Raw genomic sequence first — 72,089 nt, forward strand, 5'->3', positions numbered from 1 at the left:
CAAGGAATACCCATAGAACCAGGCAAAGAACTGGCAGGAGTGTGCAGGAGAGGCTGGGTGCTGCTAACAAGTTATCGCCTTATGTGTAAAAGTAGGGATAAGCTGCTGGAAGAAAGAGCTTGGATGGCTAGGGAGTCAGCTGGTTTGCCTGAGGATTCTTCTGTGTCACAGCACTCAGAAGAGCAAACTGGAGGGACTCATGTGGTCCAGGAGCAAGCTACTGTTCATGTAGCTAAAAGGAAGCAAAAAACTAGCAGAAGGAATGTGCATGCAGCTTTTGTACAGGCTGGGCAGAGTTGCCCTGACAGCTTCCAGGAGAATGTGTGTGAAGAGAATGGAGCAAGGTTAGATGAGGAGTCTTTTAATGTAGAAGCTCTCCCCAGACGAAGAAGAAGACAGGAGAACCACCGGGGCAAAACAGAGTCCAGGGAGATAATTGAGGATTTCACTCAACAGGAGATCACTGATATATTGAGTAGATTTACCCAAAGAATGGGGGAGTCTTTAGTGTCTTAGATAGTAAGAGTCACTGATGAAGGCACCGGAGGAATAACACTGGACAATGAGGACTGTTTAAAATTCATAAGTATCAGTCAGAATCCTTTTGGACACCAAGCTTTTAGGGATCACCATATGCAAGGAGGTAACAACAAAACTAATCTGCTAGCTTTAGCTGCAGAAGGATGCAAAAAGCAATATCCTACTGAATCTATGTGGCCTAGGGGAGACAGACCCTGGTACTCACTTAGAGACTGTATGAGAAAGCTAAAGGAGGAGGTAATGAAAACTGCTATCATGATTGGAGATACAAATGCATATTATGATACCCCCCTAGGAGTTCCTCATAGAAATATCATAGTGAAGACGGCTCCTCCTGCATATAAGCACCTAATTCTGACTCTATTAATTGGAGAAATAGGGCACCCTCTTTCAGAGGTGCTGGATAAGATTTCACAATTAAGTGATTTAGGGGAAGGGGGACAAGACAAATTGCCTTGAGAGAGAAGAGTAAACAGCCAGAGGATTCAGAGACAAAATAGACCAACAAGAAGGGAACTGTTTACTGCTCTATTAAGAGCTGGGGTGGACTTTAGAAGAATAGATGGTATTCCAACTGAAGAGCTGCATAAATTGTACCAAGAAAAGGTACTTAGCATTAGAATGAACAGGGAAGCAGGAACCACCCCCGCAGGTATTTCTGAATCTGAATCTTTGTATCCAAGTTTGCCCCACCTTCAGGGGGAATAGGAGATAGGCCAAGCCCCAGCCCAGATAAAAGAAATATGCAGAAGAGATTGCAGACCCCATATTGGTTTAACAATATATTGGAAGAATGGATCAACTACTGTGACTAGGGCACTGCTTGATACTGGGGCTGAGGCCACACTTATCTATGGAAACCCTGATAAGTTTAAACACGGAACTCCTATTACCATCACAGGTCTAGGAGGCGCTGAAATATCAGCCAGACAAGTTAAAAATAACAATGAAAATTGGGCAGTTACCTAAGAAAGAATATACTGTGGTTGTTGTACCCATTCCTGAATACATCATTGGAATAGATGTATTGAGAGGCATGACTCTGAATTTACCTGAAGGGAGATACCAATTTGCTGTGAGGAAGATAGGAATTAATACAGTTTTAGTAGGAAAACTAAAAATGGACCCAATCACTTTACCTGAACCTTCTGAAGTAATTACTTTAAAACATTATCGTGTGCCAGGTGGGCAAGATGAAATTGCCACTACTATAAAGGAATATGTTGAAGCAGGAGTGTTAGTCCCTACAACCACAAGATGGAATAATCCTGTCTGGCCAGTAAGAAAATCAGATGGGACATGGAGAATGACTGTGGATTATATTCAGTTGAATAAGGTGACTCCTTCTTTGTATGCTGCTGTTCCAGATACCATCACCTTAATAGAAAGGATCCAGAAATATGATGGGACTTGGTATGCAGTTATTGACTTGGCAAATGCCTTCTTCACCATCCCAATAGACCCTAAACAATGAGACCAATTCGCTTTCACTTGGCAGGGTAGACAATATACTTTCACCCGCTTGCCACAAGGGTACATACATAGCCCCACTATTTGTCACAGGATTGTGGCTGAACAGTTGGATGAATTAAAGCTACCTGGTGTACAGTTTACCCACTACATTGATGATATCATGATACAGGGAAAAAATGCGAAAGAAGTGGAAAGGAGTTTGACCCTTCTAATTGAGCATATGAAAAGTAAAGGGTGGGAAATTAACCCTGCAAAGGTTCAAGGACCAGCTCAAAATGTGAAATTTTGGGGTATACAATGGAACAAGGGGCTATGGGAGATTCTTCCTCAAGCCCGTCAAAAGATTCAGGATTTTCCTACCCCTACCAATAAGAAGGATTGAACAATAAGAAGGAGGCCCAAAAGTTCATAGGATTGTTTGGCACCACATTCCACATTTGGGACAGATTTTAAAACCTTTATATAGAGTCACACGGAAGAAATATGAATTCGATTGGGGACTTGAGCAGAGTAAAGCTTTTGAAGAAGCCAAGGCTGCCATACAATTGGCCCTAGATTCATGGCCCATGCAAAATGGTTCAGTGGAATTGCAAGTGACTGTACAAGATGATTATGCAAACTGGAGCTTATGGCAAAAACAACAAGGCCGAAATGTACCTTTGGGATTTTGGTGTAGGAAACTCCCTTCATCTGGAGTCCAGTATACACCTTTTGAAAAGCAGTTGTTAGCTGCATATTGGGCTTTGGTGGAGACTGAACAACTGACTCTGGGCCATGAAGTGATATTAAGACCTGGAATCCCAATTATGACCTGGGTAATGAGTACCCCAGCTTCTCACAGAATTGGACATGCCCAAGAGGCTAGTATAATCAAATGGAAGTGGTATATTCAAAATAGAGCGAAAACAGGCAAAAGCGGAGTCTTTGCTCTACATGAATCTGTAGCAAATATAGAAATTGAGAGGAATGACACACCTCCTGAGCCAAAGCAACAGTTGATACAGTCTACTGTAAAATGGAATGAGGGATATGATGTATTAACTGAGGAACAAAATGGTTTACTGATGGGACAGCAAAATATTTGGGGCAAAAAAGACATTGGAAAGCAGTGGCCTGTAACCCATGCACTAGAAGGACTTTGGAAAGTACTGGGATAGGTGCAAGTAGCCAATATGCTGAACTTATGGCAGTATATCAAGCCATCAAAATAGAACAAGGAGGACAGTGTCATATATTCACTGATTCGTGGGCGGTAGCTAATGGGTTAGCTACATGGATGCCCATGTGGAAAAATGAAAATTGGGAAATTCATGGCAAACAAGTCTGGGGCAAAGAATTATGGGAAGATATCTGGAACATGTCTTTGGTCACTGACTTGTCAGTTTTTCATGTAGATGCTCACGTGGCCCCCACCACACCAGAACGTGAGTACAATGCTCATGCTGATCGACTGGCAAAGATTGCTACTGAACATATTGTCCCTACTTTGACAACAACTGATGATCCGGTATTAGCAAAATGGGTCCACCAAACAGCAGGCCATTTGGGGGTCCAGGCCACACACCAGTGGGCACAAGATCGAGGTATTAGTATCTCTCATTCACTGTTAAAACAGATAGCAGAAGAATGTCATATATGTCAATTGGAAAAGGAGTGAACTGTTCCTCGGGTAATAACTGGAGAGATAGAGATAGCAAGAGGAAAAGTCCCAGCCCAAATCTGGCAAATAGATTATATTGGTCCACTACCACTGGATAAAGGATGCAGATTTATATGTACTTGTGTTGACACCTATTCAGGTGTACTAGTAGCTTGTCCTTATAAGAATGCAACCCAGAAAAACACTTGTAAAACTTTAGATCTCATAAGTCTATATTATGGAACCCCAATGCAGATTCAAAGTGACATTGGGTCACATTTCAAAGGCAATGAAATGAAGAAATATTGTATACTAAACAATATAGAATGGATATATCATATTCCATATTATCCAGAAGCATCTGTGTTAATTGAAAGAATGAATGGATTACTGAAAGAACAGCTGAGGAAGTTAAGTTCCAATAATTCATATCAACATTGGAAGGATAATTTGTTCATGGCTTTGCGTAATTTGAATAATAGACCATTGGGAGGAAGTACACCTCTAGCCAGAATGATGACCCCCAATCTGCAAATTAGAAAACAACAAACACAGAAGATCCCAAATATTGAGTATTGGACCCTGAGGCCAGATGTCCCAGCACCGTACCCAGGACCACCTGGTTCGGTGGAGTATGATTTACATTGTTTAGAGGACTTTTGGTTGGACAGAAAAGAAATAAGAAAAATCTCCACTGGGATATGCATAAGAATCCCTAAAAATTGCTTTGGACAGATTTTACCCAAATCAGGATTAGCAGCTCAAGGAATACATGTATTGGCTGGAGTAATAGATTCTAATTATCAAGGAGAAATTGTTGTAATATTCCATAATTTAGGTGAAGGGCCCATACAGATTCACAAAAATGATAGGATAGTTCAAGTGATTATCGTTCCTTGTAAAACAATACCACTTGTAAAAACTGACCCTCCTTCCAAAATAACTGTCAGAGGAACTGAAGGATTTGGTTCTACTGATAGAATAAAATCAGGAGCTAAAGTATGGGTAAAATGGAAGCCAGATGATGTTCCAAAGGCTGCAGAGATTATAGCACATGGGAGGGATAACACTGTAACTATTGTTTATTCTGGAGAAGATGATTACAAAATTGTACCCTTAACTCATTTATTCTACCGTGAGTGAGGCTACAATAATCTGGTTATTGTCTCTTTGCTTCTACTTGACTTTTTGTCTGTTCACCTTGTTTGCTAGGTTTGTTTCTGCAGGCTTGGTACCCTCCACCTGTAGATCCCTGATAGCTTAAGCTGGATGTCACCCCCTGTCTGCAACTGTGATGTGTCACCCTTGGACCTGGCATCAAGCATATTAAGAACTGACCTCTCAAATGGGACCCCTTAGGACAGGGACAGCTCTACATCCGATTTCAGCAGCAAGTAGCCATGGAAGAAGAGACCTTCACCCCTTACCACAAGATTTTGGGGCCCCATTTGTTCAGGGTGGGGGAAATGATGGGGAGCTTGTGCTCAAGCCCCACCCTAAAATATGGTTTTCCGTGTTTATTGTGTGCTATTCTTGTTATATTGTCGTGAAATTTTGTTGATACCAGTTATTCCTACTGTATTTTTGCCAAGTAAGGGACATGAAAGATCTTGGGGCCGAATGTAAGGGTTATGGGATTTAAAGATCTTCCATGCCCCATTGGACTTGCTGACATAGCAGGAAGGGGCGGAGCAAGAGGAAGCGGAAGCCAAACTAGAGTTCCTGCGGTGGCTAGCAGTGGTGGTGACGGCGGCAGCAGCAGCAGAGGCAGCGGCAGCGTGAAGCCCTTTTTGAGTCAGCCAGAATTTCTGCTAAGGACTCCTGCTGAAGACTGCCAGGGGCTGGAGCTGCTGGGAGCACACTTCCTGGACGCTGGGTGGTTGCTGTGAGTGGGGAGAGGAGGACCTTTGCCTGAGGTAGCCTGTTCTGTTTTAAAGTCTTGAGAATGTGGATGCTTTCTACTTTATCTGCCTGTGCCAATTTCATAACTACTCTGATGGCTTTCACTTTCTGGTTTTGGGACTCAGTCTTTTGGTATTTTAATAAATTTTCTAGCTTATTCCCCCATATGGCAAGCCTGATATATTTTGTGATGGATAATTATATCAGCATATCTGTAATTTCCATAGGCATTGTGAATATGGCATTGCTGACACAAGTGGGAATCAGTCCCTTGAGTCAATCAGAAAGAAACTGTTTATAAGATGAAGAGTGATAGGCCACATTTCCAAATGATCTTTAAAAGTTAATTTCCTGAATCCAGAAAACAAACTTAAAAAGAAATCCAGTTCCTAATAGGATGACTGGGTGACACATGGAGCTGGAGAATGGGAAACTATAAAAATCTATAAGAAGTTGGGAAAGAGAACGTACAAGCAGAGGCAGATACTTCAAAGAAAGAGGTCTTAATTCTAGGAGTAAGGCTACTTAGGCATTAGGTAGGTTGGGACAGAAGCCTTTTTTGCTGGTTCCTCCCCTCCTCTAACTACAAACCTAAAGTAATAATCCTGTATCTCCAGTCTTCCCTTGAGCTCCTTTATGGGAAGCCTTAAACCTTTTCTTCTGGATATAGAAAAGTCTGCTATTTGCCTTTCTTTGTTTTAAATGTTTACTTTCTCTTTATCTAGGTATAATTAATAACTAGTATTTGCTAGTCAGGGTACATTTATGGAGACTATAGTTAGGAGGAGTCAAATAAGGGGGAAATATTTAGAGAAGAGATAGAGATAGAGCTAACATTGAAGTGTTTTGCCAGAAGCTGTCTCTCTGACTGGGGGCTCAGAGGCAATGAAAAGATAGAGACTTATAGATACTTTGATACTTCCCAGAGTGGAAAAGGGGGATCATACTATGAAATCCCCAACAAGTCAGTAGTAGAGTGTGGGGCAAATAGATGTGGATGAATAATCCAGTCAAAGTATATTTTGGGTTCAAATATAGTGTCTTCCGGAGGCCCATGTTCAAAGGCAAATGTATTACTTGGGAAAGTCTGAGTTATTAACCGTTATGTTCCACTGTGACATTGATATGGATTATTCATTAGTTCAAATATAGGCCAGACTTTCTCATTTAAACTTAGCTTGTATAAAACTGAAATATAGCCACCTATAAGTGGTTTTATTTTTCAATGTATATCCATTTCCATATATATTTATCTCTTCTAAAAAGATCTCATTTTTAGGATACTTATATTATGACCAAAATGGTAACTCATTAGTTTTTAACAGTCTTTCCTTGAAAGAATGGGATTCATGAAAGGAAAGTGTCATGAGAGAAAGTGATTGGATATAGAAGGTCTGGAATGCAGAGGGAAAAGTTTCTAAGATGCTAAAAAATGGGACAGGTAGGGAATGGGAAAGAGTTTAGGTGAGGGAAAGACAACACAAAGGGAGAGGCCTAGCTTAGATAGCAAAACACCACAAGAGCACTGGATACCTTTTGGAAGATTGTTTAATTCCACTAAAGCAGAGAAGGAAAGTAGGTACTTTACAATTATTACCTTTCTGCACAATTTATACAGACCCCAAATTGTGCTCTCTCTCTCTCTCTCTGTCTCTCTCCCTTCCCTCCTTCTCTCTTCTCTGTCTGTCTCTCTGTTTGTCTGTCCCCCTCTCCCTCTTTCTCTTCCCACCCACCAGCTCAACTGCATCTCCTTATAAATAATTCTCCCCACCCCATTTCTTTCACCACAACTGTCCCCTACCTCATCTGTGAAGCAGGCCACCAGGAAGTGGAAACTCTTAGGGTAGATGAGTGACAAAGGAAGGATCAGGGTTAGTTGCCAAAACAAGGCAGCATGGTACAGCCTTAAGAACATTGGATTTGGAGTCCAGAGGAGCTGGGCTCCAATCTGGTTTTGTTACTAATTAGCTATGTGATATTAGGCAGGTCATTCCCCCTTTCTGAGATTCAGTTTCTTCATTTATAAAATAATGGCGGATTGTAACTAGGTGACCCCTGAAGTCCCTTTCAGCTCTGAAAGTATTATTGATCTCTAAGGAGTTCTTTCCAGCTTTAAAATCTGGGAGCCTATCTGCATTCCTGCCAATCAGTCAACATGTAGCAGAGCTGAAGGGGGGGAACGTATTCAGGCTGCGTTAATGAGCACTAATCAACCAGTGTGGCTGAAGACCTTCCTATTGTGGATTTCTTGACCATGTCAATCAAACACTTTGTTGGTGAAGAAAGACCCCCATTGAGCCTAGGGAGAGATTATGTCTGAAAAGACAAACCAAACTGAAGAACTAGGGCCCTGCAGGGCTTTTCACAGTGTCCCCCAAGCTTCAAGTGGAGAGACCCTTTACAAACTCCTGGGTGGCTCTGAGCTAAAATGAACGGAAACCCCAGACTGCCCCCGAGGGCTGTTTTCCCTCTCCTAGATGTTGGGGGATTGCCCGAGTTTTGCTCTGACAGCTTTTGCTTTGCCGGCTTTTCCTAACCGTGTCTCTGCCCCGTCCCTGGTAAGTCCCTGGCGTTAGGGAGCCCAGCCTGTAGCAAGTCACCTCTTTCTCCCATCGCTCTGACATCCCTCCTGTACGAGCTCCTGCTCCCTAACTGGAAAGATTAATGACCACTTTCGGATTTCATCTTCTGCTCCTAACCGCCTCCTGTCATGCTCTGCTTCTTCCCCTCTGGAGAAGGCCGGGAGACTAGAGACACCTCCTGGAGACTGTGGGCATAGCCCGGTGCTTTCCCCTCCAGCCAGCCCAGGGACATCTTTCCCCTGCAGGAGCCTGGTTCATCTAGCTGCTTAACCCCTGAGCCTCCCAGAAGCGTGGAAGCGCCTTCAGCTCTGGGGGCTGCAGGCGTGCAAGGCAGGCTTCCCATTACCGAGTGCACGTTTCCTCATTGGCGATGTCCGTACCTGTCTGAGCCAGGGCTGCTGAAGGATGCAGCAGATGCTTTTCCTGTAAGGACGCATTTGACAACGTTCTTGCCTGTGGTGAAGAGCTTGGGAAGCCCTGTGGAGCTGGAGAAATAATAGGAGAAAAGCGCTCTCCTTGGGCTCTGTTTGAATCACCCCTTGGCGGGTCTGTGGAGCCCGAGATTTAAGTGAATAGGACACTCCAGTGCCCACTTAGTCCCAGGGGCATTCCCACCTCAGGTAAATACCAATTCTGCAGATGGCCCTGCAGGGGCTCTCATGAGAGGAGGGGAAAGGCAAAGAGAGATTACAGGGAAGTGGGAAGAAATTGGTCATGGAGGAAAGCTATTTTTATTCTTCTCTATAGCTGCCTGAATTTCTCTGAACCAACTAGGCAGTGTAAGTTAAAACATCTCCAGCTGAGAGCAAGCCCTGGTGTAGTTCTAAACTTAACTCGAGGAAGGTGCAGTGAGAAGGGGAGGAAAGGGAAAGAGGGGTGGGAGAGAAATCCCTCAGGAACCATATACCCCCAGCATTAAGACTCTGGAAAGATGAGCCCTTCCTTTGGCAAGTTAGCAATTCACACGTTCAAGTGCCCTTCATGTTCTAGAAATAGGCTTCTCTCCTGGCCCGCAACCAGGTCCAGCTTTTGAGTTGAGTCAGGAGTATTGGAGTTTTAAAAACGGCATTTACCAATATGTTCATCCCAGTGCTTGAAAGCCTTCCACCATGACAAATTCATTTCTTTGGATTAGGACTTAGTATCACAAAAGTTAGAGCTGGAAGAGGCCTTAGAATTCCTAGGATCATAAATTGGGAGCTGAGGGAGATCTCAGAGGCCAGCTAGTCCAGCCCCCTCATTTTCCAGATAAGGAAACTTAGGCCCAGAGAAGTTAAGTAGTTTGTGTGTGTGTGTGTGTGTGTGTGTGTGTGTGTGTCCCAAATCCTATATGTGATAAGTAGCAGAGCTAATGGTCAACTGGAGCTTCACTGACTCCAGATTCAGTGTTGTTCCACTTGGGGTGACCAATCAACTTTACAGAGGAGGAAACAGGGAAAGAGAGATTAAGTAATTTGCCCAAGGTCATTGTTGTTGTTATGTCCAACTCTTTGTGACCCCATTTGGGGTTTTCTTGGCAAAGATGCTGGAGTGGTTTGTTATTTCTTTCTCCAGCTCATTTTACAGTTGAGGAAACTGAGGCCTACAAGGTGATGGGACTTGCCCAGGGTCACACAGCTAGTAAGTGTCTGAGGCCAGATTTAAACAGGAAGATGAGTCTTCCTGACTCCTGGCCTCGAACTCTAACTACTGTGCTTCCTAGCTGCCCCTTCCCAAGGTCATATAGAAGTTTCAGTGCTAGGAACTGAACCCAAATATTTTTCCAAGTCCAGTATTCTCTCTGTTATAGCCATTAGTACCCCACCATGGGGTTAATTTATTGAAGTTAGGTTTGGAAGGCATAGCACAGGACCCTTATAAAATCAGCACAGGTATGTTTTAATAGGGGGGAGGAAAAGAGGGCAATGTCTGGGCTCTAAGATGTGAGAGTAGACCCAGGAGTGATGGGCCCTGTATAGTCATGGATCCATATGAGGGCATTGGGCAAATGGAGTTATAGAGAACTCCATGGGTGAGTAGGGGGCATCGCAAAAGAGGCAGAAACATAGAATTGTAGAACTTTAGAGCTGCAAATGACCTTATATAGGCCATCTTATCCAGCATCCCCTCATTTGATTTGATTTTGAAAAGTTGCATCAATTTTTTTTCCCATCATGGTCATTTCCCAATGTTCTCTCCCTTCCTTCTTCCTCCTAATAAAGAAAAAACAGTTAAGCAAAGTCAAGAGGGCACAGTGACTCCATCTGAACATGTGTGCAACATTCTGTATCTGTAGGCTCTTGTTTCTCTTTCAAGAAAAGTGAAATGTTTTATCATCTGTTTTCCAGGTTCAAGGTTTCTCACTGCATTTAATCTGAGCTCAGCTGCCTTTAAGTATTATTTTCATTTATATGAGAAAATGGAAGCCTTTGGGGTAGGCTGGGGTTAAGTAACTTGCTTAGGGTCCCACAGTAAGTAAATGGGGGAGCCAAAGAAGTTGTGGCATACTTTGTTCTACTTTGAAAGGTGGGGAAGCAGAGCATTGGGCCTGGAATAAATTCAAATCTGACCTCAGATACTTACTAACTGTATGACCCATGGCAAGTCAATGAACTCTGTTGGCCTCAGTTTCCTCATCTGTAAAATGAACTACAGAAGAAAACGGCAAACCACTCCAGTATCATTGCCAAGAAAACCCCACATGGGAGGCAGCTCTAAGCTGATAGGGTGGAAAGGGAACCAGAGGATTTGGGTTCAAATCCTGCCTGGTCCTACCTGTATAACCTTGAGCAGGTTAGTTAACCTTTCTGGGGCTCAGTTTCCACATCTAGAAAATGAGAGGGTTGGATTAGATGGTGCTTGAGGTCTATTTGAGCTCGATATCTCTGATCCTCTGATGCTTCAATTCCCTAAAGCATTTTATGGAAGAAATGTACTTCCCTGACATTTCTTGGTAGGAACCATTCCTTCTTTTGGGGCCTGCCAGTCTTAAAGATACACTTGGGTTTAACACTGCTAGAACAGCAGAATTAGGTATGGCAAAACAAGAATTTTATTTGAATTATGTCAGTGAGGGTTGTTTTAATTGAATTTAGGCTAATAATAATATCCAATACCTTGCTACTATCTCTTGTTGAGATCTCATCCATTGGATAAAGTCTTCCTTCCTCAGTACAACACTCCAATGACAAATTCTCAGGAGAGCTCTCCATTTTGTTCCAAAGACTTCCCATTCATCAAAGGAAAAGGCTACATAGTATTAGTAAAACTTAGTATCTGAGAAGATATGGTCTCCAGTTCACCCTCCTCTTTTGTCATGGATATTTTTTCCAAGGACATGTGGCTTCAGAATTGACTGGAGACAAAATTGGGGAAGTTCTGGGAAATTTATTTTCAGAGGTTCTCTCTTCCCTTCCCTTTTTTCACTCTTCCTCTACAGTCCCTTTACACCTTCTTCTTCTTCTCATCTTCCCTCCCCTCTCATCCCATCCTGTCCCACTTGCTTCCTAGGCCCAGATCTTTTCTACTGTCTCCCCTTCTTGATAAGCTTGTTCACAGGGAGGTGAGAGCGACTTTATGGTTATTTGTTTTATTAAAGACCAAGTTAGGCTAAAGAAGATCAATTAAAATAAAAATCCTAGAACTTCTGCTTTGGAAGAGACTCCTGTGGCCATCTCTGTCCATCCTTATCTCAAGAAGAATCCTTGTTGGGGTGGCTAGGTAGCGCAGTGAATAGAACACCAGCTCTGGAGTCAGGAGGACCTGAGTTCATACCTGGCCTCAGACACTTGACACACTAGTTGTGTGACCTTGGGCAAGTCACTTAACCCCAATTGCCCTCCAAAAAGCAAAAAAAAAAAAAAAAGAATCCCCGTTATAGTATCTAAGACAAGTGGTCATAGAGCCATTACTTGAAGATTTCCAATTCAGGGTACATACTACCTACCATGGAAACTCATTTCATTTTTTGGATAGCTCTGTTTAGGCCGCTTTTTGCTAACAAAACCTAAATATTTGCCTCTTCAAAATTTCCATCCATTGCTGCTAGTTCTGTCTTCTTAGGAAGAGACTTCTGTGTGTATGATGGGGTGGGCATGGAGGAGGGCTGAAAGGGAGGAAGCCGGAAGGGGAGGGGCTGACTTCTTCTAATCTCACCACACATAGCAGTTGCGTAGTTGGCCTTCCGTTGAAGTCAGTCTTTTCTAGACTGAAAAGGAAGTGACTTCTGGGAGTAGATTGCAACCTACAGAGGTAGCAATAATGAATAGTTTCTGATTCTATGGAGGGCCTGATTCTTATATGTTTGGAAAGGAGCCTATTACTGGGGAGTGGGGTGGAGGGAAGGGGAGAATTCTGGACTCCTAAAACTTGACTGAATGGTATGTGAAAACTTTATTTTATGATTTTGCTTTTGGCTTTTTTGTTGGAATAAAATTGACCACAAATGCTGATAAAGAGGAAGCTTGTGATATTAGAAACATGCCACCTGTGTGGAAAGTCCCAGATCTCTCAAAACTGTTCATTATTTCCATCCGCCCACCCTTAATTTTTTCTTCAGCCTTCCCGTTCTCCCTATTTCCCTTCAGAACCCGGAGCCTGAATCCACCCACCCATCCACCCACTTAGAGAGAACAAAGTGGCACCTGGACCAAAAGATAGGTAACAGTTATTTCCCAGACAAAGTCGATCAAATCCTGTTAGAGCAGGGGTCTTGCTATCAGAGCCACAAGAAAAGGCTCAGATGTTTTCCTGGGCTGCATTTCCTTTGATTTTTTGAAAATGGAAAAATAAAAAACAACCCACCCTAAAATGATTTAAAAAAAAAAAAAAGGCAGTCACAGTCTCTATCCTGCTTCCTGCACCTGGACGGGGACAAAGAATGTCATAGCTTTTCAGGAAACAGCCCACTTGTCAGCATCTCAGCTCTGAGGGAACAAAGGGCTGGATTCATTAACACAGTATCGACCCTGAACGTTCCACCCAGGCCACCTCCCCCGGAGTTACTCAATTCACACCAAAAATGAATTGTAATTGGACTTTTGTAACCTTTGAAATCCCCAAGCAGATTGCTAGTATTTTGAAATTTCCTACAGCCTCGGATTTGAGTGGGGGGCACTAGAGGACCCAAGGAACTATGATGGGTTAGAAGTGACTTTTCTCTTCTCCATCATATAATTGTTAGGACCAGATGATTAAAAGAATGATGTAGTAAGCAGAGACAAAATTTCTTGAAGTGAGGACGATCACAACAAAAGGGTCAGGAGATTTCGTGGCTTCTTTCCTATTTGGACTGTGGGAGCTACCCCACCTTACTTCCATTTCCCACTCTATCTAAGGGCCCCTGCAGTAGGGAGAGAAGGCACTTCCAGGCCAGCTGCAGAATCTCTGCAAGCTTGTTCATCCCTTGGTGTGGGAGCAGCACTTGATTTAAAATCTTCTTCCTTCAAAGAACAGCCAGGCATGCTCTGCCAAAATCATATTTAGTCACATCAATAAAAGTGTGCGTGCTCTGTGCACGCTGTATATTTTAAAGCCTGATTATTCCCTTGCAGGCAAGAGAAGGGACCTGCCTGGAGGAATTTTGCCTGCTGGTGTGTGGTTGCTTGTCAAAAATGTGAGATGCCAGCAAGGCAACCTCTTTCTTCCTCCTGAAAGCAGCCCATACGACCATTTTACACCTGAACTCTCTTCACCTCCACCCCCTACCTAACCCTCACCAATTCATTCCAGTTCTCCAGGGGGGCAGTCAGCCTTGCTCAATCTACCCCTTCCCCAATGAGCTGCCCTACTGTGACAACAGGCAGGCATGCATAAGACTGCGCTGTACAATGTCATTTTGCAATAATATCGTCAATACTTTATTTCCAAACTCTCTGTAAAATCAAGAAACCTGGTCAGTCAGTCAAGCATTTCTAAAATGTTTACTAGGGACCCGACTCCAAGCTAAATTCTGGGAATTAAAAAAAAGATTAAAATTAAAAGATTAAAAAAAAAACAGCCATCCCTGCCCTCAAGAAGCTTATATTCTAACAGAGGAAGATAATGAATAAAAGGAAGATAAATGGCTTGGGGGACAGTGAGAACAATGAAGATACCAGGCTGAGGAATGTGGTAGAGAAAGGGCAACCCTGGAGAGGAATCAGATGTGACTGGCCTGGGCACTGTCCTTAAATGGAGGATCTGGAAAGAGTCATCCAGTCAGAGGGAGAGGCAATAGCAGAGCGGTTCTTCCAATGTGTAAATTCCAGGTCTGAAGTAAGCTTCGAGAATGAAGAGGTTTCTAGGGCATGGAAGAAGTCTGGAGTGTGGCCTGAAGAGGAATGATGGATAACCCTGCTATCATCTAATTGGTATATTATATTTATTATAATGGATTATATTATATAATATGTAATAATATAATATTATTATAATGGATAATCCTGCTATAATCTAACCATCATCTAATTGGTTGCCCATTGATGACTGTATTTTCCGCAGAACCGATTAACAATGTTTGGTTGGCTAAGCTTGTCCCTCTTGATGGACAAAGGGTACCCAAAACCCTAACCATTTCAAGTTGGGTACCTGGATAGGTACACCAGGTTTGTGGGTCATCCACTCAAAGCCATATTCATGCAAATTTACTGATGTGTCTACTTTTGCTATATCCACCAAAAAGAACACATTTCTTTAAAAGCAAATCATTAATTTAAATCAAACAGCATAGCAAATTAAGTGACAAAAAAAGGGTCCCTTGATACCTGCAGGGGTGCACTCTCCCACAGGTGACCTCGTCACCAGTGTCAGAGTACACATATACTGAGAAAGCAAATGTCTAGGGAGCACAAGTAGAGGGGCATACATGTTAAGGAACATGGCTAAGCATAGACAGTCTACATGGGGGGAAACGTGAGGCTAAGCCAACTCATGCTTCTGATACTAAAGATGTCCTGGTGTCCTGCAGTCACGCCATTAGAACCATTCTCTGCTGGGCCTGGTGTCTCTGCTCTCTATGCTGGGCAGCTCCATAGGTTTTCAGTTGTATTGTTTGCTGAACTGTTCTCCGCTATCATCCACTGGTCTTTAGTCTTTCTGTGCCATCTGGTCTTCTCTTCTACCACCTGCTGGGGTATAGTTGCTGGTAAGTCTTTCCTGTTAAACTTTTTTTTTTTAACTTTGTATTAACCCAGGGTGTGGTACAGGGGCCATGCCAGCTAAACCCAGCCTGGTAGTCAACAAAAGACAGTCAAAACCCTCAGGCTAGATTTAAATCTATTCTTTTGATTCACTTTTCTTCTATTGCTCCCCTAAAATCCTGGCCTCAATCAACTATCTGACTTGGAGTTAGAAGATTGCTTTAGATTCCTATCAGATCCCTAATTGTCAGTCAGCCTGCATCCCCTCAAACAATTCTGGAGACCCCATCCAGCAAAATCCCAGAGGTATTATGTGGTGCTGGACCATGGAAGTTCCTTTCAGCCCCCATAATACCCTTGGTTGACTTGCATCTATACCTGGGGGTAAAAACAGAAAAATTAGGTTAAGTTGGATGGCTATATGCCTGGGGTTAATTCCTTTGTTGTAAATTCCTGTCTTTAGTATATATATATCTGCCAGAAATCAGTGGGCTTTGTTTAGTATTACTGGTAGGCACACACCTGCTAGTCTGCTTAATATGGATATTAGGGAAGAAAAGGCATGGGAAGGCAAGCAAAACAATCCTCCAGATTCCTTGGGGAATCTATCAGTAGACAAAGACATCCAGCCATCCTCACCTTGGCATACTGGTTTACTTAGGTGGTATCTCCAAATGAGCATCATTGTTGCAGCAGGACCAGGGCTGGATTTGGAGGTAGAAGGCTTGGATTTGAAAACTAGCTCTGTACCTTACCTTTGGTGTCGCCTCTTTAAATTTCAGTTTTTTTTTCCCTTGTGAAATGAGGAAGTTGACCTCGATGAACTCTGAGGTCCCTTGCAGCTCTGACTTGATGGCTCTATAGGCTGAAGATGTTTGGGGTCGGTGCTAGGAGCTATATGGACCATGTTCATGAACATTCTTCCTTCTTTCTCACTTGTTCTCTTATAGGCTTGAACGTCTTGGCTGATCTGCATAACAGATGCAAGAAAGGAAGAATGAATCCAGAACAATAGAATCCCTCACCTGGATAACCAGTTTAGCTCACCCTGGAAAATTAGTAACTAGAATTGTCCCGTAGGTACAGAGCTCTTCTAGTGACTGGCCACTGGGTAGTGATTCAGGGAAGCAGTCTAGAAGAAAGCCTGTCTGTCTATCTCTGTCTATCTGTTTGTCTTTATCCATCATCTATCCATCTGTCTATTCATCTCTCTAACATTTATCTGTTTGTCTCTAAACATTTATCTGTTTGTCTGTCATTTATCTATATTTGTGAGAGATAGCATGGTATAGCTGACATGGAGTCAAGAAGACCCAGTTTCAAGATCTGAATGCCACATATTAGCTGTATGACTCTGGGCAAGTCACGTAACTTCTCAGCAACCCCAGGCAATTCTCTATGACAATAAAGTTCAGAGGGAGTTTCCCCAGTCAGTACCATCTTGGGGACAACCTAATACCTACATTTATTTGTGTATAATCCACTCAAAATTTCCTTTTATTTTTTCCTCTTTCCCCCAGCTCCCTATCACTAAGGCAAAGTAGGTGGGAGTGACAATTCCCCACTCCTCAGGCTAGAGAATGTGAATTCTTTTCCCTTTTAGGGCTACACATCATGTTCATTTTAATTTAGTTTCATCTGTAATAAGAATATACATGGTGCTTTAAGGTTTACTTGAGGTTTCCTGGACTAGGAGGGTGCTGGGGCTTACTTGAACCATTGTTAAACTTTCAATCAGAGCATTTACACTCTGGACATTGGCAAGTGCTATAGTTTGGGACTTTTATTGTCTAAACTTAAGAGAGGGATAGAGGAAATGTTAGTAATGCATATTAAATTTAAATTGTCATTCCCCTTCCTCTATCCCACCCCCACCCAGAACCAGTTGTTAAACATTACAATCCTAATATGACAAAAAAAGGAAAATGTTGGATGTTGGAGGGGATATGGGAAAACTGGGACACTAATGCATTGTTGTTGGAGTTGTGAACTGATCCAACCATTTTGGAGAGTAATTTGGAACTATGCCCAAAGGGCTGTGCATATCCTTTGATCCATCAGTACCACTACTAGGTCTATATCCTAAAGACACCCAAAAAAGGGAAAAAGACCTATTTGTACAAAAATATTTATCAGCTCTTTCTGTGGTGGCTGAGAATTGGAAATCAAAGAGATGCCCATCAATTGGGGAATGACTAAATAAGTTGTGGTATGTGATTGTAATGGAATATGATTGTGCTATAAAAAATGACAAGCAGGATGATTTCAGAAAAACCTGGAAAGAATTCCATGAACTGATGCTTAGTGAAGTGAACAGAACCAGGAGAACATTGTACATAGTAACAGGAACATTGTTTGATGAAGAATTGTGCCTGATTTAACTATTCTCAGCAATGGAATGATTCAAGACAATCCCAAAGGAGGAATGATGAAACATACTATCTGCCTTCAGAGAAAGAACTGATATTGATTGAATATAGACTGAAGAATGATATTTTTCATTTTCTTTCTTTTTTAAAATTCTAGTCTTCTTGTACAAAATGACTAGTATAGAAATATTTTACATAATTGTGCATATGTAACTGATATCTGGTTGCTTACCATCTCAGGGAGAGGGCAACAAAAGGAGGGAGAGAAGGATAGAACTTGGAACTCAAAAATTTAAATAAAAGTCTTAAAAAAAAGTTAAAATAAACATTTACCATCACACATCTGGGTTCTCCAGACTTCATATAGCAGCTTCTATCTCTGTGCCTTCATCTAGGCTCACCCCCATGCCTGTAATTCTCTCTCTCCTCATTTCTTCTTGGAATCCTTAGCTTCCTTCAAGGCTCAGCTCAGGCACCATGTCCTGCAGAAAGCCTTTCCTCAGTCTAGTAGTTGTTAATCTTAAAAACTGTTAAGTCTTAAAAGTACTTTGTTTTTACTCATCTATGTGCCTGTTGTATCCTTTCAGTAGAAAGTATGGGGGATGTCTTTTAATTTGTGTATAAATTGGATTTAAGTGAGGAAGAGCTGCACAAAGTCATCGGCCTCACTCTCTCCTCCAGAGTTATCATGGTCCAGTGGCAGGACAGAATCAAGATGGCTGGTTCAAGATGCAGTGGATGACCTTGGTGTCATCTAACCAAGCTCTAAGCATTCCACAGTGCCTGCTTCAGCTGTCTTCATGGAGGTTGGAACGAATTGTTCTCATCCACCCATTCCACCAGGGAAAGTCTTCATATGTCAGAGAGAGAGAGAGAGAGAGAGAGAGAGAGAGAGAGAGAGAGAGATGTAGCTAAATGGGAATTTGGGGGGAGTTTTACAGAAGTTGCAGATGACATGTGGAAGGCCAGCAGATGGCACAGGAAAGTTTAGAAACTCAGAAATGCATAAAATATGCATACAGTATGTACGTAATTTCATATATGTAATACTATATATGTATAGTATTATATAATATCAATAACTGTACAATATCAAGATATTTTCTCTTTGGATACCATAATACGTCAGACCTCTTCTCAGGTACAAAGGGAAGGACCAAAAAATTTTACTCAGATTTTCCAGATTGTGGGACTGGGACAGAGGGAGTGGTGCCACACCTCTGACCGCTGAGACGTGGAAGGGACAACTGTATTGAATGAAAACCTGACTCATCTCCCCTACCCCCTAACAAGACACTGCAATCTTGTCTAGTCCCTCCAGAAATAGATTACTGGACCAGGAGAAAGAATGGGTGTCCTCCTTGCTTTCCTACTACTGCTTACAGATACTTGTTCTGCTGAGATCACTCTTGAACATTTTCTCTCACTTTATCCATATCCTCAAGGCAGGCCCTTAGGACTATTCTCCCTCTTTTCTCAAGGAGTTCAGTACCTGGACCACACTCTTCCTCTATAACCTAAATATATACTAGGGAGCTTCAATATACATTCCTGAAAACACTCTGACCTCCCAGCTCATCACGTCCTTGACTCTCATTACCTTCACCTTCACCCACTTCAAATACACAAATAATAATACTCTTGATTTCATCATCATTCACTTCTTGATCTAGAGCTCTGAAATTCTGTTGTCTGACCATAGCCCCTTAATTCCATCTTACCATTCCTCCTAAGTTTACATGTCATTCTCCCTGGCCACCACTCTTACTCTGGCTTCTTTCCTCCCTTCCTAAATTTGATCCTATAGTTTAGTGGTCTTCCAAGTGTGGTACCCAGTTGAGTGCCCCTGATTTCCCTTCCCTTGAATTCACTATTAAAAACAGCACATATTTTCTAAGTCCCCTAACTGAGGTATATATATATATATATATATATATATATATATATATATATATATATATATATATACACACACACATAGGAGAAAATAAAATTTTTATTTATATCATCCTTTTAAATTGTCTATTTTGTATACATGTTCATTTCTATGTTTTCATATATGTTGATATGGTGTTTGCTGCCCAACAACTCCAGGAGAAATACCAGGAGCAGAACAGAGGTCTATACACAATATTTGTAGATCTGAACAAGGAGAAACAATAAAAAAGTATGGGGACCAATATAGGTATAGCTAACCAGTTCAATGTTAGACTTGCTTTTTCCTCGGAAATTTTTTGCCCCCTTTTGTCCTACTGTTAGTTTTCATTCAGAATTCAGAGGATGAAGAGATCATTGCTGGTTTCCTGCAGAAGAGAGCATTTGAGCTGGATCTTTAACAGGGGGTAGGATTTCAGTGCTTAGAACTTTGAAAAGTAGAGATAGACTGAAGGGGATGTTGTCTTCTTCTTCAGGTATTTTCCCATGATAGTAAAGATGGGGGAACCTCAGAGCTGCATTGTCAGCCTAGTTAGGGATCATTACTTTTTTTGTCATTAAAATATTTTTCTGTATATTTTATTGATCATTTCTCATAAGCAGTCATCATTATTAGCAATCCGAGCAGTTCAATGCTTCCTTCTCACTTTCAACAAACAGACACAGACCAGAACCCTGAGGGTTTTCCACCAACTCAAGAACACAGAGGATTAATTTCCCTCGTGCCAATCCATAAGGATATGACCTAGAAAGGGACACACAAATTCACATAGAAGGTCATTGGATGATGAAGGAGTTTCAAACACTGCAGGGGCAGAATAACAAGGTTTTATAAGAGCATTGTAGCTGTAGAGTCATGTAGCATTACTGCCCTACCCTGTGCTATAGCAAGCTTAGCAAGGATTGTCAGATGGCTAGCAACTCAGGAATAACATTTTCAGTCACATCTGATTCTTCATGATCCCATTTGGGTCAAAGGTGCTGGAGTGGATTGCCATTTCCTTCTCCAGCTCATTTTACAGATGAGGAATCTGAGGCAAATGGGGTGAAGTGACTTATCCAGGGTCATACAGCTAGTGAGTGTCTGAGCCCGGATTTGAATTGAAGAAGATGAGTCTTCCTGACTCCAGGTCTGCAGCTCTGTCCACTGTGCCACCTAGGTGCCCCAACTGGCAAGTATAGACATAGGCTAAGTGTTTCTGGGAGGGCAGTAGCTGATGTAAATTCAGGCTGTGGCCCTCCATAATAAATTTTTTCACCTGCTGCATACTTATGCCCTCATTCTCTCTCGTTCTTTCTGCTGTGACAGCCATGATCCATTGACAGCAATTATGTGCTGGACTTTGTATGGAAAAGGTTTTACCTGGACCAGTACCAAAAGATGGATGGAGCTCATATATAGAAGTATAATGAAGCAAAGGAACAGCGGTATTTCATCACCCAGGCCCCTGTGCACCGGCAGAGAGCCTGAATCTTAGCAGTCTGGCATTCCAGGGGGGATCCACGCTGAATGAGCCTTACGGGACAGCAGTGACCTGGTTCCCTGAGCTGACCCCTGATGGAGCTAGAGCCCATGCCCTTACCTTCTGAAAAGCCCATTTTCACATTTTTCCAGATGTACTGTTATCAGCTCTCCTTGGCCTTGGCCCTGGGTTTGTTTGTAGCTTCTTTTGATGTAATTAAGCACTCTCTGTGGATTTGCTCGTCTCCTCCTTCCTGCAATGAAGAGCGATAGGGATAAGGGGATGTCATAAAGCTGCCAGATAATTAATGTGGAGTTGGAGCCCGTATCTATGCAGGCATCTCTGGGCAGCAGTGGTTGGTTTTCTCCTGCTCAGAGCTTGTTCCAAAGCCACAGGTTGCTTTCCTGCGGCCATCTGTGAAGAATCTGGTATGCTGGCATGGGCAGGGAGAATGATATGGACAGAGGGAATAGTGGAGGCAAAGATACAGAAGTGGGAAAAACAATATCAGCTGTTCTAGTTTGACTGTAGCCTGGGTAATGTGAGGAGAGGTCAGAGCACCACTTGCTGCACTGGCCTCATCTCCAGCCTTGGGCAAGAAGAGGAGGGAGACCTTCCTCTGACTAAGGCCTTGTGGATCTTCTCCTGCACGTGTCCCCTGATGGAAAGCCTTCCATCTGTACCAGCACAAAGCAACTGCTAACTCCTGATGCCAGCTTGATCTACTTCCTATGATGATGTGGAGAGCCTCTGCTGAGAAGAGCTTCTCTTTGACCTCAGGCCTTCCATTTCCTGCTCCATCTGTCCCTTAAGAGGAGAGGGAAAGGGGGCGGCTAGGTGGCGCAGTGAATAGAGCACAGGCCCTGGAGTCAGGAGGGCCTGAGTTAAAATCTGGCCTCAGAAACTTAACACAAAACTAGCTGTGTGACCTTGGACAAGTCACTTAACCCCAATTGCCCTACCTTCTCCCCTCCAAAAAGCAAGAGAGAGAGAGAGAGAGAGAGAGAGAGAGAGAGAGAGAGAGAGAGAAAGAAGTCAGTGAGGAGTAAAGCTTCAATCTCCCACTGTACCATCTCTTGCCCAGTCTCCAGCCTCTTCTGAGAACAGTTATACCTTCCAATCAATGATGGCCACTCTCACCCCTGGGCATGCCATAGACATCCCAGTGATTCTGAAACCCTGTAGGTCATCATCCAAATCCCAGCCCCCTCCCAATCTGATTCCTTATTCTTATCCTCCTCAATCTTCCCACCCCACAGTCTCAGTCAAATGCCTTCTATCCTACCCACTGTGCCCTCTGGGAATGTCTGTTCCACAGGTAACCAACTTCTCTTCGTCCCAAATCTTTTCCTCTCCCACTCCTTTCATCTTCTAACAATTATTGAAGCATGTCTCTCCCCCTCCTCCCAATGACACGTTTCCCCAGGCCTTCCTTACTTTCCTTCACCTGGCTGAACCTTCACTTATTCCTCTTGGCCAACTGGTTGAGAAGAGGAAGCTGGAATATTCTTTGCTCCCTATTGCCACTTCCAGGTTTTCCCCCTACCTCCATCACTCAGTTAACCTCTTCTCCTTGGAGGTTTGTGTTATTCATATCCATCATCCAATCAAAAATCCTGGTAGCTATTGTCTGCAGAAATCCAGGTCCCTCCCTTTCCTTCCTAAATGAGTTTGGTACCTGACTCACAATTTTTTTTCTCCTCCCCAACTCTTGCCTTCACACTAGGAAACTTTAATATACTTATTGGTTTTCCCTCCAAAAACTAAGCACTCAGTTCCTCAACCTACTCATTTCCCATGACCTGCTCCTCCACCCCACCTCAGCCACACTCAGAGCTGGTCATACTCTTAATCTTGCCATCACCCACAAGTATCACCTCCATATTCAAGAATTCCAAAATCCTCTTATCAAATCATAATCCATTGGCTTTCTAGCTAGTCCTCTCCCTTCTCTTACCAAACTCTACTTTCCATCCACATTATGACCTCTAAACCCTTAACCCTTCATTTCTCTCCCAGACTATGGCCCATGCACTAGACACTCTCTCCTCTTTTCTTCATCTCGAAGAACTCTATGTTGTTTTCTCTTGAGTCCCTGGCTTTGCCAAGTCTCAGCCTTGGATCACTCTCACTATCCACTGCTTTCACTCCTACATTCATGCAGATGAATGTAGATGGAGAAAATCATGTATCTATTCTGACTGGGTCCAATACAAAGTTATATAGCCTCATCTGGGACTTCACTGATGCTCATAAATCCCATTCTATCTCCTTGAACAACTCACTAGCCTGCTCTCCACAGGGTTCTTTCAAATCTTTTCATCTTTTCTTCAAACCTTCCAAAGCTTCCCCTCCTCCTACTTTCTCTGCTGAGGATTTTACTTCATATTTTTTTTAAACTGAAGCCATTTGCTGTGAGTTCCCTCTTCTCCCATCTTCCTTATCTCATATCACCCAGATGACTTCTGTCACTTTCTCCTTCTCCCTTGTCTCACACAAAGAGATGGCCTTACTCTTTCCCGAAGACCTATACAAGTGATCCCACTTCCTCTCATCTACTTCAACAGATTGCCTTCTTGGTTATCTCTACATCTACTGACTCCTTCCCTACCCCTATAAACATGTGCATATCTCCCCCAACACGAAAAATCCCTCACTTGATCCTTCCATACCTATTGTCTATTTCTCCTCTGCCCTTTGTAGCTAAACTGCTTGAAAAGATCATCCACAATAGGTGCCTGTACTCTCTCCTCTCAGTCTCTTCTCTTCTGACCATTATCCTTCCACCAAAATTTCTCTTTCCATTTACTAATGGTCTCTTAGTTGACAGATCCAATGACCTTTTCTCAATTCTCATTCTCCTTGAGCTCTCTGCACTTTAACACTGTTGATCCCTCTCTCCTGGCTCTCCTCCTTCTCAGTCTCCCGTGCTAGATGTTCATACAAGTCACGCCCTCCAGCCATAGGTGTCCCTCAGATTTCTATCCTGGGCCCTCTTTTCTTTTCTCTCCACACTATTTCACTTGGTGATCTCATTAGCTCACATCATGTCTATGCTAGTGATTCTCAAATAACCTTTCCTAACCTCTCTATTGACCTTCAATTACTCATTTTCAATGACCCTTCAGACAGTCCAGTAGACATTTTAAACCAATATGTCCAAAACTCAACTCTCTATCTCTCTTCCCTTAAACCAGGGGTGGGGAACATGGGGTCTCAAGGTCTCATGTGGCCCTCTAGGTCCTCAAGTACAGCCCTTTGACTGAATCCAAACTTCATAGAACAAATTCCCTTAACAAAAGAATTTGTTCTATAAAACTTAGACTCAGTCAAAAGGCCTCAGCAAAGGACCTAGAAGGCCACATGTGACCTCGAGGTCCCAGGTTCCCACCCCTGCAAACCCTCTCCCTCTCCTAACTTCCCTATTTCTTTTTTTAAAATCTCTTATTTTACTTATTTTTTTGAAGAATTTATTTATTTTCAGTTTTCAACATTCATTTCCACAAGATTTTGAGCTCCCAATTTTCTCCCCATCTCTCCCCTACCCCCCATCCCCAAATGGCAAGCATACTGATTACCTCTTCCCCTAGTCTGCCCTCTCTTCTATCCCCTCTTCCCCCTTACTTTCTTGTATCTTCTCTACTTTTTTCAAGGGTAACACTATCCTCCTAGTCCCTCGGGCTCACAACCTAGATACCATCTTGAATTCTTCATTACCTCTCACCTCCCATATCCAGTCTCTCACCATGGCCTCACCAAGGTTTTATTGTTGCAATATCTCTTAAATATGCCCTTTTTTCTACTCTAATGCTGCCACCATTCCAGTGCAGGTCCTCATCAGCTCATGCTTGGACCATCACAATAGTCTGCTGGCAGATCAGCCTGCCTTAAGCCAATCCATTCTCTATTCAGCCACTCAAGTGATTTTCCCCAAGCACAGATCCTGCCATGTCACCCCCTACTAAATAAATTTCAATGTCTCCCTATCACATGCAGAATCAAATACAAAATCCTCTGCTTGAACACCTTTTTCTAAAGAATACTCATCAATCCAATGACCCTGGCCCCTTTGCTGTTCCTCTAACAAGACGCTCTGTCTCTTGGTTCCAGACTTTTTTTTGGCAGCCCCCCATTCCTGGAATGCTCTCCCTCCTTATTTCTACCTTTTCTCTAAGTCCCAACTAAAATCCCCCCTTCCCTAGGAAGCCTTCTCTAACCCTTCTTAATTCCAGTACTTTGCCTACCTGTTAATCATCCCTTGTATTTATTCTGTATATAGTTCCTTTGTGGGGTGTATGGGTGTTCAGGGAGGACTAGCACTCTGGCGGGAGGGCTTGCCAAGCCCCTTTCAGGGCTGCTCATCTGCCTTTGGTGTCCACCTCTCACCCAGCTCTCACCTGGGGCTCCAAGAAGCTGTAGCATGCGCAGTGGCCACACCCCAGTGGTAAAACGGTCTTAGCAGATTGAAGGTAACTGACAGGCCTCAGATGAGTTGGGGAGTTAGGGGGATGTCTACCCCAAGCATGTGAAGACTTACTCAGGTGGGATGGGAAGATGAGAACAATTTGTTTCAAAGGTCATGAAGGAGGCTTAGAGCTTGGTCAGACACAGAAGACGCCAAGGTCGTCCACTGAATCCCTGACCAATGCCAGTCATCCTGACTGGACTTCAATGACTCTGGAAGAGAGAGTGAGGCTAGTGACTTTGTACACGTTTGCCTCACTTACACCCAATTCATGTGCAAGTCATCCCAGCATGTCATCGGTCCTCTTCGAAAATGAAGGACAAACAATAGTTTGTACATATGCTTTTGTTTGTTGTCTCCCTCATTAGATCTTTTTTTTTTTTTTTTTTAAAGCAATCGGGGTTAAGTAACTTGCTCAAGGTTACACGGCCAGGTGTTTCTGGGTGGGTGCTAAGTGTCTGAGCCCGGGATTCGATCTCCAGGTCTTCTCAACACTGGAGCCGGCGCTCTTACTTGCTGTGTTACCTGGCCGCCCCCGCTCCCTCATTAGATCTTGAGCTTTTTGAAGCTGGGAATTGTCTTTTGCCTCTTTTTGCCAATGCTTAGCTCAAGTGCTGGGCACACAGTAGGTGCTGAATAAATGTTTATTGACTGACAGGATAAGAAGCTTGGGAATAGGTTATAGAGGGCTTTAAAAACGGAGTCAATAAGTCTGACTTTGATTTGGCACATGATGGGAGCAATTGTAGATTTTGGTGCCAGGGTATCATGTGATCAGAGCTGTGCTTTGGGAGTGGTGCTTAATCTGAGGGCAATAGGAAGGATGATGTGGAATTGGGAGAAACTGAAGGGAGTGACTGATGGCCTGGCCCTTGTAATGGCTCTGGAGAGAGGTGCCAGTGAACCCAGTGGTTGCAAAGAGGGGATGGATGGGAGAGAAATTTCGAAGGTAGACTTGAGAGGACTTGTATGAGGATATGGAGAAAAGACTGAAATATAACTAAATTATTTATGAATGAATGGATGAATTTCTCAATCCATCAATGAATTTTTCTGTCCACATTTTGGGCAGCAGTATTGTGATTTCATAGGATCATAGAATTAAAACTAAAAAGCACCTTAGAGGTCCCTGAGTCCAACTCCCTTATTTTACAAATAAGGAAACTGAGACATAGAGAAGTTAAGCAACTTGCCTGTGGTTGTATAGCAGTAAGCATCTAAGATCAGATTTGACCATAGGCCTCTCTGAATTCAGGTCCAGGAGCCTATAGACTATGCTATCAAATTAATGTATCTAGAGAGAAACAGAACCAGAACTCAGAACTTGTGTATAATTTATGAGATCAGACAAGCAGGTGGGAAAGGCATAACTCACCTGGGGTTATGTCTGTTTGTAGTCCTCTAATTAGAGTTACTTTTCTTTTCCCTCTTTGGAGGGAGAAGGCAGGGCTATTGGGGTTAAGTGACTTGCCCAAGGTCACACAGCTATCAAGTGTTAAGTGTGTGAGTCTGGATTTGGACTCAGGTCCTCTTTACTCCAGGGCCAGTACTCTATTCACTGTGCCACTTAGCTGCTCTTAGGGTTACTTTTCTAGCTTCCTTCCAGGATCCTCAAAGACCAATGTCAGCTCAAATTAAAGCAACAAAGACTTATCCAATATTGGGACAACAAACAAAAGGACAATTTGGGGGCATTTTCCTATTTACAGCCACCAGGGCTCAGTGAGGTCTTACCCTCTCACCCAGTGACACTTTTATATCCTACAATGATTTCTGGGGCCCTACATAGTATAAAATTCTTGTATACAGCCCTGTGGGACCCCTACTCTTTTCTTGTCTGCAGACTACTACAGATAATACCTTTTTAAAAGACGATCTGACTTTGGGCAGGCCTGTGTGACCTATTTAGGGACTTGAGAAATGCACATGGAGAGGGAGAGGAGGTGAAGGGGGGGATGGGTAAACTGATGTTTAGAAAGTGCTAAATCCAGTTAAACAAAGGTCAGCTCTCTCTGGAGATGAGCCCATCTTTAGGAACCTGGCCAGGATTTCAGTGTTCTTTCAAGAAGACTCAAATCCAAGATGTTTCAAGTTCAAGGAGGTCTTGAAAATAGGCCTTTGGGCTGTCTCTCTCCTGTGTTTTTCTGAACTCATGAAGAAAGTCTGGGAGCCAGACACTTGTTTCATTATGTTGGGCATAATGGAGCGAGACAGAAGATCCCTGAGATTAAAATTGGAAGTGGATTTTATTACATACCTCGGGACTGCTGGGGTCACATACCCAAATCAGACAGTAAATTGGCATGAACAATATGCCAGTTTTTAAAGCGATTACAATAGTCAGGTTTCATAAGCTGAAACTACAATCAGTGATTGGTCAGTGTATATTTGAATTTTCCCTCCAGTTTTTCTAGGCTCAGGTACAGGGAACCCAGAATGGGTGGAGATGGGGAACACCTGGTAGGGGACAGGAAAGAATGGAGCAGGGATTTTACCCTAGGCTGCACCCCCACCCACGGATCAATTAGGAGAGGGAAGATTAAAAGTTATGCTAAAATGCCTGCTTACAAATCAATGGAAGGGAAGGATAAAGGTATTGCTTACCGATCAGTTAAGGGAATGGCAGGTGGTGTTGTGCTCAACATTCCCCACTTTTGTTTGTAGGTATGTCAAACCTTTGACATGGCCGGGGCCAATCATCTAGAATATCCAATTCCATTCCCAAAGGATGGTATCCGGGGTCCCTGACAACCAGCATTTAACAGTTAATAGGGACTTCCTATACTCAAGGCCATAGTCTCAAGGAAGAGTAGAGGACCACATTTTTTCATCGGTCCTCTAGTTGAATTTCTCCAGGAAAGAAGCTGTCCCAATAGAGGTCAGGTCTGAATTCTTGGGAAAGCCATCTGCATCTGATGTCGTCTTTTTCAGATTCCAAGGCTCAGGGGATGATCCTTATATGACTAGAGTTCAAATGTACAATACAAGAGCTCCCAGAAACATGATTTTACATATAAAGGTCCAGTTTTCTAGCCATGCAAGACTAGGTTCAAACAAATAGTTCAGTTTTCTTAACCACACAGGGCTAGGCTCAGTCAATACAATGAAGTTTTTCTCACAATTTTTCAAAATGACATAATTACATTAAGGCAGGTACATGTCACCAAGATAACCAAGAAAACTTACATACAAACTATACAAGAATCATAATTAACATACAATTCTTTGTATCCCAGTGACCTATTTCATTTAAGCAATACTTTTAAATCCCAGATACCTCATGTAGTTACAGAATTTAAAAAGGCGTTTTACTTCTCCAGTTCAGATATAGAGATGACCAGATAATTTTGACTTATATTTATTCATTTATTTGGCTCTTAATATTACTTCTCAGTGAATTTGCTATAGAATAAAAGAGGGACAATGTCATAACCCTTGCCAGAAGGAAAATTTCCTTAGCCTTGTTTGATTCCAGGCATGAGTCATTTCAGCTAGTTATTCAGGTAGTCACCAGGTGCTGAAAGTAAGGCTTAGGCATAAATAGGTGGAAGGTTTCCTTTTCAGAAAGAAAAGGCACAATTGGGAAAGTCAGAGAGATCCCACCTGGGCAGTGTCTGAGGTTGTCCCCAAACTTTTCCAAGCACAGACATCCACCTTGGACAGTTCGAAGCCTGCAGCCTTTGTCATCCTATTATCGGCTTTTATGACGACTCCTGTAATCAAGGCTTAGAAAAATAGTAAAATTTACAATCCCTCAAATTATTAAATAGCAAATAAATATGGACTAGTGTCCTTCAGATAGGGCCATCTAAAATTTGATTGAGCTATTAATTACAAACTCAAGTTATAAATCTTTTTGCCTTCCCAAAACTTCCTCATGCTCTCTCAACATACTTCTAAAACTGATATTTACTATCTGGAAACAGGAGGGGCTGGATGACCCCCACTTGTCCCCTAACCTTCTTATCTGCTTTGTTCAGCTTTTCATAAATAGACTTTAGAGATAGTTTGAAGTAACCTGGTGTTAAAAATGGTATCTTTCTTTTCTCTCAACTAAAGTAACTCTGATTAACCTAAATATCAGGTACCCAAGTACCCCATCATTCCAAGTACCTGATCATTCCCCCCCCATTAAACAGGGGACCCAAAATCATTTGGGTAGATCCATAGGTTTTACAAAGCTTAGAAGAATTCTTCACATAATTACCAATAAGTAGCTTTTCCCAAGCATGCTATTGTAAACACTTGATTTATGAATTGAAACTTAAAAAAGAAAAACTTAAAAGTGTATGATTTCTTAAATTACAACATTTCAGAATACCATAACTGATACTCTGACATGGACAGAGTACTTCATCCACCATCATTTTCTTGTTCCTCTGACAGTATAATTCTTAATTTAACAGCATTTAGAGTATGAGAAACTGCTTCTATTATAACATTCATAATACCAATGCTTACCAGTAACAATATCAGAAACAATTTTGATGTACCTAAATTTAAACTTCAAACCAAAATCAAGTAATTACCAATCTAGTGATCTTAATTTAGTAATATCCAAATTGCTTTGCACAGAAAATCGTTCATCCCATAGCTATTGACATAAACCTCACACTTAAAAAGATTTCACTTAAGGTTAACAAACATAATAATTATAAAATAAACCTTCAAATATGAGAATTACCCAAAACTAATTTGGTGTAAAAATTCTCCTAATATAAATTTCCCAAGACATTGTATATTCACATACATCCAGGTTAACATATATATCTATATCCTTAGATGACTCAACAGCTTCAGAATAGTAATAAGAAAATTGTTTTTAACATCAGAGTTCATAATTTTTCCAAATTACATAATTTAGCCAAAATTTTAAATGAAATAACATAATTATTGCCTGTTTGTAACCCAAATATAAGTTTTAAATTAACAAATTTTATAACATAAAAACACATGTAATACTAAATTCAGATTTTAAAAAAATAGTTGTAATACTATTCCTACTTCAAAAATGTTTTTTAAGTTCACTTAGCTAAATACACTTTTAGAAATACAATACAGTCTCAGAAAGATGGCAACAAAATAACAATGAATATCAAATGACTTATACAATAATTGACTTTATCAATTCTGGCATGGATTCAAAGTTAGAGAGATACCAACATATGCCAGTTATTGTATTTTATAATCAAGTGTTTCACGAACGCTATTAATTTTCCTTTTTCAAATTCAAGGAACAAGTCAAGCTGAGATAGCAAAAAACTTCTTTCTTTAAGCAATCCCAATACCCTATTTCCAATTTCTTATGATTATATGATTAATTCTCAGAATTTGTGAAGATATTTTGTAAAGAAATTATAAATTTCCCAAATTAAAAATTTCAAATTATTACAACAACAGGGAGAATTTTGCTGGACCTTTTGAAAGTGAGCTTTGAATTTGCCAGTCTTTTGAGATTTTTTTTAATGTGTATAATAGATGGTTTTATTTTCAATACCAGCACAGTAACCACAAGGACAGCAAGGGCACCATGATGGCAATACAGAAAAGCATTCTTTGACAAGACCAGCTGGCCATTCACGTGACTGCGTGGACCTGGAACGGGTCCAGAGTATACATTGGAGAACACAGACCTTAAATAGATACCAGTTGCAAACATGGTGTGATTTGTGATTTAATTGGCTTTAATTGGTCAGGCAGGAGATCTTGCCTGCCTGCTTCTTTGATTGGAGGGGAGGGATTCCCAAAGAGGGGCCCACCTCCCCACCTTCCCAATGCTCATGAGGAGGGGAAGGACCAGCACAGTAAAAAGTTTTGCCCCTCCCCCCTTTGAGTTTTTGGAGGATTCTGGAGAGTCTCTGTCCCAGGGGCATTCATGTTTCCAATGGCCTCTTTACAGTATGTACATTGGTCCTTTGCAAGAGGGGTGTGGGTACCACGTGATGTAGCACCCACTAGGGTACCCCGTTTGGGAGTCTGAGGTGCAGCCACAAGGACCTGGGCAAGCTTCATGTTTGCTGTATCAGAGGGGCTGTCCCTGTCGTCATAAACCTTTTGGGCAATTTCTACCAGCTGGGATATAACCATGCCCTCAAAACCCTCCTGTTTCTGGAGTTTCCTTTTAATGTCAGGGGTGGACTGGGAAACAAAGGCAATATTTAGGGCTAGGGCATTTTTGGGAGCCTCAGGGTTAATACCGTGTTTCCCCGATAATAAGACCTATCCCGAAAATAAGCCCTCCCCTTACTGTGTAAGATTCCTCTAAAATAAGCCCTCCCCCGAAAATAAGCCCTATTGAGATTGCTACTGTAGTGAAGGTGATCCCCTGCGCTACACGCTACATTACGGTACCCTCTGTATGCACCGTCCCTCCCCCCCCCCCTGTGAAATGCACGCCGCGCTCCGAGCTGCATCCAGTCAGAGCTGCAGCAGTGAGCGAGTCATCCTGTTCTTCCCCAGTGATTTGCTTGCTGGCACCATTGAGAGCAGTGCTTCGGAGGAGAGCTGAGGCAGGACAACATAAGCTCTCCCCTGAAAATAAGCCCTCTGGTGTTTTTCTTTCCAAAAAAATAATAAGACAGTGTCTTATTATCGGGGAAACACAGTAGGAGTATAAGTTCTGTAAGCCTCCTACAGGCGCTGCAGGAAAGCTCCAGGGGATTCCTGGGGCCCTTGTTTGACCTCGGAAATCTTAGTCAGGTTAGTTGGTTTTCTAGCTGCTGCTTTTAGGCCCTGGAGGAGGTATCCGTGGTAGGTGTCTAATGCCTCTCGGCCCCTAGAAGTGTTAGGGTCCCAGACAGGCCAGGAAGAGGGAAACACTCTCTTGATCTCTTCTCGCTGTTCCTCCAATGACCCACCCTCAGGGCCCAGCAAAGCTTTTCTGGCTGCCTGTTTAATTCTCTCACTCTTCGGTGGTAAATAGAGTGGTTAAGAGCTGTCTACAGCCCTACCACGTGGGATGATGCGTTTGGAAGACGGACTCAAGGAGGTTAATAAGAGCCTGAGGTTTTTCTGAAAAAGGGGGATTTTGAGTTTTCCAATTGTAAATATCTGAAGTGGAGAAGGGAACATATACTAGGAAGGGGGCTCCCTCTAGGTTCATGGATTCCCTGAGAGGAAGGATGGCTGAAGCAGAAGAGGGTTCTTCTGGGGGCTGATAGTTTGTCCCAGTCTGGGTATGGGGGGGGGGTCTAAAGGGGACTTGGGGAGGTTGGAGGCTCCCAGGAGTCAGAAGAAGAGGCAGAAGGAGGGGATGAGGGTTGTAAGGTGGGGGGGAATTATGCTCCTCAATATGATCTGGCTTTTTGCAGAAGGTTTTGTGTTAGGAGTATCCGAGAGCAGGTGGGCCACTAGGATTTGGATGCCCCTTTGGAAAGAACAGTTCCTAAGCCAGGGAGGGTGATAGGTGACAAGATCTAGCCACACATCAATATAAGGGACCTGATCTGGATGTCCTGGATTCCCTGTGACCACCCGCCACACTGATTGGATAATTTGCTTGTTGAAACTTCCCTGAGGGGGGCAGCCCACCCCAAACGTGGGCCACTCATTCATACAATAAGAAATGAGTTTCCTCTTCTTCAAGGGGTACCCATAATCTGCCCTGTCCAGATAGGCTACTCTAAAATGGCTTAGTATGCAACCCAGGGGAGTTTTTGATGTACTGGCTGAATCTCCCATGTTCTAGGATGAAAAGATAGACAAACAGTATAGTCTTAAGACAAATATGTTTTCCCAGTGGAAATCAGAAAAGCTCCCTTGGAGGTGCTCGTCTGATAGCCACTCAAATACCTGCTTTGCAGAATAAAAACGGGGAGGCTTTAAGTGAATGAGCTCAAGACAAAACTTGTACAAACATAGGACACATACAAACAATAGTCCCTACCTGCTTGTTTACCTCTCGCAGATTCTGAACAGGAAGCAAATGAGTTCAAGCAAACATAGGACACATACAGACAAACAATAGTCCCTACCGCTTGTTTACCTCCTGCAGATTCTGAACAGGAAGCAAATGAGCTCAAGCGAGCATAGAACACATAAATGACATACAAACATTAACCAGAGTACTGACGGGCAAGAGGCCTTGACATCTCAAGCTTTGTCCAGGGAGGAGGATATGCCCCTGGAACCCAATGGTTATGTCTAGCCCTGTCCCCCTCCAGGAAACAGAACAGAATTTTAGCCAGAACAGAATTTTACTCACCCCCAAACTGGAGGTCCTGGATCCACGAAGGGCAGAATGAGGAGCAAGTTGAAGTTGGGAGACAGATGCAATCTTTCCTTCCCTGAGACCTGGGGCCCTGGAACGTCCTCAGGGGCTAGCCTCGCTAGGGATCAGGGCGAGAAGATGCCTACCTCCTGAGGCCGAGAGCTCTTCTTATTTGGGGATCTTTATGGTGCCATGGAACACCGCAGATCTCGCGGGGGCCTCCAATTATGTAGAGCATAAAGGAGTGAGACAGAAGATCCCCAAGAGTAAATTTGGAAGTGGATTTTATTACCGTGGGACTGCCGGAGTCACATACTCAGATCAGACAGTCAGTTGGCATGGACAATGTGCTGTTTTTTTAAAGAGATTACAATAGTCAGCTTACGTAAGCTGAAACTACAATCAGTGATTAGTCAGTGTATATTTGAATTTTCCCATGTCTGAGAGTTTTTCCCTAGGCTGAGGGACAGGGAACCTGGAATGGGCGGAGATGGGGGGGGGCAGGGGACGGGGAAGAATGGAGCAGGGATTTTATCCTAGGCTGAAATTCCTGCTCACAGATCAATGAGGGGAGGGAAGGGTGGAGTTGTGCTCAACACTTACCAGCTGTGCAACTCTGGGCAAGTTACTTCACCCTGTTTGCCTCAATCTCCTCATTTATAAAATGATCTGGAGAAGGAAATGGCAAACCACTCCAGAATCTTTGCCAAGAGAACCCCAAATGGGGTCACAAAGAGTCAGACAGCACTGAAAAACAACTGAACAACAAACAACAAAATTTGTGTGTGTGTGTGTGTGTGTGTGTGTGTATGTGTGTCTTATCTCTATGACTAGTCTGTAGGTTCTTCAAGGGCAGAAACCACTTCTCATATATCTTGGAATTTCCTACCATGCCATACACACAGTACATAGTTCAGCATTACTTGTCGGATGGGTGGACTAACCCACAGGTTGCTGCTTTTGACTTGTTCTGGTAGCAGGGGCAGAGTAGGGAAGCAATGAAGAAAGGGAAGCTTTTCCCAACTTTTCCTATTTTCCTTGTTTTCTTCTTCAGAGCTCCCTACAGACCTGGCAACCTTGTGAGGCCTATGAGGTTTCCATAACTATGGAGTCTAGGGGGGAGTGGACACTGACCCTTGGAGGACAAGCAGATACCCAGGGCAAGTATGAAGGGGAAGCCAGGGTAGAACATGCTCAATTTTGATCCAGGTTCTTCTGCAGGTGTCAGGGCTTGTGGTTCTAGGTCATTTTAGATCCCTTAACTTCCTTCAAGATTCAGGCACAACCTCCTCTCCCTGTTCAAATTTTTTTTTATTAAAGCAGTCATTCCTTGGATCACTCCTTAAACCACCCTAATCAGTGAATGGGTGTTGCCTCAGTCAAAGTGAGAACCTGGAAAGACCTTAGCTTAAAAAGGCCAAGGTCTCCCTCTGCATCCTGGTTCATCTCCAGTTGTCCTGATCTATATCTGGCCACAGGACCTAGATGGCTCTGGAGGAGAAAATAAGACTGGCAACTTTGCACAGCCCTCCCTCACTTAAATTCAATCTACTTTCAAGTCATGGCATAAATTTCCTGAAGTCATGGTCCTTTTGGAGAACAAAGGACAAACCACAACAACTTCTCAGAACCTTTTCTGATTTCCCGAGTTATTACTACTTTTCCCCTTCTCAAATTCTCTCCTATTTACTTACTAGTTTAAATGATTCCTTTTCCCTCAGTAAATATAAATTCCTTGAAGGCAGAGTATTTTCTTTTTAAAATAGAAGAATATAATACATTTATATAGAACAGGACTTAAATATTGCTCCAAAGTTTTCATTATCTCTTCCCCCAACCTGATATGCATATTCTTTTCTTAATTTTAACCTTCCTATCCAAAATAACTTTATTCTCAAACTCCTTCTGTCTTCCTCTTGTGGTTTTCTTTCTTTTTTTCATATTTATTTATTTTTCATTTTCAACATTCATTTCCACAACATTTTGAGTTACAATTTTTTCTCTCCATTTTTCCCCTACCCCCCATGCCAAAATAGCAAACCTACTGAATACCCCTTCCCCAATTTGTTTTCTCTTATATCCTCCCCCATCACCTCCCCTAACTTTCTAGTAGGGCAAAATGGATTTCTATACCTCAGTGACTGTATATCTTATTTCCCAGTTGCATGTAAAAAACAAATTTTTTTTAAACATTTGTTTTTAAAACTTTGAGTTACAGATTTTTTTCCCTTCTTTCCTCCTCACTCACCCCCACTGGGAAGGTAAGCAATTCAATATAGGTTGTACATGTGTAGTTACCCAAATCATTTCCATGGTAGTTATATTGTGAAAGACTAACTATATTTCCCTCTATCCTATCCTAGCCCCCACTTATTCAATTTTCTCCTTTGACCCTATCCCTTTTCAAAAATGTTTGCTTCTAACTACTCTCTCCCCCAATCTGAACTCTCTTTTATCATCCCCCCTCTTATCCCCTATCCTCCTATTTTCCTTTAGGGTAAGATACCCAATTGAGTATGTATATTATTCCCTCCTTAAGCCAAATTCAATGAGAGTAAGGTTGTCCCATTCCCTTTCACCTTCCTCCTCTTCCTCTCCATTGTAACAGTTTTCTCTTATCTCTTTTATATGAGATAATTTACCCTAATCTATCTCTCCCTTTCTCCTTCTCCCAATAAATTCCTTTCACTTCTTAATTTTATTTTTTAGATATCATCCCTTCATATTCAACTCATCCTGTGTCCTCTGTCTGTGTATACATGAACATACATATGCCCACACTCACATATATATTTATATACACATACACCCTCCTATACATATATATATATACACATATATATTCCCTTCAACTGTCCTCATATTGAGAAAAGTCTTATAAGTTACAATGATAGTTTTTCCATGTAGGAATGTAAAGAGTTCAACTTTATTAAGTTTCTTATGACTTCTTTTTCCTGTTTACCTTTTCATGCTTCTCTTGCTTCTTATATTTGAAAGTCAGATTTTCTGTTCAGCTCTGTTTTTTTTTCATCAAGAATGCCTGAAAGTCCTCTATTTCATTGAATGACCATATTTTCCCCTGAAGCATTATACTCAGTTTTTCTAGGTAGGTGATATTTGGTTTTAGTCCTAGCTCCTTTGACCTCTGGAATATCATATTCCAAGCCCTTTCATCCTTTAATGTAGAAGCTGTTAGGTCATGTGTTATCCTGATTGTGTTTCCAAAACACTCAAATTGTTTCTTCCTGAATGCTTGTAGTATTTTCTTCTTGACCTGGGAACTCTGGAATTTGGCTATAATATTCCTAGGAGTTTTCTTTTTGGGATCTTTTTTTTTGGCTTTTTGGAGGGGGGAAGGCAGGGCAATGGGGCTAAGTGACTTGCCCAACATCACATGCCTAGTGAGTGTTAAGTGTCTGAGGCTGAATTTGAATTCAGGTCTTCCTGACTCCAGGGCCCATGCTTTATTCACTTCGCCACCTAGTCACCCCTTGGGATATTTTTCAAGAGGCAATTGGTGAATTCTTTCAATTTCTATTTTTCCCTCTGGTTCTAGAATATAAGGGCAGTTTTGCTTGGTAATTTCTTGAAAGATGGTGTCTAGGCTCTTTTTTTTTGATCATGGCTTTCAGGTAATCCAATAATTTTAAAATGATCTCTCCTGGATCTATTTTTCTGGTCAGTGGTTTTTCTAATAAGATATTTCACATTGCCTTCTATTTTTTCATTTGTTTGGATCTGTTTTATAGTATCTTGATTTCTTATAAAGTCATTAGCTTCCAGTTGCTCTAATCTCATCTTGAAGGGGTTATTCTCTTCAGTGAGTTTTTGAAATTGCTTTTCCATCTGGCAAATTCAACTTTTTAAAGCATTCTTTTCCTCACTGGCTTTTTGGGCCTCTTTTGCCATTTGATTTAGTCTATTTTTTAAGGTGTTATTTTCTTCAGTGTATTTTTGGGTCTCCTTTAGCAGGCTGTTGACTTGCTTTTCATGATTTTCTTGCATCATTCTCATTTCTCTTCTCAATTTTTCCTCTACTTCTCTTCCTTGATTTTCAAAATCCTTCTTGAGCTCTTCCATGGCCTGTAACCAATTCATATTTTTCTTGGAGGCTTTTGATGAAGGAGTTCTGACTTCACTGTCTTCCTCCCACTCCATGCCTTGATCTTTTTTGTCCCCATAAAAGGATTCTATGGTCTGTTTGTGCTTCCTCTGCTTTCTCATATTGGCAGCCAATTATTTGACTTTTGAGCTCTTTGCCATGGTAGAACTCTGCTTCTAGAATGGAAAGAGCTTTGTCCCAAATTGCTGGGGTTTTCACAGCTGCCAGAGCTATGAGGAGTGTATACTCTCTACAGCCCCCATAAGCTCTGGCTCACTGGTCACACACCCCAAGACTACCACCCAAGACTGTGGGCCAGATCCAAGCAGGTTAAAGTAAGAGCAATTATCCTCTGAATGGTTGCTTGATCCCCCTATAATTATAGGCCAGGAGCTCCTGAGGCAGCCACATGGTGGAGCTGCACAGCTGCACCTCCATGGCTTCTCGCCCCAGGGGCAGGGGCCAGACTGAGCTCTTTTGTCCCCCCCAGTTCCAACAGAGGTACACACTGACTTTTTACTTTGTCTTTGGCGTTTATGGGTTGAGAAGTCTGGAAACTACCACAGTTGCTGTTGGTTCACTCTCCTGAAGTTTGTTCCAGCTGCCTCTGGTCTGGGACGCACTGGAGCTGGAACCATGGCTCACAAAGGATGGCCATTCAGCTCCCAGAGCACTGCAATAGACCCTTTCTGCTGGCCTGCCAGGCTGCCTTCAGTGGGAGATTTGTTTCTCTCTGTCACTTTGTGGGTTCTGAAGCTTTAAAGTTTGTTTAGAGTCATTTTTTACATATATTGGAAATGATTGGAGCGAGAGCTCATGCAAGGTTTGTGCTTCTACTCTGCTATCTTGTCTCCACCCTCCTCTTGTGTTTTTTTCCTTCTGAAACCTCTTGTCCAAATTTTTAATCTGCAGTGCTTAGTATGGTGTGTGTGTGTGTGTGTGTACAACAGCTTGTACTGTATAAATGTAACTGGGTATTCACCATTGCATATCTATTTAAACATTTGGAGAGCTATGAGATAGTAACTTAAAATGTAGCTCCTTCTCTTCCTAAGGGAGGAGGAAAAGCAGGACATGCTTGATATCAGAAATTTTGAGAAGACATACACCAAGGAGGAGGCAAAGATGTCTACGCTGCCCCTCGCTGGACTGCTATTGCTTTTCCAGGAACCCCACATAAGTGGGTCACTGCCACTGCCACCAGGACTGAAAGTGGAGACACACAGAGAGCTTGTGCCAGGCAACAGTCTCACCAGAGACCAATGGGAGGAACAAGAGGCCAAGAGGCTAGCAGAAACTGGGGAGAAGAGTGACTATGGAATCAGAAACATCAATGAAACCAGTTCTGGACTCCATTCTGGACTGCAAGGCATAGAGGAATATCTAGACAGATTCCAGTGGCTGAAATTGCTGGGACTGATTCCAAGATGGTAATTTTACCTCCCACAATCCCACTCCTAAGGAGCAACTGTGTTTCTCACACTGCTGATTGCTGTTTCTTTCAAGTCTCTTTTGCATTTCTGTCCACCTGCCTCTAAAGCTACTAGTAAGCTAAACTTTGGTTAACCCTTTCATTAATGGCCTCTTTGCATTCTGTTTGCTCAAAGAAAGCTAAGAAATCTGCCAGGTAAACAGAGAGAGGGATTCCCATCTAATCTTTGGAAGTATCAGCTGAATATTGAGTCAAACAAAGGAGATTTTATTCCCCAAGGTAGGGAAGATTAAGTGAATCTAGAGCTGGTCATTGAATGAGCTGGTTGATGGAGGTGGCAGTTGGTTTCTGAGGTGATGTCACAGGTAATTTCCCTGCAGCTACCATAGTTCTATCAGGTCACCATTTTTAAGAAGGGAAGCCCATCTCTATAGGGCTAGGAGGAGGTCCTTTACTAAAAAGATAGTGGAGCCCAGAGGGTGGGGCTGGGAACAAAGGTACAATCATCATAAGGATGTAGCCAAGAGGGTGCAACTAGACTTGTCAAACAGCTTTTACTCCATATACTGCCAGAAGCACACCACATTCAATGTTTATGCATGCTTATATACAAAGGTATATGTATAATATACATGTACATATATGTTATTTGTTTTGGTCTTGATATATGATTTCTTTAATGGAGGGAAGTCCCTGTGAGTAATGCCAATCATTAACATAGGGAACTCCCCTCAAAGCTGATCAGCAACCATTCTTCAATTTATAGTCTTAGAAAGTTGCCTAAGGGTACTAAGGTGTTCAGTAGCTTGCCATAGCTTTTCAAGCCACATCTCAGAGTTCCTTTGAGAACCACCAGTTAAATTTTCAGTGTGAGCCTTTGATAGAACCACAAGTGTGAGAGACACTGTGGCAGTCACAAGATGTCGGAGGGGGTGCACGTGACCTCTGAGAGGCAGGAGCTTGGAGATGTGGAGGCCGACTCTGCCGGGCCAAAAGGGCTGACATGGCTTTGAGCGCAGGGCCGTGGGAGCCGACTTTGCCAGGTTGGGAAAGGCCGACGTGGCATTGAACGTGCCTTATCAACACGGACTCCTCTTAACACATACTCCTTTGCCCTGCACTTGGGAGAGTGCACGATTGGCTCCCGCATGGCATGTGACAGTAAGAAGAATGATAAGGATATTAGGGAAAAAGCAAGGGGAGGCTCCCTCTCTCTCTCTGTCCAGCTCTCTCTGTCCCACGGTTCCATTCTGCTTTGTTCTGATGGCCACACTGTTAAGATGTAACTGAATAAAGAGCAGCCTCACTTGGCAACCTCCGGCCTTGTCTTACCTTATATCCGGTCTTCGGACGTCTCCGGCTTCTTGTCTCCAAGAAGAACTCACCCCCACAGAACACCCAAGGACAAGGAGGTTACCAAGCGAGGCTGCTCTTTATTCAGTTACATCTTAACAGTGTGGCCATCAGAACAAAGCAGAATGGAACCGTGGGACAGAGAGAGCGGGACAGAGAGAGAGAGGGAGGGAGCCTCCCCTTGCTTTTCCCCTAATATCCTTATCATTCTTCTTACTGTCACATGCCATGCGGGAGCCAATCGTGCACTCTCCCAAGTGCAGGGCAAAGGAGTATGTGTTAAGAGGAGTCCGTGTTGATAAGGCACATTCAATGCCATGTCGGCCTTTCCCAACCTGGCAAAGTCGGCTCCCACGGCCCTGCGCTCAATGCCATGTCAGCCCTTTCGGCCTGGCAGAGTCGGCCTCCACATCTCCAAGCTCCTGCCTTTCAGAGGTCACGTGCACCCCCTCCGACATCTTGTGACTGCCACAGTGTCTCTCACACTTGTGGCTCTATCAAGCCTTGAAGAATCAGAAAACTCTACAAATTAAGGCTTGATTTATTGTTTTGTTGATTTCTAGATTTAAGAAAGTGACAGAGAAAATGATAACAATGCACTTAAAAGTGTGAGAGCACTTTCACCAGAATACGTGACTATACCATTTTGCCTTTTATGTAGTAGGCACTTAATAAACGAATAATAAATGTATGTTAAGTTGAATCTTTTAAAAAATAAACATTTTATTATGCTTAAACAATTTGTGTGATTTCCCAATAGAACCTCCTCTTATACAAAGTACAGTGAAACAAAATGAATTAAAACAGTAGATGTGTGTTATGGCAGATACTTTATTCTGCATTTGTAGTCTATCAACTTTCTACCAAGAGGAAGGAAGCATACCTCTGTCTTCAGAAGACACAGCTGGTCACTGTATTGATCTGAGTTTTGATGTCTTTCCGTGTCATTATCCTTTATGTTATTGTGGTCAGAAGTAAAATTCTTTTCTTGATTAGGCTTCTCTGCATCAGTTTATTGAGGTCTCCCAAATGTCTCTGAATTCTTCTTACAGTAAAACTTCCAACAAAGCCTGTGGCATCTTGCATGTTGCTACATTTGCGGAAAGAGCTGCAACTCCTTTTAAATTTTATTAATTATTTTTTAAACGTTCTTTTCCTTTAAAATTTTGAGTTCCAAATTGTCTCCTTCCCCCTTACCTCTCCCCAGCCCACTAAGAAGACAAGAAATATATCAATCATACATGTGAAATAATGCAAAACATATTTCCATATTAGCTATATATCCAAAAAAGCAAGAAAAATAAAGTGAGAAGATTATACTTCAGTTTGTACTCAGAGCTAATTAGTTATCTTTCTGCAGGTGGATAGCCTTTTTTCATCATGGGTCCTTTGGAATTGTCTCTGATCATTGTATTGATCAGAGTAGCCAATTCTTTTCACAGTTGACCATCTTTGCAACATTGCTGTTACCTTACATGATGAGAAGATGGGACTCTGGATTGGTGGAGACGGTGTGGAAGTCATGGCTTCTACCTGAGTAAGGGGTGGAACTGATGTCATAGCTTGCCTCCCTAGAAGATTCAGAGAGAATTTACCCTTCAGTGCAATAGATCAGGACCTCTTGTTGGCTTGTCCTGGGGATTTTATCTCTTAATTTTCCAAAGAGCTAATTTATTGGTATATTCCTTGTATATTCCAATCAGTTTAATTTCTCTTAACTCTATTTACTCTTTGCTAGGATAGATAGGTGTGGGGCAGTTAGGTGGCACAGTGTATAGAGTCCTGGGTCTGAAGTCAAGAAGACTCATCTTCCTGAGTTCAAATCTGGCCTCAGATACTTACTATCTGTGTGACCTTGGGCAAGTCACTTAACCCTGTTTGTCTCAGTTTCCTCATCTATAAAACGAACTGGTGAAGAAAACAGCAAATTATTTCAGTATCTTTGCCAAGAAAAGCCCAAATGGGGTCATGAAGAGTTGGACACAACTGGAACAACTGAACAACAACAAAGGATAGATGGGTAAGCTTGCTATTCACTATTTGTAATTGTCTTTTGTGTAACCAGTATTTGGTGGGAAGAAGTTAAGCTAAAAACTATTCTTCATTGTAAGAGTGACCAGAGAAGAAGTTTTTATTCTAAACTTATTGTGCTTCTAGACCAGCAATATATTTGGGGAAGTTGGGGATAGGTGTAGATATGATTCTAGTCTGACACTCCTTTTAAGAACTAGAGAAAAGAACACCTAACCTCAAGGTACTCCTGGGGCTTGCCTATCCCTCCCATCTACTTAGCTTACTGGGAGGCAAAGCCCCTGGCTTTCTTCTCTTCAGAGATGGGTCAGATTCTAGAGATGTCTATCCATGCTATCTGGGAGCTAACTACATTTAGACAACTCATGTGGACACACCTTTCTTATATGGGCGTACATATCTTCAAATTTATTGTTTCTTAGTATTAAGGCTGGACCTATGATTTCATTAAAATAGGAAACCCCTGGGGGAGGAAAAACTCCTTATATCCATGTAGATTGGTACCTTCTCTTCAAGTTAAAGGCTTGGAGAGCTGCCTAGAATACTAAGTGACTTCCTCAGGGTCACACAGTCATCCATGCTGCCTATCTATGTTACTTCTTATGGCACGATAATGTTCCATTGCATTTATATGCTCAGTGCTTCCTCTGTCCAGGCCCAGTGCTCTATCTTCTGCACACCTTTGTTATTATTCAGTCATTTTTTCAGTTGTGTCCAACCCTTTGTGACCCCCACTTGGGGTTTTCTTGGCAGAGGTACTGGAGTGGTTTGCCATTTCCTTCCTTTTTGGGGTTGTTTTTTTTTTTTTTTTTTGCTTTTTGGAGGAGAGAAGGCAGGGCAATTGGGGTTAAGTGACTTGCCCAAGGTCACACGGCTAGTAAGTGTTAAGTGTCTGAGGCCAGATTTGAACTCAGGTCCCCCTGACTCCAGGGTTAGTGCTCTATTCACTGCTTCACCTACTCGGCCCAGCCATTTCCTTCTTTAGCTCATTTTACAGATGAGGAAACTGAGGCAACAGGGTGCAGTGACTCCCCCAGGGATACACAGCCTGAGGCCATATTTGAACTCAGGAAGATGAGTCTTCCTGACTCCAGGTCATGTACTCTATCCACTGCGCTACCTAGCGGCCTATGAGTGTTCATGGCATGTGCTCTTGTAGAGATAACATGACCAGTTCCTGACATGAGTTTGGGTGTTTTAATAGGAAATAGAAAATTGTTTTTACACACCCCAACTATGCTTAACCTTGGCCACTGAGGTGAAGGGAGTGATATATCTGCAAACATACAGTCTTCTCAAAAAGATTTCCCTCTCCTTTACAATTCTTGCCAAACCCATTAATCTGTGGGTTGACTTCAGACCAAAATAAATCTCTGCCCTGGCCACTTCTAACTAATTTTACTTTGTAACCAAAGAATAGCAAGTACTGGTGTGCTCAGCTGGGCCATCCATGTTTATGATGCTTTCTATGGTAAAAAGAAAGAAAAATCCCATGTGGAAAAATGTTCCAACTATGAACTCTGTACAATCAGTAGTAATGGAAAGAAAGAGTAGACAGAAAGACAGATGAAATTAGAAGAGACCAGCATTACACCTTTCAAAATGTCATTTCCATTTTCCAAATGTCCAGTTTCTAATAATCAGCCCAGGCTATGATGATTAGAGTTGCAAAATATGGAAAAATAAAAAGGATCTGATGCCACTCTGTGGGGAGTTTTCAGGATGTCACCTGAAATCCCAAAAATTTAAATTAAGGCCAAGGGGCCAGTTCAGAATTTAGTGCTTTCCATTGACTATGCAGCATAGTAACCCCTCTGAATCTGGTTCCCCGCCAACCATTGCCCTAGGTAAATCTTACAAGAGAAGGGCCATAGGCCAAAAGTTAGAAGGCATTTCTTAGGGATAGTCTTAATTCAATCTTGTATTTTTATGAATGAGGAAACTGAAACCTGGAATATGGATATGACTTCTCAAGGTCTTACAGGTACTAAGTAATAACAGGTGTGGAATTTAAACCTGTGGCTCCTGCCTCTATATCTAGTGGATTTTCTTCTCCTGTTGGCTCTGTCATTAACTTTTAAGCTTCAGAAGAAGAGGAACTTAAGTGTGTGATAGCTGCCAAGGTGACACAGGGCCTCTGTAGCAAGGAGCTAAAGGAGACAGAAGTAAGAAATATCAAATATCAAAGTATATCCAGTTGCTAGGAGATAGGGGCATGAGAGAGATTCCAGACAGAGTGCCACTCTTTACCTAGTGAACATGAATTTTCCAGTCCTGATTCTCTTCCCAAACAAGTGTGATAGAAGAGAGCTCATGCCCCTTAACCAAGTATCATTCTAGTATTTGACTTTCCATTTTCTATTGCTGTTCAGTCCTTGCTTACATGTTTTGTAATTTGAAGTGTGGTTCTTCCTTGGTCCATTGCTAGAGAACGCACTAGATGGAAACCACTCAAACTGTATGTGCATAATCATTGTTGTTTAGTCATCTTTCAGTCACATCTGACACTATGATCACATTTGGGGTTTTCTTGGCAAAGATCACTGGAGTGGTTTGCCATTTCTTTCTCAGCTCATTTTACAGATGAAGAAACTGAGAGAAACATTGTTAAGTGATTGGCCAAGGGTCACTTGGGAATATGAATCTTCCTACCTCCATGACCAGCAAACTGAGCTTCGCATAGTGTGTGGCACACAGTAGGTGCTTAATAAATGCTTATCAACTGATTGAAACAAAGTAGATGCCTTTTGACTAGGGAATGGCTAAACAAATGGTGGTATATGGAGAGCTGGACATGACTGAAAGGACTGAACAACAACTATCAGAAGAAGTGATCTTTCTCAATAGTGACATTCTCATGTTAAATGAAAATAGAGGAAAACAGCAAGTCACCACTTACAGAAGTCCTTCATAAAGGCTAGCAAAAGAGCTGATTTCACTACGTCCTTGGAGTCAATATGAAACATGATTTCCCAGGACTTATGGTCATCTCATCTTACATTGCTCTTGTTGAGACTAAACAGAATGGAGGTCTTCCTGACTCCAAGGTCAGCAATCGATTCGCTACACCACATGGAGGTCATTGCCCGGTGGAATACTGGTTTAGAATACAAACTCATCTTTTAAATACCAAAGAGCAGGACGGTGGAAAATCCTAAGCGATATCAATTTGTCAAATAGGAAAAAAAAGTATTGGAAGCAAAGGCTAATCTGCAGAAAATGGATATGTGACCCAACTAAGGCACACAGAGTTGAAAGTGGCAGGAGAAGAACAAATAGATGGAAAATGGAATGGATATGTCTCCTTTCCAATTATCATTAGCAATAGAACTACTATATGTGGACCCTCCTGCCTCCATTCCAAATATATGAGATTAGGAAATAACTATGGCACTTAAGAAAGATGAATAATTAACTGAATCAAAACAAGTACAAACAGAAAAATTCCATGCTGGAGGTGATAAAATCTTTAAAACATCAAGGGGTCATTTTATAAGATATCTTCTTTATAGAAGGAAAAATATTAAAAGAGGGGGGGATAGTAGATGAATGATAACCCCAAAAGGAAATTGTGATAGCATCAATGATTATTGACCCAAATGTCTATGTTACCCAATTTATCAGCCTTTTTCCTCTGACATCATGGACCAGATTCTTGCTATGGGGATTTCTCAGTGATTAACAACCTTTCTGGTTCATTTTCACCAATAATTCTTAGAACTTTTGAGGATAGTTAATATCTAGAGTATTCATTTCCATGATCTCTGTGAAGTCAGTAGTAGTATTAAAATTAGAAATATAGTACATTCATCTTAGTCATGAACACTAAGGCAAGGGAAAGTAATAAAACCCCATGTTCCCATTTTTTGGTTGTTTTGTTGTTTCAGTCATGTCTGAGTCTTTGTGTTCCCATTTGGGGTTTTCTTGGCAAAGATACTGGAGTGGTTTGCTATCTCCTTTTCCAGCCCATTGGACAGATGAGGAACAGAGGCAAACAGGATTAAATGCTCAGGGTCACACAACTAGTAATTATCTGAGGCAAGATTTGAACTCGGGGAAGATGAGTCTTCCTGACTTCAGGCCCAGCACACTATCCACCTAGCTGCCCTCCATTACCAATTAGTGTCATCTTATTCCCTTTCCCTCCAGAGCAGTTTGCGACTCAAATACTGCCGAGAGACTCATGACTCCAATAGGAGAAAGCTTGTGTCTCAGCAGTTGGGTTAGAGGGAAAGGAACTTCGTGAAGGCAGTGTATGTGTTCCTGTTCATATTTCTGCTTGAATTTGTACCGCCAGACATTGTGTCTTCTCTCCCTGCTTGCTCCACAACAAAAGACTTTGCTTCTTCTGCTGCGAGGGTCCTAATCACTGCAGTTATGATCTTCCTTTTGGGCATCCTCCTCTCTCCCTTTTTTCTTTCTACCAGTTTGCATCAGCCCCTGGTCTCTACAGCCTTCTAGGAAAGTAAGAACTTGTTTCTTTGCTATCAGAATCCATGTCAGGTCTGGAGCCTCATGGGTAATATAATATCCCACCACTGCCATGTTTTGATCTCATCATATTATTCATCTCATCATATATATTCCCTTGCCTTTCTCCCCCACCCATGCTCAAAGGAAAGAAGAAAAGGAGGAAAAAAGAATAAAACTGTTTCCTAGTGTCTGCTAGATTAATTTTCTCATATTTCTAAAATATTTATGAGAACGATCTCTCTCTCTCTCTCTCTCTCTCTCTATATATATATATATATATATTGAAGGTGCTGAAAAGTATGAGAAGGGAATGGGTAGAGACACAATTGACCAAAATGTGAATTCAAGATCCTGCTATTTTTTGATTGTTGACTATAAAAAGTATTTGACTCAATAGTGCAAAATAAAGCCTTAAAGGCTCTTTTTTTCAATATTATCTCATTGTGCACTTGCTAGGATCACACAAGATTCCTTGATAGATGGCACCCATAGAGATAACTTTGTTCAACAACCCTCTTATCAATAACAATATCAATATCAACTGAGGCATAAAACAAGGAGATCACTGTTCACCAATGGTGCTCCTTCGAGTTATATAGCATGCCATACAGTGAATACAAATTGAAGAGAGAGTCCCTGTATATAATAAGGTGCTACAGATGCTTCTGTTCACAGATGACATGATGCTGATTGCAGAAAGTAAGATTCACAGCTTTTCAAAAGCCTAATAATCCACTCAGGGAAAAAAAATCAAAAGGATGAAAAAGGCCTATTGTCCAGACTATCAGGCACAGTTGGATAGATAGCCCGTTGAACTGGTCCATAAGAATGGACCTATGTCAAGACCTATGTCTTAACAGGCACTGAAGAAGGCTAATCAAATAATTAATTAAATAAGAGGAAGAGAGCCGGTTGGATTGCATTTGGGACTTTAAACAGTGCTTTTAAAGATTTGGATTGCTTGCCAATTCAAAATTCTGTATTTTTAACATCAATATCCTCCTACTGATGCTGTAGATTTGCCAAACTTGGAATACTAGTCTCTGTGCAAGAAACAGGAAAAAATGGTGTATCATCTTTTAAAAAAACGTAGGATTGAAAGAGGAGGTGGGTCAGTTATTCAAGATAAGCAAAGGATAATAGAAGGATAGCTGCACTGATACCAGGCCTCTAGTACATCAGGTAGATTCTTTGAAGGATCTCAGTCAGTCAATAAACATTTATTAAGTGCCAGGTGCCAGTGATACAAAGAAAGGCAAAAGACAGTTCCTGACCGCAAAGAGTTCACAGTCTATGGTGAAAACCCTGATAAAAGCACACAAAAGGTGAGAAGATATGGATGGGCTGTGACCTGTGTCAGTGGAGGGGTCACCTACATGAATGAGATAACGGCACATTTATAGACAATCATATTTAAAAGCGAACTGGGTTGCAGTCCCTGCCTTGTGTGTCCTTGTGTGTGGCCTATCTTGCCTATCCTGGCCCGGGTTCTGGTTCATGGAGTTGGGGATCTTTTTAGATCAGAGGTCAGTCATGCTCATGGAATACCACTGTTAGTCTTAAGTTGTATAAATTGGAAGTGGAACAGGGGGAAATGGTAGAGCTAGAAGGAAGAAAAGTCTCTCTTGGGAACTGAAGAGGAAGGGAGGAGGGAGGGAAAGAAAGAAACATAGAGAGTATTTGGGAGTATTTAAATACTTTCAGTAAGTGCCTGAGGAACCCACACTTCATCTATACTGAAAATATTCAGTCGTGTTTCTGAGAAATATCTCCATTGACAACACCCAATGGTAGGGGATTAATCCTAGTGAAGTAGGAGTGGCCAGTGGTATGATTAAGCAACCTGGTTTCTCTCTGCAGGATTCTCCTGGGGGCCCCCCCTTTCCTGTGTATCCTGACTCTGAGGGCTGGATTCTTGTCCAGATGATAATAATCAAAAAACAAACAGAGGTAGGGGAGATGATGGGATTTCCTGGGGCCAAGACCCTGTACTCCATGCCTCTGTGATCCTCTTTGCTCTTTCTCCAAAAAATCCCCCTATTGCAGTGGTTCTAAAAGTCCCACATCCTCACAGGCATGCCTTTAAACTAACATCCCTCCTGGGATAAGCCACCTGAAGCATTCTCAGAAAGCTCCCTGAATTTTCCCTACTAGTCTTGCACAAGGGACAGAGAGACCTACAGCTCTTCAGATCTCAATCTTGGGGCCAAAGCCTTTCCACTTTTTCTTCTCCAGGACCCCTGTTATTTTTTGTTCTTTCTTTTTTTTTTAATGCTTTATTAACTTCTGATTTACATCATTCGTTTCTGCCAGATTTTGAGTTACAAATTTTCTCCCCGTTTTTCCCCTACCCACCACCCCAAAATAGCAGTCCCACAGGATATCCCCTCCTCCAATCTGCTCTCTCCCATATTTTCTCCCATACCCCTTTCGACTTTTCCAGTGGATCTCTATGCCTCAGTGCCTGTGAACCATCAGGAAGGTCATTACCTTCTCAGTCAGCCTCTTACGGTCCAGTGTGAGAAATCTCAGGTTGCAATCCATATATACAGAGGCAAATGAGGCCAGCACTCTCCTATAACTGCAGCTTCTCAGTTAAAACCTTTTCAAGGCAAAGCCAGCTAACGGATCTCTCTCACCTCCTCAGCCCTGGAGGAAAATGAGTTTCCTTTTGTCTGTCAGACCCTTGCACAGGAATCTGCCTCCTCTCACAGGTCACCCATTCTCTCAGCAATCTCAAGAATGGAATGTCAGTCTGGTTGTTAGCGGTAAGAGCTTTGGAAAGCTGGGTTTGCTGAAAGACTGGGTGCCAGGATAATATAGCAGTGTGTGTGCCAATCTCTTTATATTAACTCTGCTTTTTAAGTTGCCTAAGCTCACTGATGTTTCTCCAGTGTTATTGGTTCTGAATCTGGACTGTACACTTGTTCATTCATTAATCTGACAAAATTTTTTTAAGGGCTTAATGCCTATAGAATGTCGTGTGGGGAATGTCCAAAACTGAGATAATAGACTCCCCTTCTTAATATAGCTCATGGTTAAGTAGGACGATAAGACACACAGAGACACCGATGTCACACAATATTATATATATAAAGGATATTGTAGGTGGTTACCTAATATGGAGACTGCTGGCTTGAACGTGGTTTGGATCTGATCTTGGTTCCAGACTGTCTTGTCTTAAAGGGAGATTGTGATTTCCATCTTTGTGGGAGGAGGAAAAAGGCCAAGCCCATACCATCAGCCAATTGGATGAGGAGCAGGCAGGATCCTGAACCACTATGGCTGGGCATTCTCTTCCTGTCTCCAAGAGAGGCACCAGGCTGGCATTATAACTATCTCCCATACCTCAAAAATGTGTAGTCTGGAAGTATAATTCTAACATTGTGTGATAAAGGGTTCAGAATAAAAGGTTCTTTTCCCGATAGCTCTGGGAAAGGAGGAAGAAAGAGTAACATTTAGCCTACTATTGCTAGCTTAATGCTGGTTAAAGAAAATACCGTTATGAATAGGTAGTAGGCCTCTTAATCAAAGTAAACAGTATAGAGGAATTGGAGAGGTTATGCCTAATAGGACAGATAGATATAGAAGCACAAAACTAGACCCCATACAGATAACCCAAGGTAGCTTGGCTCCATTTCTTTGCTTTCTTCTTTCTTCTGGAAGTTATGAAACTGGGAAGTGGAGTACAGATTGATGTTGACTCATTTCTAAATGACTTGGCTTAAAATGAGTGCTTATAACTCATGGACTCTCAGATTTATTGAAAGGGAAAGAGGTCATGATGTTGTTTAATTGTGTCCAACTCTGTGATCCTATGGACTAGAGCACCCTAATGCTGTCTATGGAATTTTCTTGCCAAAGATACTGGAGTTGTTTGCCATTTCCTTCTCTAGTGGATTGAGGCAAACAGAGTTTAATTGACTTGCCCAGGATCTCACAGCTACTAAGTGTCTGAGACTGGATTTGAATTCAGGTCTTCCTGATTCCAGGCCCAGCACTCTATCTTCCGAACCACTTAGTTACCTCCTAAAGAAGTCAGGCCTATGTTCCAGTCCCCTCTCTGCCTCATGTTTTCTTACGCAAGTGACTAAACTTTTCTGTGCACTTCTAACTCTTGGCACATCTGGAGGTAGAGGACTTGAGGTCCTTGGGTGAAAAAGAAAGGGGATGACCTCTTACTTTTTCCCTAATAAGAATAATAACTATAACCCAGACCTCTAGCTGGGTAGAGATGAATACTAGCTGAAAGTGATATGAGATGGAATTGGTTGCAGTCTTATAGCATTAGAATGAATTATTAAATGCTTGTCATGTGCCAAGAACAGTGTTAAGTGATGGGGATACAAACAGAAAAATCAAGACAGTCATAAGGAGCTCATACAAGGATTGTTGTCGAGGTGCATTATGAAGAAGTCACCAAGCTGCTAGAATTCATGGAAAACTCTGATCTCTTGGAGTTTTTGAAATATTGTATTGCCGATGACTGAGTGTATGGGAGGGCTTTTAAAGGACAGCGATTCTTTCCACAGTGTGGGGGTTAGGGGTACCCTCATCCCCATGATCTGGAAGATCCATGTAGAATTTTTTGGCCCTCCATTCATACCAGAGAAGAAGTTTGAATTATTATGGTATTAAAAGATAAATTATGTTGATATTATGTGATACTATGCACATATTTTGTGCATTTCTGAGTTTCCAAACTTTTTCTATGTCATCTGCTGGCCCTTGAAAAGCCCATCTGTGGCTTTTGAAAAACTCCCCCCCAAATTCTCATTATGCTGACCCATGATCTATTGAAACCTCTATGGGAAAAGTCATGATGTGGAAGGGATAACTGTAGTAAAAGAGACAACACAGCAGGAAATTCATTTACGAGGTACATAGAAAGGTTGAGAAGTCCATTGGAATGCACTAGAAGAACAGATGATAAGGCCTAAGGGTTCTTAGGTTGTTAATAAGGCAAAGAACATTGACCCAGTGGTCTGCAGAGTAGAAAGGAAGGGCAGATAGTAAGATCTGTTGGTCTCACCTTGCCGAAAGGAATAGAGTTAGTGATTCTCATCCAAGTTGTGTGAGCAGTCAAGAAGCCTGGGTAGTTCTGAGATGGCCAGGGCAGGAGAGTAGCGGAAGGGGGAAGAGAGGAAGGTAATTAATTGTAGGTCTTCCTGCTACCTGGACATCCCCTGTAGGTTCTGGGATGGCCCCAAGTAGAATTTCTCACTCATTACCCACCTGGCCTGTCCAAAGCAGCATGTTCAGTTTGGGTATAAAATGGAGAGGAGGAGGTGGGAGAGAATGCAGAGTGGCTAGGCTGGTGGAACCAGTAGGCAGTGTTGCTAATAGAAGTTAAAGAGGGTTGTGGTACAAGGGGAAGATTTTCAGTTGAAGGGAATTTGGGTGAGGCTGGAGGGTGAGACCTGTTTTCACATTGCCAGACATAATTCAAGATGCCTATGAGAGACCTTTGAGTGAAACAAATTGAACCCAAAGAAAGCACTCGGGCTATCTTGACCCCTTGTTTATTGTCCTGTGTAAAATCCTTAGGAGCCCTAGCCTTGACCTTGTCTCCCATCACACTTCCCCTGGCACTTTGGTGGGATTTTATTTCTATTATCCTCTTCAGTCTCTGCCTCCCACTTCTTGTCCTTTCCAGTTCATTGACTTGTCTTTTCCATTCTTGACATATGCTTGCTGTACTGAGTTTCTGATCTCCACCTTCTTCACTCCCCACGCAGGGAAGGAATCAATCAACACAATGGACTTCATTCATCCCCAGTTCTGGTCAGTGTCCAATATCAGGTAGAACATAGAGACTTGGAAGGACAGTGGAAGGAAGAAGTAAGATCTGGAAATGAAGAAAAGACTGGGACTGAGAAATAGAATAGAGAAGAAAGGTTGTGAGCTAGAACAAGTGTATCCATGTTAAAGGTTGAGAATGGCTCTGTATTCTGTATTCTGGTATAACTGAATAATTGGATTTGGATTTGGAGTCAGAACTGGGATCTAAGCCTGACTCTGTTACCTATGTGACTTCAGACAAGTCACCTAACTTCTCTGAACCCCAGTCCCTCATCTATAAAATGAAGAGGTGGATGGGACCAGTGTGTGTACATATATATATAAGTTCCCGTCCACTCTAAATTTGTGATGTCATCATCTCTACTTTATTTGGTGGGTCACAGGAGTCCACTACTGTCCCTAACACAGCTGTCTTCCATTCAGGAGGATGCCAAGGTGAGCCAAAACTTCCCACAGCTGTGACCCATTAGAGACATTAGGTGAGCCAGACTAGTCTAATGCACCGGGCTTAAAAGCCCTTGGGGACTCTTAGCTCACTGAGCAGGACCAATGGCAGCAAGCTCTTTGAAGAAGTTTGAATCCTCCCTCTGATCCCCCATTACCGGTTTTGCTGACTCCTGCGCCAGCCTTGGACTGTTATTTTTGTCTCCCCACCCTTGGATCCTGCTGCTTCCTGCTTCCCTCTATATAACAATTTTAGTAATTAACAAGAAACTATTCAAATGTTCCTCAAATTTAGTATTATAAGAATGACCCTGGTACCAAGTTAAATAGCAGCCTGAGGATTAATCACCCCATAGAGGTTACAACTGAGTGCAGTTGACCTGTAGACCCTGTTACCCCTTTGCCTCCAGTCTTTTTCAGACTGCAAAAATCCTTCCTTTAGGATGTGCAAATGGACCCTTTGCTTGTTTCTTTAAGGACTTTTAATATTGGACATCTGGAGCAATATAGTTCCCCCCAAAATCTCAGTCAGTGCTATGGAAGAAAACTGACTACTGTCCCTTCCCCCTGGAATTCAGCACTACCTTAAGTGGAGGCAAGATAAATAGAATGGTAGCAAGTCTACACTGGATATAGTTTATAAGCCAGGGCATTCCCAGACTGAAGAGACACCTACTTTTGTGACTGATAAATTTTTACATTATAAAAAGAAGTCCTGCCTCCTTAGATGAAGACTAAGGCCTTCTCCATTACTTCTCTCCAGTGCTTTCTCACGAGATTACTACTTTTAAAATCCACCTATACATTCGGTCAGTAGCAGTACAATATTTTGAATCCTTTAAAAAATATCTTCATGGTTTTATCAAAATCTCTTTACACATCGTAGGGGATGGTTTCATGAGCTGTAGGAACTATACTTGTCCATAGCCTGGTGGCTACATCTTCAGTAGTAAGCCTCTCTGTATCTAAGTACTTGAAGGCTTGGTGGCATCTACTTAAGCTGGCATTGTGGAGAATTCTGTTAGCTCCACACCATGATAAAGCTTTGCTTCCAAATGCAATACAAAGCATTTTAAACAGTTGTTAACATTTTAAATTCTCCAATAGGAACTCTCTAAGGCCCATTATTAGTTCTTTTCATTAGTCAAACAAGTACATAGGTCAGCTTTTGTTTCCCTCCTCCCTAGTGAAACCTTGTTCTGCTGGTCATATTTGCTTTCTTGTTCCTTTTATCTGTTCACAGAAGTGGACGAGATGTTGCAGCTGGACTTACAGGAGGTTAAAGGAGAGAAAAGCTGACTTCTTGTAGTTAAGACCCCACCAGAAATATTGGTACTGATGATGGCACATCATTCAAGGGATTTTAAGGACTTTTGGGCAAGAAAGCAAAAGACTGGATGAATTGGTCCTCAGCCCCCTGCATCCTCATGGCCTTCCTAGAAGGAGGCATGGAACCAAGGAAGATAACCTGATAGAGTTGGATTTATTTTCTGGTGGTAACTCCTTCAGGCATGCTGGCCTAGTGGATAGAAAGCCAACCTCCATGTCCTCAGGACATGGATTCTAGACCTGCTTCTCAGAAGTACTGGTTGTAGGATCCAGAGCAGGCAGTTTTCTACAAAATTGGAGAGCAAGGGCTGACATGTAGTGGTGGGAGTAGTTTCCTCACCAGGAATTGCTTATACAGATGAAATCACAGGTGTGGCCTCAAAGCCCCAAACCCCTTCAGAACCTGGAAGTCTATGAGCCCAACGGCTAGGAGGCATTGGCCTTCAGTATCATCTCCCTGATCTGTGACTTAATCCCTTTCCCAGGACTCTGAGGGCTTCTCCACCTAATTTCCTAGTACTCTATTGCTATTCTTTTGGAGAAAAGAATCTACCCATGAACCAATATTTTTCTTGAGGGTCTGTACTGGGTTTTGCATTAACTAGTTTTTTTTTTTCCTTTCTTTTTTCCTAGTAAGGGACTCCACCTACTCATCAATGAAACAAGTAATTCGGTGGATCAGGTTTTGTTTCCCTTCTCCCCAGTGCAATCCTTGCTCTTCTGATCATATTTACTCTCCTATCTGCTGTTATCTATTCACAGGAGCAGACAAGGCACTGGCCTCTGGACTCAGAGAAAGCTGTGGGAAAAAAAGAGAGAGAAAAGCCACTGTATTTTCTTCATGAAAATGAATTTCTGAGTAGGGGAGGAGCAATGCAACCCTCCAAGCTTGACTGATGGTACTGAAAGCTGGGGGAAATCAGAGCAGTTTCCTCCCCTTAACAAGATTTTTTCCTCTTCCTTTGCTGCCTCTAACAGCCGCTCTTTGTCCCTAACACCTATTAGAAAATGTGACCAGCTTGGGTCCTTCTGACAATTTCCCCATTTGCTTCCCCCTTAATAGGATTCTGAAAGCAGGGCTGGATGGAAAGCAGATCCTCCTTAATGTTTAGCTTTAGCAGAGATGATAATAGCTTTCCCATGAATGCAATTGTATCCGTTCCCTATTTTCCTTCAGGGATCCCTAAAATCCATACGTTTCTCATTTTCAGTTCGCTCTCTAGAAGGTCTCATTTCCTCACCCCACACTGGCTGTTCCTCCTGCTTGATGTGGTGAACGCTTCTCTCCCAGTGCTAGCCGGCCCTGCTCCGGGGGGCTTTCCTCCGCATTTCCTCTCATCTGCGGGTCGCTTCTCTGCCAGCCAGCCCATCTCTCACAGACGGCTGATTTAGCTGGCTCAGTCTGTCTCCCATTTCCCTAGAGAAGTCATTTACAGCTCACCAGGCTGATCCGCCCACTCCCCTCCTGAGCGGTTTGACTTTTAGGGCTGTCGGTCTCTGTGTGTGAGAGCCCCGCCAAGAATAGGCAGCTTGGGGCAGTACTGAGCTAGGAGGCAGGAGTCCTAGGCTCACGTTCCGGCTCTGCTGCTTCGGGCGCCCGGGATTTTATGTTCTGCTCTCTTTTATGTTCTGCATCCCTGTCCCCACCCCAGCCCCCGCCCCTCTCTCCCTTTCCATCGCTCCTCTTCTTCCCCCTCTCCTTGTCCCTCTTCCTATTCCCCCCTTCCTCCCCTCCCAGGGACTTGAGGCTTCTCCTCAATGTCGGGGCTCTGTGCTTCGTACAGCCTTGGCGGCCTCTTCCTGTTGTTGCTGTGAAGCGAGAGCCTGCCCTTGCATTCTTGCCTTATTGCCCATGCTTGCTCTACCACTGGCCTCTGGCCTCTCCCAGGCTCCCAGCAGCTGCTCTCAGCACATGCTTCCGTGACTTAGCAGGAAGAGGGACAATCTGCTGCAGTGGCTAAGGTTCGTGTCCCTGATGTAGAAATGTGATCTATTATTAGCGATAATAATAGGATCCAGTGACACTGGCCTCCTTGCTGTTCCTCCCACACCATCGCCTATCCTTGCCTTTTCTTTGGCTGTCCTTTCCTGCCTAGAATTCTCTCCCTCTTCCTCCCTGCCTCCTCATTTCCCTTGGCTTCCTTCAAGTCTCAGCTAAAATCCCACCTCCTGCAAACAGCCTTTCTCAGTCCCCTTAATGCCTCTCTCTATCTCTGTCTCTGTCTCTCTCTATCCCTCCTCTCTTTCCCCCTTCATCCATCCATCTCCCTCCCTCTTCCTCTCTCCTTATAGATATCTTTATTTTCCTTTTACATAGTTGTTTGCACGTTGTCTCCTCCATTGGACTATGAACTCCTCGAGGGCAGGAACTGTTGGGATTTTTTTATATCCCCAGTGCTTAGTACAGTGCCTAGTACATAGTAAATGCTTAATTAAATGTGCTTTAATTTGATTTGAAGCACTGTGCTAGGCATTAGGGATAAAGTACAAAGGATGAAACAATCTCTACTCTCAGTGAGCTTTCATTCTAATGCACATATGAAAATGCATATTTTATATATGTATAGTATATAGTATGAATATGAAGTGAATAATTACAAATCTATACAAAGACAGTAGGGTGACTAAGGAACTTGTCCTTGATCACAGAGTGATCATCAACAAACGTTCATTAAGTGATTAGGTACTGTGCTAAGTACTTGGAATAGAAATGCAAACGTAAATATAGACCCTGTCTTCAAGGAACTTATATTCTTTTTTTTTTGTTTAAGCAATGGGGTTAAGTAACTTGCTCAAGATTACACGGCCAGGTGTTTCTGGGTGGGTGCTAAGTGTCTGAGCCCGGGATTCGATCTCCAGGTCTTCTCAACACTGGAGCCAGTGCTCTTACTCGCTGTGCTACCTGGCCGCCCCAAGGAACTTATATTCTAATGGAAGAAAACAATACATAAAATGAAGCTTAAAACAGAGAGAAGACTCATGATAAGCTCAGAGAGAGAACCAGGAGAGCAGCCTGGAAAGGAAGGAAGACATGACTGATCTCTGTCTTCTTAAAAAGAAGGTTCTAGGAGGAACCAGCCAATCAGAGGGAGAGGCCACAGGGTAGAGAACACTGTCAGTTTTATTATAACAAAACATGTTCGTTCTTAAAACTCACTAAGCTATGCAAAATCATACAATAAAAACTATAGGACTTGTGGGGTAAATAGGATTCAGTGTACAACACTCAAAAGCTTTGACAGTGACACATTAAAAAAAAGATAGGAACTTAATAAAAACAGTAGCACGGTTTCATATGTGTTAAATGGTTAAGAAATACATAAATGTTACCACAAATATGCCACAATGGGTCAAGGCCTCCAGCTGCTGCATGACCTGAACCCCACTTCCCACTGTCTGGAGCTGACAAAGTGAAAGGCTGAGGTGGAGTGGGTGGGTGGATGTGGACCAGTACTCCTCTACCCACAGCTCCTACTGCACCAAAAAATATGCAAGGAATATAGGATGTTACCTCAGAAAAGACCTGATGTTCAGTTGCAGAAGCGGGCATCTGAAGGGTTGTAGCTTGTGAGTTTCTATGAAGTAAAATGAAATGCAGTTTTTTGCATTTGGTTTCTTGCATACGATGAAATTAAGCATAATAAGCAAATGTGAAATTCTCATTATGCTTAAATTGTTCCCTAATGTATCAATCGAATTGGAACAAATTTGTGTTTTCAAAAAAAGCGTTATAGCAGAACTGACTACTTCCAGTGTGTGAATTCCAAGGCTTTAGTGAGCTTCTGGGATGAAGAGGTTTCTGGGCCATGGTAGAGAGAGTCAGGAGTGGAGCTTGGAGACTAATGAAGATATTCATTCAGTTGACTAAGTGTGGGAAGGAGAAGCAATATCCATTGTTATTGTTCAGTCATGTCCTACTCTTTGTGACCCCATTTGGGGTTTTCTTGGCAAAGATACTGGAGTGGTTTGCCATTTCCTTCTCCAGCTCATTTTACAGTTGAGGAAAGGAGCCAAACAGGGTTAAGTGACTTGCCCAGGGTCACACCTAGTAAGTGTCTGAGGCCAGTTTTGAACTCAGGAAGATGATCTTCCTGACTCCAGGTCTGGCACTCTGTCCATTGTGCCACCTAATTGTCTTCAGTATCCAGTAGGGCTGTAACAAATGGTTGAGACCAAGTTGTGAAGGGCTTTAAAAGCTAAACAGAGGAGTTTATATTTTATTGTAAAGGCAATTAAAAACCACATGAGTTGGTTGAGTAGGGTAGTCATATGGTCAGGTTTTCACTAAAGGAAAGTTAGTTGGCAGTTTTGTGGAGGATAGACTGAAGTGGAGAAGAAATTTGAGGCATGTATTCAAGACCATACAGATATTAGGTGGAAACTGTGTTCCTTCTTGCTGTACCACATTAGTGACAGGTAACCCTTTCCTAAGTATTTTCTCACCCAACTTTAAGAGAGACATGATTCTCAGGTGGGGCTCAGGATTCATTGTGTAGCAAGGGTCCACACTTCCAGTGAGAAAACTGAACCAGGATGATTTCTGATCTCTAAGAGAATCCTTTGATTCATGCTAAAGTTCTATCTCCAACCCTCCAAGATCTATTATGTCCTTTAGTCCTAATTCACACCTTCCTGCCCCAGTTGGCCTCCCCAAACTGAACCTTGGGAGAAGCAGGGAGTAGAAAAAAAAGGAAAAGATAATAAAATACTTTATGTATAGAGGTATATGCTTTTTGAAGTCATTTCATGTAACAGTAACTAGCATTTAGATAGTGTTTTAAGGTTTGCAAAGTCTTAAAACCTTATCAAGGATTCTTAACCTGGTTTTTCTTCCAACTTATTTTTTTAAATATTGATAACTGCATTTTAATATAATTGATTTTTCTTATAATCTTATATATTAATTTTTTTTTTCTGAAAAGGAGTTTATAGGTTTTTACCAAACTGCCAAAGCTGTGCATTCAGTAGTGTGCTGGTAGATATTTAACAATCAGCTCTCAAAAACAAAATAAAACATTATTAACATTCTCTCCAATACTTTCTTAAGTCTATAGCCAGGGATGGGGAACCTGCAGCCTCAGTGCCACATGTGATCTAGGTTCTTGGGTGTGGCTTTTTAACTGAGTCCAAGTTTTACAGGAGAAATCCTTTTATTAAGGAGATTTGTTCAGTGAAGTTTGGGTTCAGTCAAAGGGCTGCAGTTGAGAACTTAGAGGGCCACATATATCCTTGAGGCTTCAGGTTCCCCACTCTTGCTTAAGGAGATACCAAACTTTAGTTTTCCCATCTTATGGAATTTGATTTGGATTTTACTCAAGGGGTCAATCATATGGCCCTCACCTTCCATCTTCAATTCTGCCCCAATCTTGCCCTCCTGTTTACTAGGGAGTCTAACTAATTCTCCTATGGACAATGGGTAACTGGCATACATTAATTTTTCAGGCCCTGACACCACTTTATAGACTGGCAGATTACTTAGTCTTACCACCATTTGGTCGAGGGTAGTTCGCCATGCATCTGCCATCTTGCATTTTCTCAAGATACCAGGATTGGTGTGCAGGTTTCCCATCCCATAGACAACCAAGAAAACAATAAATTAAGCCCTGATTTGTAGTGTTTGCCAATGTCCAAGGTACAAGCATTCACACATTTTAACAATTTACATTTAACATTTAACAATTAATTCTCCTGAGCCAGGAAGAACAGACTCCATCATGCCCCCAGTCCATGACACAGAAAGGTTAAGAACCCCTGCTTTGGATGGATTGTCTTATTTCACTCCCACAACAACCAAGGCAGTGTGGCCTTGAAGTTGAGAAGATCTGAGTTCAAATCCTGCCTCTGACACAGATCAGCTGAAGGACTTAGGAGCAAGGCACTTAATGTCTCTAGGGCCTCTTTAACATGTCTGTCAGCTGAGTTGCTGATCTACATTAGTGGAAAGTCTTTCCGTATCAGGAGGTCTCTCAATTCAGTTAATCACAGATCTAGACCTCAAACTCTCAACCTTGTGAAGTAGGTGCTTTTGTTGTTGAGTTATTTCAGTCTCTTCATGACCCTATTGGGAGTTTTCTTGGCATAAACATTGGAATGGTTTACCATCTCCTACTCCAGCTCATTTTACAGATGAGGAAACTGAGGCAAACAGGGTTAAGTGACTTGCCCAAGGTCACACAGCTAATAACTATCGAAGGCTGGATTTGAACTCAGGGTCTCCTGACTCCAGGCCTGGTACTCTATCCACTGTGCCATCTAGCTGTTTTTATTATCCCCATATTACAGTGGAAGTAAATGAGGCCCAAAGAAGCTTAGTGACTTGTCCATAGACACATAGCTAATAACTGTCTCAGGCAGAAGATATTTTAATAGTGGGTGGGACACCTCTAAAACAGGACAAGAGCCGGTCTTCCTTACACAAAATCCATTCCAAACCTTCCTGACACCAAGTCAGCTGCTCTTGCCTACTAGCCTCACATCTATGACCTCATCTGATTCTCACCCAACAACCCTTTGAGAGAGATAAATCCCCTGTTTAATGTGTGAAGAAACAAAGGTACAGAGAAGTCAATTGCCCCAGGTTACTCAGTGAGTTAATGTCAAAGTCAATTCTAGAACCTAGGCTTCCTGACTCCTAATCCAGTCCTCTCCAAGGCTGGAAAAGAGGAGGGGAAGAAAGAAAAGAGGGATGCGCCAGAGGGATTTGTGATCACCTGCTCAGGGTGAGAATTTATGTTGTAAGAGAATACCAGGAGAGGTTGTATAGCATAGTTTTTTTAAGAAATTTTTTTTGAGTCAGAAAACCTGGGACAAATTCCAGTGCTGTTAACACTCTGTATGACCTTGGATAAGTCACATGACTTCCCTGAGGCCTCTGTAAAATGGCAGACTAAATCAGGGGTGGGGAACCTGGGGCCTCAAAATCACAGTGGCCCGACAGGTTCTCAAGTGAGGCCCTTTGAATCCAAACTTCACAGAACAAATCCTCTTAATAAAAGGGATTTATTCTGTAAAACTTGGACTCAGTCAAAGGGCTGCACTTGAGGACCTAGAGGGCCACATGTGGCCTTAAGGCCCCAGGTTTCCCATAAGGACCCTTTCCATCTCTGACATTCTATGACCACTGTTTCTTCTTCCCCCCTTCCCTCCATCGACAACCTCCAACCAATCAGTCATCCCTGCAGGGTGATGTGCATCTTATTCTGTGTTCTCATCTCAGGGAGGCAGCCACTACCCAACCAGTAACCCCACTTTGAATTCTGGGTTTTTAAGTACTCTACCGGCCACATAGGAGGCAGCTAGGTGAAACAGTGGCTAGAAGCAGGAAGACCTGAGTTCAGATCTGTCCTTGGACACTTTCTAGCTGTGACCCTGGGCAAGTCACTTAACCTCTGTTTGCCTTAATCCACTGGAGAAGCAAACCACTCCAGTATCTTTGCTCAAACAGCAAGAACAAATGCCATGGACAGTATGGGCATGACTGAACAATAACAAAAACCTGCCATGCAGTCTGTAGGTTTTTCTCACTCTCTGCTCTGCCCTTTGCTTGGAGTCTATCTCTGGGCCAAGGTTAATGGTAATAGCCATTTTCCTTTTAACTTTGGACCCAATGAAAGTACAACGGAGGTTCACGGACCTCCAACTTGCTTGCTCATTTTGCCTTGGTTGTCTGTGATCACACCAGCAAGTACCTTTCGGACAGTGCTCAGAAGCCTGGAGCTGGCAGGGCTCAGAATTTTGGGCTCTTCTTCCTGGGCTGTTCTGTTCACCCTGGATGGCTGCCAGAGAAGGGTTGGGGGTCAAGGTGTGAGAGGCATATTTGATCAGTTTGCTCTATCTAAGACCTTTCTATCAGGCTTGGATGGAGGTGTCTTTGATCTCAGGAGGGAGACTAAACAATTCCTTTCCCCTCACCCCCAACCCCACCAACACTTTTGACTGCTCCTTATCACACACCAACACCCAGACCGAGAATCTTATCCTTCTGCTTTTATTCCATTTCTTGCTAGAACAGACTGAGCAAGCTGCTATTGTGGATGAGGAGGTATGTTTTTATCTTTCCTCTTCTGTTGTTTATGAAATCATGAGCTAGAAACGAGGATGCCACCCAACAGCAGGTATGTGAAAGGAAAATGGTTTCATTCTGAGCATCAGCTGTGAAACCAGAAAGCCTGATGGGCCTGTAAATAATGGAAAGGATTACCTCTCTTGGTGCTATCTAATTAGCTGCATTTCCTGCAGTGATCTTAACACAATTTCTGGGCCTGATACAGTAACGGATAAGTTATGATCTTTTTTCTTTCCTTTCTTTTAAAAGGTTAACCATTCCCATAAATACTGGCTGGAATGCATACAGAGGCCCTGTGGAATTATCCTTAAAACTCAGGGACGGCTGATAATCTTATTTGCACACAGACCCACTGATGTTGAAAAAATAGATTTATTGACTGCTATTCAGAGAAAACAGGAATATTCTGGTTATGTTAAAATCTTTGATCAGCCATGAGGCAGTGTTAGTACTGTGACCTTGGGGCCCCAGATTCCTCCTGTAAAAATGAATGACTAAAAGCAGGAGCTGTTAACCTTGTGTGGGGTATATGTGTGTGTGTGTGTGTGTGTGTAATATGAAGCCTAATGACCTCTGAATAAGGCTTTTAAATGCATAAAATAAATATGTAGGATTACAAAAGAAACCAAATTATATTGAAATACAGTTATCAAAACATTTTTTAAGTGAGTTTCACAGACTGCAGTTTAAGAACCCCTGACTAGATGGGGGCCCTTCCAGCTCAGACACTCTAGGGTTCTAGAGTTCTGTGGAGGGTGGGGCAACCTCTCTAAAGTCAACTGGGCAAATTCTCTTATAAGCCCAACTCTCTAGATAGATAATTGGTATTCTCTCTATTCAAGGTGCAAAAAAAAAAAAGCTTCTCCCACAGGCCAGCAAGAAGACACCATTTTGTTCTCTAAGTCTTCACTTGTGTGCTCTTTCTACCACAGCTTTGCCGCTGATGTTTTTATCTTTTGGAACTCAGCAGAGTTACAGGGCAGGCCCCAAACAGTGACAGCCAGATCCAAGATGCTTTTCTGCAATGTGGTGAGTAATATAAGTAAGTGTGGGGTGTCCTTTCAAAAATAAATTACCAATGTGATAAAAAAAAAAAGTTACAATATCCTTAGTCTGCCAGTGAATAACCAGTATAGACACAGTTTTTGCATTAACAAATTGCCCAAGCTACAAGTCTACTAATATGCATGCATTTCTTTGAGATTATCATTAGAAAGATACATTTTGAACTTTTCATTTGCAAAACCTTTGATTTAACATTACCACTACTAGAGTTTACTGTTCACATATAATTTATGGCCTGGAACCTTAACTCTGGACTCACATGAAACAGGTTCCATCTTGGGAGTTTTCCTATAAAGTCTCCCCCGCTTTTTAAAAATTCAAGTCTCCACCCAGAGTTTCTCCTGTGAACATCAGAATTTGGCCTGTGTGTAGTTCTTCACAAAAAACAAAACTAAAAGAAAAGAAAGAAATACACTCATAACTCTAGGTAACAAGATATCAAATTATTTAACCCAATAGAAAATGCAAAATTTTCAGTAATCAAACCCATAAAAAGTCAAAGAAATTCTCCTTCCTTCCCTGATGGGACTCTGACTTTTCTAGGGATCTATATAGTCCTCTAGACATACTAGGTGGGGCCCCTTCTGCAACTGGAACACATTTAGGATTTGTAAGGGAGTCAAACAACCCACTTCTATGGTAAACTTGACCTTTACAGTTGTTTATATTTAGGGAGACCTCCCTCTAGATAAAAGAACTCAGGATTGCTTAGAGTTTACTCCCCTTCCTTGGCCCTGCCTGGTCCGAGTGACTCACAGTACCAAAGAAGGAAGGGAAAGATATCTAGGCTACTCCTCTACGTGGATCTGCTTCTCATTGTTCCTCAATTTAGTCCAGGAAACTCACCATTACAAGATTTTCTCTGCTTGCTCTAGGAACTTTTCAAATGGATCACCAGGAACTCTGACTTCTCTTGCATGCCTGCTACAGTGCTACCGTGTTTCCCCGATAATAAGACACTGTCTTATTATTGTTTTTTGGACAGAAAAACACCAGAGGGCTTATTTTCAGGGGAGGGCTTATTTTAATGAACATTGACAGCAATTTTAATAAACAGGTAAATGTGAACAAAAAAATGTACCTTTATTCAATAAGCAAATCACTGGGGAAGAACAGGATGATGCGCTCACTGCTGCAGCTCTGATTGGATGCAGCTCGGAGCGCGGCGTGCGTTTCACGGGGGGGAGGGGGGGACGGTGCATACAGAGGGTACTGTAATGTAGCGTGTAGCCCAGGGGATCACCTTCACTACAGTAGCAATCTCAATAGGGCTTATTTTCGGGGGAGGGCTTATTTTAGAGGAATCTTACACAGTAAGGGGAGGGCTTATTTTCAGGATAGTTCTTATTATCGGGGAAACATGGGTAGCACATAGTAGGTTCTTAATAAATGTTTGATTGACTATGTATTAGTTGGGAACTTCCCAGTAACTGTCTAGGAGACATCCCCAACCCCCCCCCCTCCCCTCACAAAGGATATTAAAATGGGTAACCAGACAATATTTTACAACTGAAGAAACTGAAGAGGAAAGTGATTTGACTAAATCCACACATCTCATAAACTGGAAGGTTGGAGACTCAAACCCGGATCTTCAGACTCCTAATCTAGTGTGCTTTCCATTAGTAAAGTGGGAGGTGAAGAAGCATTTATACAGCATGTGCTAAGTGCCAGGAACTTGGCTAAATGCTTTACAAATATTATTTCATTTGATCCTTACAACAACCCTTTAGGTGCTGTTATTATCCCCATTTTACAGTTGAGGAAATGAAGGCAAACAGACATTAAGTGACTTACCCAAGGTCACCCAGTTACTAAGTGCCTGAGGCCAAATCTGAACTCAGAAAAATAAGTCTCTTTGACTACATATCCAGCACTCTACCCATTGTACCACTTAGCTGCTGCTGACAAACCTTTAGTTGCTCCCTAACATTAGTCACATTTGAACTCAGGTCTTCCTGACTCTAGACCCAGGACTCTGTGCTCTATGGTGCCACTTAGCTGCCATCACCCCATATTTCCCAGTTTGTCTGATCCTAGAGTTCTTAAAGCGGCAGGCAACTTACAGCCCCTTCATTTCACAGATGAGGTAATTGAGGCCTAGACAGTGACTTGTCCAAGGTCACATGGGTAGTGAATGTCAGAGGTGAGATCTACCTTTAAATGTAACAGTCTTTCTACTGTACTAACTTAAGTGGCCTTGTGCATCAGTCTTTTTAATTCATATAATTTAGTGAGGTTGAAATGTCTCAAGGAAAATGGGCCATTTTCCCATTGGCCCAAGGTGGATCCTGCAATGTACAAACCTTTGCAGGCCTACCATAGTTGACCTTGGTGAGTTGTAAGACTCTTGTGAATGCAAGCTGTGGACACACTGAGTCACTATAGCAGGAGAGAAATATTTCATTCAAGTGTTTGTTGAATGAAGTTCTGACTACAGAATTCAGTTCGGTTCAATTCTGCAACATTTCTTAAGCACTTATTGTATGCAAGGTGCTTTTCTAGACTGATCACACAAAGTCAACAATAAATGGGTTCCTACCTTCATGGAGATCATATTCTACGGAACTACTAGACCAATGCAAGCTCTCCAAGGAGTGCTCAGAAATCCTGGGGATATAAGTTTTAGGAAAACTGACTGGTTAATTAATTCTGTTGCAATTATACCACATGAAAGAAATGCACAACACAGCTACTATTCAGTCTCTTCTCATATTAATATAAAATTGAGGTATAACATGGTACACTGGAAACAGCAGTGGGTTTTTTTTTTCAAGGGGGGAAGGCAAGGCAGTTGGGGTTAAGTGACTTGCTCAAGGTCAAGTGTCTGAGGCCGACCTAGAACTCAGATCCTCCTGGGCCGATGCTCTATTCACTACACCACCTAGCTGCCCTGACAGCAGTAGATTTGAAGTCAGAAGGCCTGGGTTCAAATTCCACTTGGCACATAAATGTTTATTGGCTGGACTTACTTGGCATGAGATTTTTGAGGAAGTCAATCTTTGGGTCTGAATTTCCTCACTTGTAAAATGAGATAATTGACAAGATGTTCTCTAAGGATCTTTCCAGTTCTAAAACGAAATAATTCTCTAGTCCTATGACTCAGGAATAGCAAGGGAAATAGCTAAGAAATCCCTGACTTCGGGACTTGATACAGATAAAAATCACCAGATTTAAGAGAGGAGCTTCATGTACCTACAGAGTGCTTTTCTTTGAGGGAAGTTCTTTTTATAGACAAGTTAATTTTGCTTTAATTGCCACCCTGTGAGGCTCTGGATAAGCAGAACCATTATCCCCACTTTACAGATGGAGAAAGTGGGAAACAGCAGCCTGGAGTAACATGTTCCCAGTTACGCAACCAGTAGGTGGCGAAAGTTCAGGCTGCCACATGTGGGCTTCAGGGATTCCAACCTATTCTTCAAACCATTTGGCTGGCCTGCTTCTTGTTAATAAGAATGGATGGGAAAATAAAATAGCCTATATAACATATTATATTTTGCAAAGTGCTTTACATACACTATCTCCTTTAATCCTTACAACAACCATGGGGAGAGACAGGGATTATTATTGTCTCCATTTTATAGATGAGGAAACTGAAGCTGAGAAATGACTTCCCCAGAGTTCTGCAGTGGCTAAGGATGGATTTGAACTCAGGTCTTCCTAACTCCAAGTCTAGTGTTCCTCATATATCAATATTTTATGGGGAACCTTATGTCAAGTCAAATCAGCAAGTATTTGTTCAGAGCCTTTTCTATGCTTCTATCTTTCTATCTATCTATCTATCTATCTATCTATCTATCTATCTATCTATCTATCTAATCTCTCTATAGATATATCTATGTGCATATATCTATAGATACATATCTACATAAAGATATTACATCTATTATTAATATCTATATGTATTTACAGATATATCTATGCCTATAATATCTATCTATATATCTATGTGCCTATTCTAAGCATTATTCTAGGTACTGTGGAAGACAGAAAAGCAGTGGAAGGCAAGAATCCAAAACCTCTATCTCATTTCCTCTTCTTTAAAAAGGAGTTGGATTAAATGACCTCCAAGGTTCCTTTCAGCTAGGTGATTGCAAAAGTATGCTGGACCTGCAACCAGAAAGACCTGAATTTGAATTCAGCCTCAGACACTTACTAGATGTTTGGTCCTGGGCAAGTCACTTAACCTCTCTCTGTCACATTTTCCTCATATGTAAAATGGGGATGATCGTAGCACCTACATTCAGGAGCAGGGTTGTTGTGAGGGTTTGTGACACATAGAAAGGTTAAAAATCCCTGTTAATCTGTCAAATCTTTTTGACTCTTGAATCTGTGATTTTGTGAAGTCTTAGCATGTGTGGTAGATAGACCTTGCCCTAGGAAGTCAGAGAAGAAAGTAGTGAATATAAGGTAAAAATGAGCAGTGTTTCAGGAATGCTTTTATTCTGGGTGATTTAGGGGATCTGGTAATAAAAAAAAAGTATCATTAAAACAAAGGCAGGAATTGTGACTCCAGAAGACTGGTGAAACATGTTTCAGCTCTCTTGGCTGAGTGGTGGTGAACTCTAGGTATACAGAAAAAGGTCTACATTGTCTTTGTTACAATGGAAGTTTCCACTGAGGGTAGAGACTCAATTGGAAAGTGAAGGCAATATTGACAAAAAAAAGGCAGCAAAACCCATTATGCTGGGAGTGGTGACTCCTGTTTCAGGGGAGGCAGAGGCTGGCAGAATGCTGAGCTTGGGAGTTCTGAAATGCAATAGGACTAATGCTATGATGAATTTCTGGGAACCCCGAGAGGGGCAAATCTGCCCAGCTCAGAAGCAGAGCAGGTCAAAGCTTTTGAGCCAATCCTTGTAAGTGACAGCTGCACATTTATTCTGGGCACTATAGAGAAGCCCAGTTTCTTTTCTTTAAAAGAATGTTTAAAATATTTCTTCCAATTACATATAAAAATAATTAACATTCTTTAAAAAAAATTTTAGTTCAAAATTCTCTTCCTCCGTCTCCTGCCTCCCAACTTGATATAGATTATACATGTGCAAAAGAAAAGACAGACAAAAAAGCAAAAGAAAGTTGTTTTTTTAAAGTATGCTTTGAGGGGGGCAACTAGGTGGTACAGTGAATAGAGCACTGGCCCTGGAGTCAGGAGGACCTGAGTTCAAATTGGGCCTCAGACACTTAACACAAAACTAGCTGTGTGACCTTGGGCACTTAACCCCAATTGCCCTGCCTTTCCCCCTCAAAAAACAAAAGTATGCTTTGATCTATCTCTATGTCTGTGTGTCTCTCTCTTTCTTTCCCGTCTCTTTCTTTGTTACCCCATCTCTCTGTGTCTCTCTGTCTCTGTTGCTCTCCCTCTCCCTCTCTCTGTCTCTCTCTGTCTCTGTCTCTCTCTCTCTCTCCCTCCCCCCCTCTCCCACTCTCCCCCCCCCCCCCAACCTTGTGTCCTCCTTGACTAGCTATTTCCAGCTGCGGGACTGTGGGTGTGAATGAATGAAGAGGGGAGATAAGAAAGGAGAGAAAGGGAGCGAGTCCTGATTCCCATCACATCGGAAGTGTGGCAAAGGAATTGCATCTCCAAGCCGGGTGGGCTGAGAGCACTTTGGTGCCTCAGACGGATTTATTCAAAGTTCATAATTACCCTGAAATCTTTTAAAATGAAAACATGATTGAAGAATTAAACCTGGTAAACAAATTAGAAGAAGAAAAAACCTCCGCATATCAAATGGCAAAATCCAAATATCCAATCTAGTAAATGAATGCATCTGTGCTGGCTAATTGGCAGCAGCGGAGGCAGACACATACCCCCTTAGATAAGTGAGTGCGGGAGGAAGGAGCAGCGCTGCCAGGGGAGTTAACTGATGGGCTCTAGGCACAAGTGGTTCCAAACTGCCTTATCTCTCAGAGCTAGCTATCGGCTCCCTGCACCGAGATGGGGACGAGCGTGGGAGGGAGGCACATGGAGGGGTTTCGAGCGAGCGGGCTGAACAACCGCTCAGCTGGACTTGCTTTTAGCCAGTCTTGCCTGCTCCCGGGTCTCTGAGCTTCATGAGGGAATTTTCAGTGCAGCTGGACTAGATTGTAGCTCAAGGCCAGGAGGCCCAGGTCCCCCGGTGTCATGGGGTGGGAAGGAAGTTGGTGGGAGGTATATTTAATTCATAGAAACCTTACTTCAGCAGCTGGCTATGCATTTCTTTTAAGGGTAGAAGTTGCAGAGAGGCAGATTTCAGCTCAATTTTAAAAAAGAACTTCCTAGCAATTAGACCTGTGCCAAAATGGAATGGGGCGGCCTCAGAGGACAGCAAGTTCTCACTGGAGGTCAAGTGGAGGCTGGATGCCCCCTTGCTGGGGATGATGCTGAGAGAATTAGTGTACTGATGTGGGCTGGGTTAGATGAGTTCTGCAATCCCTTCTGTGGAGTCAAATGCATACCTTGTGATGGTGTGTGTCATATTCTGAAGCATACACACACACATACATACACATATGTGTATGTATAGACTAGTCTTTCTCACCATCACTTAGTTCCCTCTCCCTGTCTTCCTTTCTCCTTCTTTCTCCCTATGAAGATGACTTAAACAAAGAGAATAAAACCATCTTCCCAACACCATGATGTAGTGGGAAGTGAGAGTATAGAGACATGGTTCTCAGTCCCTGCTCTGTGACTCAGTAGTTGTGTACCCAGAGCATCTCTTTGCCTCCCTGGAGTTTACTTCTTTGTAAAATGAGGAGAGGAGAAGAAGGACTGGTTGGCATTTAAGAGTACTCCCAGATTTACCTCTATGAACCTATAACATATATCACCCAGTCTACATTCCTCACATATGGGCCACTCTCAAGGACTAGGACAGAAATATGCAGGAGTCTCTGACTGCCCTCTGACCAAGGAGTTTTTCCATAGAAGCTTTTCTATAAACAGGCTGGTCTCAGAGTTATCTCTTGGACTCTGGTGAAGGTTACAGGCCAAATTGACTGGACAACAAAACAATCTGTGGAAAAGTGGAGAATGCAGTCAATACACCATGTTTACATGTTCTGTGTCAATCTTCCAAATAATACATCCTCAACAATAGATACTTTTGATATGATGCTGAGGTGTGAACTCCTTTTGCTATTCATTCATTTATTTATTTTTGGCTAAAGAAGTAAGTGGTTGGGGAGAGGCAGAGAGAGTGGTTGTGGTGGTAGAAGGCTCTCATCACCTTGTGTCTGTACTATTGTAATTAGTCTCCCTGACTCAGATCTCTCTTCTCCATTCCATTCTTGATCCAGCTGCCAAATCAATCTTCTTAAAGCACAGGCCTGACCATGTCTCCCCCTCAGCTCAATAAAAGGAAAGAAATGAGTAAGTGTGCTTAGGACAATGTTCCCTCATGGCATGACCAAGAAAGAGAAACAGGAGATCCCAGAGGACATGGATGTGTTGCCACCAATGTCACTGTCACAATGAAAGACCTGAACTGTGTGAAAGCCACATGGAGCCAATGCAAAGTAACTCTGGCTATCTTGGTATGTTGAGAAGGATAATGGTGATGTTTTCCCTCTGCCATTTCTGCCTTATCTCTTCCCAGAGAAAGCTCCTGTTCAAAATTGTATCTGTTTCTTTAAAGTTTGTATTTTTTTATTACTGAAATTTAAATACACAATAAGAAAAGAAAAAGAAACATATTATAAATTTAAAAATGGAAACTTAGATACAAATTAAGAAAAGATAAAGAAGCGTGTCATATGCACAGTAGAACATAAGAGAGGATTCAAAATATATAGCAATAAATTTCCATTTGAAGAAAGCCTATATAATAAATGCTACATGTTGTGTTGAGAACTGTGTCTTTGCTTCCTTATTAGTTTTCTTTTGTTCTCTGCTGTGAACTTTTTACTTTGTTCTTTTCCCCCCACTTCCTTCCTGCCACCCCCCAAAGCTACAATTAAGTGTGGATATACTTATATGTAAATAGAGATATATGGCTATGCATATATATATATATACATACTTTTCCTAACAAATTCAACTTCTGATCTTTTTTATGCCTGTACATCTCTTATTTCCTATCCCTCCTAACTCCTTCACTTTACTTCCACCCACTGTCTTGCCCTCCTATGACTTAACCTACTCTCTCTCCAAGGATCCCTCCCTTATCCTCCTATTCCCATAAATCTAAACACCCTTCTGTCCCTCCCCCCCCCATTCCCTTCCTCTCTCCTCTAAAGATCCCTCCCTAAAGTTAGTATTTCACTTTGCTGTTCTCCTAGTTTCTATAAACCAGTACTAAGCTAAAGCTATAGTTAACCTAAGAAATCATTGGTTTGTGTGTATTT

The 72,089-nt window shown here is 42.2% G+C and overlaps 2 long non-coding RNA genes across 3 annotated transcripts; both read right to left on the reverse strand.

Moving 5' to 3' along the window:
* Nucleotides 1-13,961: 13,961 nt before the first annotated feature.
* LOC138144410 (uncharacterized) lies at nt 13,962-34,103 on the reverse strand. 2 transcript variants are annotated; one of them, XR_011163948.1, is made up of 4 exons: nt 33,669-34,103; nt 21,121-21,253; nt 15,989-16,203; nt 13,962-15,218 (listed from the first exon to the last, which is right to left on the reverse strand). It is a non-coding gene; the product is annotated as an uncharacterized lncRNA (long non-coding RNA). The 2 variants fall into 2 exon arrangements; XR_011163947.1 differs by having other exon boundaries at nt 13,962-15,221; nt 33,669-34,101.
* An 18,463-nt stretch (nt 34,104-52,566) lies between these two features.
* Nucleotides 52,567-56,295, reverse strand: LOC138144370 (uncharacterized). The gene is made up of 2 exons (XR_011163927.1): nt 55,882-56,295; nt 52,567-52,913 (listed from the first exon to the last, which is right to left on the reverse strand). It is a non-coding gene; the product is annotated as an uncharacterized lncRNA (long non-coding RNA).
* Nucleotides 56,296-72,089: the final 15,794 nt, after the last annotated feature.

The sequence above is a fragment of the Petaurus breviceps genome, unplaced genomic scaffold, assembly GCF_028583685.1.
Source record: "Petaurus breviceps papuanus isolate PSGF00001 unplaced genomic scaffold, PetGlider_PUasm1.0 90700, whole genome shotgun sequence".
NCBI lineage: Eukaryota > Metazoa > Chordata > Mammalia > Diprotodontia > Petauridae > Petaurus > Petaurus breviceps.